The sequence below is a fragment of the Molothrus ater genome, chromosome Z (genome assembly GCF_012460135.2).
Source record: "Molothrus ater isolate BHLD 08-10-18 breed brown headed cowbird chromosome Z, BPBGC_Mater_1.1, whole genome shotgun sequence".
NCBI classification, from domain to species: Eukaryota; Metazoa; Chordata; class Aves; order Passeriformes; family Icteridae; genus Molothrus; species Molothrus ater.
This window is the reverse complement of record NC_050511.2, coordinates 41541954-41614042: the sequence shown is the minus strand read 5'-3', so window position 1 is coordinate 41614042 and position 72089 is coordinate 41541954. Positions and strand designations below refer to the sequence as shown.

The window sequence follows — 72089 nt, the reverse complement described above, 5'->3', positions numbered from 1 at the left end:
CAAATAAATGCATAATTTTAAAATGCAGTATAATTGAATGGCAAAATTGCATAGATATGAAGAAATTATTGTTACTGCATTTGAGATGTCTAACCATTAAAATACCTGACTGTGAAAAATAAGTCCGTTCTGAAAAACAAGGAAATCTGTGGAACATAGAGTACAAATCTGCTTGGTGACATGTTATGTTCACCTAAAACTGTAATTCAGACAATTATGGAGAAATTCTAGCTACAGTAAAACAAATGCTACCTATTCTGGCCTGCAGATTTCACTGCAGTGTAATCAAAAAAGGCAGCTTCTATACCAGGGTCTTTTCAAAGTATTTCTTTATCATCTGTTAAAATTGTGGTAGCCTCTGACTTAATGTACTTTTCATACATTCTGTTGGAGGCAGAATGACCTTTACCACATCATTCAAGTCAAAGATGTTATTTTAACTTTGTTCCTGCACTCTTTGTCCCTCAAGGGGCTACAGATACAATAGTTTTCATTTCCCATTTTTATTCCATTTTCTGATTGCCCTTTATTACATGTCCTCCTGTTCAGTACATTAAAATGGTCTTTCTGGGAGCAGGATCCTGAAACTTTACCCTGTTTGAAGCAATTTAGACTGTCCAGCAGCCCCTCTTCCTTTTCTCATTGTGCAGAAAGTTGTCGCATTTAATAGCTTCTGACTATTTCTGTTCATATACGCTTAAAATCCTTACACGTGTAAACAAAGTGGATAAAAAAATTAGATATAAAAATAATTTTTGTGACTAATTTGGCTTTTTTTTGATTAAGCTTTATCCATCACTTGCAGTATTAGAGGTGGTGCATATTTACAGAAAATTCTTGTGATATTCTGTCAATGAAAAGAGCTCTTATAAGATTGCTGGTTTAACCTGCTCCACTCTAAGATACTTTGTTATGTGAAAAGGCAATTTAAAGATAGCTAAAATGAAAAAAGCACTCTGATAAATTACAAACCTGATTCATTTTCTTGGCTTTATTCATTCCTGGTTTGTAATGCCAGAATTGTTGCAGCAGGACAATAAGTGAAAGGATCCCTGGAAGACCAAATTCATACAGCATTAGCTGAAATTTACTATTTTCTAAATAGGATACAGAAGACAAAGCAGAAAAAAAAGACAAAAACAAAACAGCAAAAACCTCCATAACTGAAACCAAACCTACTGCATTAATGTAGGGAACACCTCTTAAAGACCAGAAATCAGTGGGGATGCTGACAGTCTTTGTTGTTGTAAAACATGTACTCAATTTCATAATCTGAATTTTTGCATCAGCTGTTTTTACTTCATCAAGTAGTATATGCCATAAATGATCTTTTGACTCATTAACTGTTCTTTTCCCTGTTTCTGTTCTGCACCACCCAAGGAAATGCAGATCAGAGCACTAAATATCAGTTAATTCAGTTTAAGTTTCTAGTGTTGCCTAAATTTTAGGCAACAAATGTTATATTGTCTTTAGCTACACGTATTGGATTTCACACAGACTGCTATATTTACATAGACCACACTTAAAATGTCCAAAAAAAAAAAGCGTCCTGGATAATAATATTTAAAAAATACTACTAAAAATATCACTGGAGTCCTAGAGTCATATTTGGCCTCAGTTCACATCTTGTATTACTGTGTGGTGAGAAGAGAAAGCTGCAGTACTAACCTGGTCTCTCATAGGCCTGGTGATAAAACATCTTGGTGATGGTTAACAGCTGAACAGCAAAGTCACCATTGTGCCATTTGAAGCCGAAAAGATCCAGCACAGGCATCATAAAAGGTCTAAAGCAGGAAAATTGGATGCACAAATGATCCAGTCACCCCTGCTGCTCAGAAGTCTAAGTTAGAAACGAGGTGTAACATCATCACGTGTCACCCTGGTCTTGCCTATTCTGAGGTCAGGCCACACTTTTTTTGGGAACTTAGCAGTCTACAAGGCTTCCAAATACAGTCATGGCACTCCTGTGTCCCTTGCAGAGCCACAGCCAGCTGCTGTCAAAGAGTCCACTTGGCATAAAACTGGCGCTGACAGATGCCATGAAATGTATTCTAGCCATTTTGAGTCCCACCTTACAAAGTGTTAGAGCAAAACCAGATGGGGGACATCTTTTCACTCCCACATTGCCCATATACATGATAGACCTACTGTGGGATATTGTATGCTTCTGCTTTATAATCAGGCTATGCAGTCAAACAAAAAATTCCTGAAAGCAGAGTCTGAAGAATCAGATTTTGATTTGCTGTGTTGACTTGAAAGGAAGATTTGTGAAATATGGTTTGAAGGAAGTACTGCAGTGTGGAAATCTGCACCTATATGCCAAGAAACCTATATGCCAAGAAACTCTGAGCCAGAGCAGACTGCTAGTGATTTGTTGCACATGGACCTCTGTCTTCACTTTCTTAACTTTATGATTAATCACAATATTATTACTGTAGAATGTTTCTGGTTAATTTATACAATTATTAAAAGATGGAACAAAATAATTATTTACTGGAAAAAATCTAAGCATATTAACATGCTACACATCCTGGTGATAGTATGGTGGCCTGGTGTCAAAAAATACCTTCTTCAGGAAAGGTGGACAGTGATATGCCCGTAAGTTTTTTTGTATATCTCATTTAATCTCCCTTGCAAATACATTTTTAAAACATCCTGTACTTATTTTAATTAGAACATTTTTATTTTATCATTTCTGCTAGCCACTCAAATTCCTTTTCTGTAACTTTCACAAACATTCACCAGCATACTGCTGTACTATGTTACTCCTATGAGTTTTCAGAGTACTGGATTTTCTATGAAACTACCAGACACTTCAAGGTTTTCAAGAGGCAGTGGTGAAATATTTCTGGAATAACTGTGTAGTACACCATAATGTCATATAGCACAGTGCAAGAAGTTATCAAATTTATGTCAATTTTAGCAATAATTTTGTGTATTTTTCTGATTAGAAGTATTTTTCTTCATTGTGCTCCTGGTGAATCATTCGTCTCATAGATTTCTAAGACAGTGTCAGTACTTTTGTTCTTGAGTATAAAAAGTGGAAATTTAACCAAAAAACAGACCACAAACTTTTTTTAAGCTACTAGAAATTAGATTTAATCTTAATTATATAGAAAGTTTGATAAAAAGATAGATTCTATAAAGATCCATGTGTCTTGTAATAAGAATTACACTTTTGGATAATGTTTTATATTTTTAAAAAACTATTTATGTTATACATGCTATAGGATAAATTTGTTGCTGCAATAAATAATTTTAAAAGCATTGATTTCAACAAACCTGCAATTTAACTGTTTATAACATTGTCCTTTTAATCCTTTCTTAGAGAGGTAGAACCAAAATTATTATCTTCCCAAATATAACTTGGCATTTAAAAAAAAATCTCCCTTAGGCTTACTCTTGTTCAGGGTGAGATAGTTTCAAATAGATTTTTTTTACCAGTGCAGCACCAGGGGACACCCAAGGTTGTCATTACTGGCTAGGCAAGCACTGATGAACTGCTGAAAATGGAACAGACAGAGAAGTTTCCCTCTGTGAACTCTAATAAGGTGTCATCTAAGACACGTTATAAACTTCCCTTCACAGCTTTCTTTAGGGATTGATAAGAGGGGGATCAGTTCTGGTGACTGTAGCCTCTCTCAGTACAGCTTTATGTACTGAATTTCCAGACAGACAGAGGAACATCAAAAGTGCATTTGAAAAAACAATGCTGGTAATCTCATTGAGAGGCTTCCTATTCCTGATTCATGAGATAAATGCCTGGATGCTGGGTTTTTGGAAATTCCTTTAACAGAAAAGTTAGAGCAACTTGTGTTGAACCATGTCCATCAAAACCTGCATAAAAAGACTAAAGTGCAAATGAAGGTGGCCATAATATTGCGCTAAAGCCAGCTCTCCTGAACAGAACAGGACTGCATTCAGATGCTGAGGCCACCTTTTCCCTGTTGTGAAAGAGTTATCTCGTTTTTTCATAGCATGAGGGATCACACAAGGCATTCATATTTAAATTCATATCATCCTGAAAGAAGACCAACAGGCTGGGAAGGGAAGCTTTCAGTCTGTAAATCTTACGCTACTCTTGTACTAAGGCTACATGAAGTTTGGTGTATTTCATTGTTGAAGCTCTGTTACAAATCTTTGTTTTCAGCTCTTAAAAGTGTGCTGTGAAGAGCTCAGGCCATTTGTGGTGAAGTTTATTTCCTTTGTAGTGGAGCAATAGTAAGGACCTCATCAGAACTTTATTTAGGTCATATAAAGGCTTCTCTGAAGTACTGATAGATGCTGTATTTTTGGGAAATGTACACCAGATTTGCATGATTTTTGCAGACTTTTGAATGTTGACAAGGTCGGGGGACTGGTGTGAAATACACAGACCTATACAAAAGCAAGCAAAGAAGGCAAGGCTAGTGAGCACAGAATAACCCTACCACTAATAATGTGAGGCCACAACATGACCACACATAATGCCTTGGTAAAAGATGCTGACTCATTAAAGACTTAAAGGTAGTTAGCAACAGTTTTGTTTTGTTTCATTTCTTTTTTTTGATCGTTGTTGTTAGTTTTGATTTTTTGTATTTTTGTTTGTTTTGTTTTTGCTGGGGGGGAAGTTTTATAAAATGTTAGGTAAAAAAAAGGTGTCTTTAGACCAGGCTATTTGCGCCAATGTTTTTCAATGTTACTACCTCATGAAGATGAGATTGGAAGTTCTTGCTGACAAGAATTCACACTTTCCCAAACTCCTGAACTGAGTTCTAGATTTTACTGTGTGGAACAATAGCAATGCCACTACCTACTGACTTTTGACACTATGACAAGATGCCCAGATCTGACACTGTTGGGCTAATATTTATTTTAAAAACTCAAACAAACAATCCTGAGATTACTGGATTCATAACTGTGAAAATGTCCAGATAATCTTTTGCCAATAGAAATTTTGTGAGTTTGGGGTTATTTTGTGGTGATTGAAGATCAGAAGGTCATGGTGAAGGTTTGTAAAGTAATGATATGCCCAAAAGAACAGAAAGAAAGCTGGCATATTGCATTTAGTCAGATTCCCCAAACCAAAAGGCATGTATATTTAAAATTTTGCTTTAATTGAAATAACAAATTGCAGACTTACAAGGAGCAGCTTCTCTCTTTCTCTCTTTTGCTAAAAGGTACATAAAGAACTTCAATTAAATCTTTTAAGCTATTCTTCTTTCTTGCTTTCTCTGGTAGCTTTCCTCCTTAAGGAGAAGCCTTTGTGTTTAACTAAAACAGATTAAGAATCCCTCTCTAAGCAAATCATTTATATGCATAGTGTTTCCAGACAAAATTTTATTTAATAAAATGTTTGCCTGATTCCAATTTGTATTCATGAATGCAATTCTTTCTGAAACTATATAAGGAGTATTTTACAAAATGAAACATTTAATGTCTACACAGCAATGAATTAGAGTTTATCTGTGATGTATCAGCAAATTTAGCAAGGGAAAAGCATTTGCTAGATTTAGTAAGATTGTTTTACTCTCAGAATGATGAAGTGGTAGCAGTTAATGCAAGTGTATTCTCTCTGTCTATGCCAGTACAAACTATTTGGGAAGAATATACCTGCATTCATCCTTGTTCTAGCACTGCAGCAGTGCTACAGGATAGAGAGGGCTCATTTATTTGGAACAATCTTACTCAGAAAGGTTCAAAGTCTCAGCTGTGCTAATTAGTACATCTTGAAATCCAATTTTGATGAAGACAGGCTACCACCCACTAAGTGGGGCTTAAGTCTGCTTTACCTCTTACAAAACAATTTCAATTTAGCCTGAGAAATCCAATTTTTCAGCAAGTTCTATTACAGAAAAAAAGGGTTACTAGACAAGTTCTGTCTAGTAGTTAAGTGGGCTTTTCAGGAAAATTATTTTCTTAGGTTCATTTATATACCTGAATGACTCCCTCAGAATGAATGCAGTAGTGTCAGTGGTTGCATGGCTACACAGTAAGTTAACTCTTACATATAGGAGGGCAAACCTTGAATTTTTTGGTCATTGTAGCTGTGGGCTTTTCTGGGCACTAGCAGAGGTCTCAGGTGTGCAAGCATAGTGTCACTGAAGGTGCTGCACTGCACTTTTCAGCAGATTGAATTACTTTGAGAGAACTGATGAGCTAAGGAAGTTGTACTGGTTTTGACTTTGGAGCTAGCTTATCTAGCCAAGGGTCAAGTTTCTCTGTACCCTCCACACTTGAGACATACTCTAAATTTGTTCTTGAGACAAACTCTAAGTGACACAGAGCCTAAAAACAGTAGTCATACACTCACCATCCAATTCTACCACTTTACTTCAACAGGAATGTTCAAACAACTCAAGTTTTGATTTAGTAGGTGCCTAGCTGGGTGTCTGCACAAAGACTCTCATGACCAAAGTTAGAGTCCAGGTCTTTTGAAGCTTTCAAAGCTCCAAGCAAAGCCATATTTTTGTATATTTACAAGAACAAGTATTACAATAAAAGTGGCACAGAAAAGAGCAGAATCAACTTGCACATGTGGTATAATTCTTTAATTTTTCTTTATTTTTAAAGAACTAATTTTCTTAAATAAATATTATTAAGTTACTCTGAAAATGTTGCAAGATAACATTTCTTATTTCTTTCAGGGAAAGCAAATTCTGTCTATTCCTACATGTTGTGTCGTATAATAGCACACAGCCCACACAGTAGGTAATTTGAATGAACAGCAGGCCTTCAAATTACTCTAAAAGGGCTGTTATATTTCAAGCAGAGAACATTTTTATTACAGTCACATTCTTGACATCCCACAGGATGCATATACATTTTTTCTTCTCTATTGATATCAGACCAACAGTCAACTAGCTGGAATAAATGGGCATCTCGAAATAACCGTGAACAGTTTACAAATACAGGTACCTCTGCTTTTTGATGCTGGGATATTTTGTACTGAGAGAAAGCTCTATTTTATACTCAGTAACTGTACCATGAATTGCATGCAGGAAGCCTCATCACATACAATCAGTGATTCACAGTTTCATTCAGAGCAGACAGCTACCAATGGCATTATTCACCCCAGTGAGCAGGGATTTGTGTAATGGGGCTTTCCAAAAGTATTAACACAGCAGTGAAGGGAGGTGGCAGCTCAATATTTTCTATTAGTGTTTGACCTTTCGTCATGCTTAGGACCTTGATGCAGCCTTTGCTGCTTCTCTCTTTCTCCCAAAAAAGACATGCCCTTTTTCCTGTAGTTATGCAAGGACTCAAGCAGATGGGAGACCTACACCCACATGTTTAATCTATGTTTGCTTTCTCACCTTGTTAACTCCCTCCTTCCTCATCCTCACTGTCTCTTTCCATTTCAAGGCTACAGAAGGTGTAGTTCATTATAATGAACTGCAGTTCATTAGTGGTGCTCTCACAACCACAGAAATTCTTTTGTAAAGACCTCCCACTCAAAGAAGTGAGATAAAAGACTACAAATTTCACAGTGTTCAAATGATAGTTTGCAAGATCTCTATCACCTAAAAAGAAAACAAACAGACCTTGTGATTCATATAAATGCACACATTTTAATGCACTAAACACAGGGCAGTGGAGTTGTCTAGGCATTTTTTTAAATCTTTCCATGGGGCTTAAGTTTTGTTTTTACTGTCAACTGATATGCAGCACACACGAGTTCAAGAGAGCTATCTATCCATAGCTTCTGGGAATGACTAGTGACCAGACAGTTCTCAAGGACTCAGCAGAGTCTATTCTTAGCACTGCTACCAGTGGAGAAGGTGAGCTTGGACATGTGAATTCACCTCTACTCTACCCACTAAAGTACAGTGACATCGATTTGTCCTTGGGTTATGATCTGATATGTAATTGGGAAAGTTTTAATGCCCCTCTTATTGTTCATGTTTTAGGGTAAGTGAAGAACATGCAAACTCTGCTTATAATCTATTCAAACTTGAGCAGTATTCTAAAAATTGAAGGTCTATAGGTTCAGTTACTTGGCATAATTATTAGACGGGTAAGTAACTTTTTGTCAATGAATGGAATTCACTCCAAATGAATAGAATCTCTGCAAAGAAATTTTGCCTACCCAAAGCTGTCCTTGGGAATGTTTTTTCCTGATGTTTTGGCAAACATTGTTACAAAACTGGATTTGAATTTTGTCATATCCTCTAAGCAACTTTCACTTTGCATTCTCTGAGACAATTCATAAAAAATGAGGAAAAAAAAAAATATTTTAATTGGTGTTTTGCTTCATCATGCTATTTAATATTGCTTGATCAAGATACTTAAGTCTATTGTGATTTTCCACTGTGGCAATTCCATGTTTCTGTGTGGCTAACAAATTTACTCAAGATTGTGTAATACTAAGAACATGCAGAGCCATTCAGAAGAGAGACTGTTTTTGCCAGGAGGATAAATGGCCCTGGCCTGCTGGCTTCTGCAGGGAGTCCACAGTGATGAGATGAACATGGAGCAATGGCAACTGGTAAGAAGGATCAGGTGTCATTGATGCCATGGCATTTTATATGGCTCTACAGGTAATGCAAAAATGTACAGATAGATGCCTGCAAAGGCTGTAAAAATGCTAATACATTGCACAGAGAAATATGTAGTAAGGACCATGGAGAAAACTGAGAAGTCAGCAAAAAGTAAAGGGCAGATAGAAATATTTCCATTGTTTATGTGGAACCCCACAGAAAATTTAGCAATAAGGTGACAAGGGGGAATCTGATAGTAATATTAACAGGGTTTTTAATTCCCATTATTTACACAGTTTTCATCACTGAAAATACATTCAACCTTTTCCTTTACTTTGGTTGGCAAGTAAGGAATCTTAGAGGGGAAGGGGTGGATCCCTGTAACACGAGGTGGCACGAGGCTCCTGCCATTGCTAATGCAAACCTTCCTGATCAATGCCAGGAGGAGGAGTTGTCTGCTCAGTTTTCACTCTGACAAGTGTTAGCTGAGCAAGCTGCCCTGCAGAAGCAGTTAGGAACACAAGATACTCTCTGCACAGATTGTCAGAGCTGCTGTCCTAGCCTGCATGTTCTAGCTTCCCGGGAGATTGTCACAGAACTTGGCCATCATGCTGGAACATGGATAGGTGGCTGTAGTGTTCAATATCTCTCTTTCAGCCTTGACAGGTAAAAATCAATTTCACTTGAACAGGTAAAGGGCAGTGTTTCTTCTAGCTGAGTGGGGGTAACCTGTAAAATCATCAGCTATTCTTGGCAAGCTGATGGAACACTGCTTGTTAAAACATTTCTAGAGACACACAGGATCTCTGCAACAACAGCAATGCTGGTGAGACTGTTGATTCAATGGTGTAAAGGGCTGACAGAGTGGGACAGGGAAAGTGAAGCACGTCAGTCTATCACTCTATTACATGACAGTGAAAAAGAAATAGACATGTTCTTAAACTTGCTTCATGCCAGACATCTTACTCAGGGTCTAGTTTCTGATTGATATTGATTTCAAAAGGTTTGTTCACTGTGTCAAACACCGCAGTAGTATTTGACATTTCATGACACAGTGAGGAGAGCAATCCATTTGATGATCAAGCACTGAAAGACCACAGGGCTCAACTTAGCAGATGCCATTGGCAGATACATGACTCTACTTCCCACTGTGAATATCCTCAAGAAAGAGATGAGTAACACCTCTGTTAATTTACTGGAAGCCATGAGAAACAGAGTTAAGATCAATGAATGACATGTAGTTAATGTCATTCATCTATGTTAATTAAGTCAAAAGTTTCTTAACCTTCCTCCTTCAATGAATTTTCCTTCAGGATGTCTGGCTGATTATGGGTCAAGCACACTGTGGGGTTTAGTGTGAGTAGCAATCAGTAAATGGAAGAACTGTTCTTAACAAACAAATTTATATCCAGTATATTGTGCCATGGGTGCTTATGCATACTAATAAAGACAGAAATACTCTGCTTTTCTATAAAGCATTCTTAACCTGAATTTAGAGATTTCACCAACTTCTAATAATGTTCCTAATAACAGTAAATGTGGTTTAAGGATTTCTAACAAAGCTTGGTTACTGTTTTCTCCTCAAAAAAGTTGAAAGTGACCCTTTTTATGCTTAGAACAAAGAAATTTTCTGTTCCTCTGGCAATTATAAATGCCATCCATACTTTTTTTAAACAATCATGTTAAATACCGAACAGTGCTACACTCTCTTACCCTTTCACAGAAAATCAGGTTAAAAGCAGTTAGCTATCAATTTTCAGTGACAATTACACTCTCCCCTGCATAGCCCAGAAAGATATTAGAGAATGCACTCAATGGTCTACCTCAATGGTCTACCTTCAATCACCTTTATGATATTTGACATCCCAGAAACCAATGAGTTTTATAACTTGTGTTGCTTTCCCTGTAAATCTGCAGCAAATCTCTTGCTGTCGAGTGCTCAGAAGGAAGTTGAAGAGTTGTGACCCTCATACAGACAATAAGGCAAAACTGTCTTCTTGCTCCATTTCCTTCATCAGGAATCAGGTTAAAACTTGGACAATTTTGGTTCAGAGCAGAACAGTCAATAATGGAGATTAAAAAGTCAGAGAGGTGTCTAATGGCAGCTGTATTCATCCTATTGAGGTGTGAGTGAGAAAGACTGGCTGAAAACCACTGAAAACTGGCAGAGAAGAAAACGGCACTCTGAAATCTGACAATATTTTCTCCAAACTACCAATTTCATCTATAGTCTGTAAAGAATGATGTCTTGCAATTTTCCAGGACTAGCTGCTTACTTCTATTGCAAGCTAAGGGCTAGGCAGGATTTTATTGCAACAATAATTTTGAAATTTATGTGTAACTTTTGTGTGCAACACAAAGTTTCCTTGCAAAAAAAACCCCAAAACAAAAACAAACCCACAAACAAAAAACCAAAACCAAAACAAACAAACAAAAGTCCTGAAAGTCCACACCTAGCAAAAGCAGTGTTCCATCTATCTGCCAGTAGGGCCTGAAAATAATACAGTGTAAAATGCCCCTGTCCAGAAGAATTGCTTTCTCTACAACACAGACCAACACTGGTTTTCAGGTGAAACTTTGCCATTTAAACATACTGGGTAAGGACCCACCTTTTGAATCCAATCAAATCAAGAGGCAGTCTGGAGTTCCTTCATCATAAATGAGAACCTTGATTACAGCCAGGAGGAATCTGGTCCCATCTCATGGTTTGGGTGTAGACCATGTACAGCCTGATACACGACATATGTTTTAATCACATTTGATTTATACATAAGATGTAATTCTACCAGAGGTAGTCACCTACACCTCCAGTGCATTGTAAATTGTCTGTGATGCACTTAGATGAATAGGAAAAGTACAGTAAATAATTTGATTATCATATTTTTTTAATGATATGCATAAGTTTGTTGATAACTGGTTGTTTTTTTTTCTGAGTTTCACAGGTTCTAAGCAGTATGCAGGCACTAAAAATACCGTGGAAGTTTTATGCTTCATTTACAAAATGGTGGAAGTTGCCTAGTATTCAGATGTAGTGCACAAATACAAAATACAGTCTTGTGCCTACTGCCATACCATGGCAAGAGCAGGACTCAGCAAATACAGGGCATTAAAAGATCTACGGCTGACAATCAGCTGTCCTGGAGAATCACTCGCAATAATAATTTTTTTCTGAAGACTAATTTTTCCCTGTTGGACAAAATTCCAGTAAATATTTCTGATGCTAAAATCTTTTGCAATGTTCCCATACTGATGATGTAGATTAGCTAATTTTTTAGTACAACTAAATACAGCATAGGAAGATAGCAAAGTATGAATTTAAATTTACACTAACTATTTGCCATTTTGAAGGATGGTTGGAAAGAAGAACTAAATTTCTTTATGACCTTGCATAACTAAGAGAGTACCTTCCCAAACATGCCGAGGAAAAAGGATATATTTTAGCCAGTTTGTGGTTTAGTGAAAGTATTCCAGAGAAACAGGTTAACAGGAGGAAAACCATCCTAGAACAGAAAAAATTGAGCTTAGTCCTTGCTCTCTGCTGCCTTCTCCAAGATTTTGTTCTGCCTTGCAGAGAGAAAATCTTTACATGTGAGCCACTGTTTTACATCTTAATCTTTTCCAGGGAAACGGAAGACTTTCTCATTTTCCTGTGCACTATATAGGCCATGGATTGAATTTTGACTCAAAAGCTGTACTTTCAGTACTCATGCAGGTTTGTGCTAAATGTGCATTCAAGCTTTAGGCAGCTCATATTTTGCTAACTAAGCAGATCTCTTGTTCCTTGAATGCCCTCTCTAGCTCGGATGCAGCACAGAAACCTGACAATTATGTAGCTTGCCTAAGACTTTTGTTCATGAGGGAAGCTTGTAACAGAAATACTCTGGTAGAGCTTTGTGCCCTTGCCTTCTGCACTTTCACTTCTATGCAGTAACAGATGATGCACACTCTGTGTTTTATAGAGTGGAGCTCTCTGGTGCCACTGGGAGAAAGGAAGAACCTTCACTGCAAACAGACGCTGTCCATTCTGACCCACATTCACGTGCATCCGTGTCCAGAGAAATGCAACCTCCCTGCAGCTTAGGGTAGGAAAATATTTACCCAGCTGTGCCTCTGCTGGCCTGTGTGGAACGGACCGGGGTGTAGTTCTCTGGGATTCTCTGCTGGGATCCCATGTGAATAATATTATTAGGTGAGGCATGCCTGAGATTTTGGAAGCCTGTCTTGCCTAGCACACCTGAACAATGCCATTTAAAGCAGAAATTTTACAAAATGCTCACTGATGGGGGTAACTGCCATGTTAGTTTTTAGCAGACATAGTCAGGAAAATCCCCCACAAAATTATTTTACAGTGAATTATAGCATGGCAATTCAGTACTGTGCTTCTAATCAGAAAAATATTGTGGTGGTTTTGGTGGAAGAGAGCCTTGATGGAAGATGTAGAAATTGTTGGACATTTTGTTTCTTAGTGAGGTACATATCTGCAACCTGTACATGAAAAATTTCAGTTCCTTGGACAGATAAGGAAAGAATGAAAACAGTCTATACCTATACTTTTATTTGAAATAAATTCAGTTTTGGAAAGAATCAGCATTTTGAAAAAGTATGTTTTCAAAGTTTGAACATCCATCCTGTTAGAATAGGGTGCAAGAACTAGATTTCCCAGACTTGTAGTATGAACTCAGTGATTGAAAGCTGTAGCTGTGGTGGTGCGTAGTGTAATGTTGTTTTAATTCAGTCTGGCTCGTCCTGAAACGCTCCCCCTTTCTCCCTGGAAATCCCCAAGTTCTTATCGTTATTTGTCTATCACGTCTCCCCTCCCCTATCCATCAGATGTGTCTTGTTGTCCCCACCCCTGGCCTTTGTCCATCACTCGGCAGCCCTGCCTTTCCTTCTAGAACCTTCTCCCCAGGGTGTCAAGTGATTGGGCAAGGGCAGGGACCCCTCCCCAGTTTTTTGCTGATTTGTTAGCCTCATGCGTTCATCAAACTATGTATCAGTTTCTTCATACCCTCATTTGCTGTCGTGTTGCCCCTCCCAGGCCCTCCCCCTTCCCTTATAAGCTGTTACTTGCCCTCAGTTCGGTGCTCAGTCCTTCTCCCTCCACCCTGCTTTTTCTCCCCCTTCGACCTTCCTTCAATAAACCTGCCAACCCTTCCTGAAGGCTGAGTCCCTCTTTCCTTGCCTGCGCCTCCCTGCGTTTGCCGCCCTCCTTCGCTCTCGTATCGTGGATCTCTTCGGGACCCATAGGCGCGATAGGAGCTCCGGGCTCCTCAAGCGCCCCTTCGTCGCTGATCGGGGCTGAACGTGAGCCGGGCAAACTCATCATCTCAGCACCGCAGCATGTAGCAAGTCAAGACTCAAATTCTACAGATGCTTGCACTCTTTTTAAGGAAAATTGAAAGATGTGTTCACAATAAGGATGCACTCACTGAGAACTGAAATCTGTTAACCTTTGAAAATTATTGAGAAGCCATATTCTTTGTAAATACAAGAGCACTTTGACTTATTAAATAAATGGGTCTGGATTCTGAACCCATGCTACCATGGGCAGAATCAGGAAAAATCACAGACAAAATCCCTGAGCAATATTATAAATTGTATAACTTGACCGTTGCTCTGTTGCAGTAATTATATAGTTAGACTACAATTTTTAGTTTACAGTACAATTTTTTCCTTTTGAGATATTAATCAGCTAAGTCTCCATGCACACAGGATTAAGATATTGCTGAGAAGCTGTGACAAAACCAAAGGCAGGGCTTTGTTGTCAGGCTCTGGGAGCAGGCCTGCAGCACATGGTTTGTTCCACATCTTGCTGCCTGCCTGGGAGCCTGTGGAAACAGGGCTGAGGATTAATCTGTAATGATTAATTCATTAATCATTAATGAACTGCACATTAATGAAAATTATTTCCTCAGGCCATATTTTGCAGGTCATCATGTATCCTAACACACTTAGAGGAGAAACATCATAATTTCTCCCTTCAACAAAAGTGTTAACACAATAAATGAACCTTTCATAAAAGCAATCAAAACAAATCCATTTTTAAAAAACAAATTAAATATATTTTAAATGCCACTGAAGGTGCCATTTAAAAATTATCACACCAGCTGTAAGAAGCTAGCTGCTCAATTGGTCAGTCACAGCAAGCATAAAAACTGAATCCTTTCCTTGCTGCTGTGACAGGTTCTGGGTGTGACCAGCCCTTCACAGGGCAGTGCTCCTCAAGATGGGCATAGAGCCCTTTTATGTCACAACTCAGCTACATGCTGGCAGCTGGCTTAGAAGAGCCATAGTCCCTGCTATCTGCTTATAAAGGTAGCATCTCACAGATCACACAGTATTCTGATCCACAAGGATCCCCAAGTCCAACTCCTAACATACTTGTTGTGGGATTGAACCCACAGTCCTGGTGTTTAAAGCACCATACTCTAACCAGCTGAGCAGATTGAGGGGTCCATGCACCTTCCCTGGGGATTCACCCAGATTCATAGAGAGACCCTGTACTAATGCTTCCTTTCTGCAGTGACAGTTCAAAGACCTTCAGTGGACCTCACTTTTAGCCTAGAAAGAAAAGTGTTAGAAGCTGCTTTAAAAATAAACATCTGAAGGAGACACTGGATTTTGCATTTGGATTTTTCCACCAAAAAAATAAAAAAGACCAACCAAAAAAACAAAGCAATCAAAAGAAAACCCAACAAAACACTCCAAAACCCAAAATACCAAAACCAAACTAACAAAAAAGCCCCAAGCAAACAAACAAACAAAAGCCCCACAAATAAGCCTCTACACCATTAAAAGTGGAGAAAACCTCTTAATTTATCTTTGTCTATAAATCTCAGCAGTCCTGTTTTATCCTGATGGTGCTGTCAGGAAATAAAAAAATCTGATTTGTTTCAGATGAGTGAAATTCTGAGGTGCTATTGTGGACAAAAGCTATTTTAAAGGCACGTTTTTCTTTCTACTGGTTTGGGTTTTGGTTTTGTTTTTTGTTTCTGTTTTTTTTTTGGGGGGGGGGGGGAGGTTCGGGTTTTTTGTGAATAAATATGAGACCTAAGGGATTAAATTTCCAAGTAATAAAAATCAGCACAGCTCCATTGATCTGAATAGGGCTATGCTGTTTTTTGCCCTGGGGATTAGCCTCACCAAAGGTTTTGTAAGCTTTTTTAACTTAAAGAGACAGGCTTGTTCTCTGTTTCAGAACTGAAAGAAATAGAGAATTGTGAGCTCAGGTTAATGTAATCTACAGCTTTAAATGATAAACTAGAGCGTGCGCCGAGGCTTTAGAGACTAATTGTAAAAATCTACTACATTGGTTGAGAGAAGCAGAACATTACAGCTTTTGTGTACATATGCCCACACATACATATATTCCACAATTATTCAGTAGGTGGCAGTTAAAAGCCTAGATGAGCTTTGCAGTCGCCATTTAGGCAGCAGCGCCAGCAGAGGCTGGAGTCAGTGCGCCCGTAAAAGCAGAAGGAGGGAGGCTGCGATCCAGCCAGCAGGAGCATTACCCAGGACCCAGGTACCGGGGCAGGCGGGAGGGAGGACGGGCAGCAGCCAGCCCCGGGCGCCGGGGGAGGGAAGCTGCGGGCGGCGGAGCCGCAGCCCCCCGGTTCAGAGAGGGGCTCCTTTCTGGTGGAGGGAGCCCAGGGCAGAGAGGGAGAAGAGCTGGTGCAATGACAGACAGAAACTGAAGAGCGTTTGAAGCTTTCTGTTCCTACACAGGTAAATTTCTTTCCATTGTTTTTCTACACTATCTTGCACAATAGGCAAAGCTTTGCGTGGAATTTCGAGGTCTTCCTTTTCTTCAGCCAAAATCCACAATGCTCACTCGGCCAGAATTTCCTCTGAAGTCGGTAGAGTTTTGCCTGAGTTACAACTGCAAGATATGCTCTAAGCTAATATCTTATGTAGAGAACATGGCATGCTGTAAACTGAGGCTAGCAAGGAAGTCAGATGCTGGTCATAGACACACTGGCCAGTTAATTATCATTTTTCTGTGTGCTGGGATGCTAGTAATGACCTTTTTTTCAAGCTGACTTTCATTAAAACCCAATGTGCTGAATTTTGCCCTAGTTTATAGAACTGCCACTGCAGTGGCTTAAGGAGAGATTAATTTTTTGTTTCTTTGAAATGAAAGCTACATTTCAACTTAACTGATAGAAGAATATAAAAATGTGGGGTCTGAATAAAATAACACAAGGTGTTTCTTTCTCCAAGACGGATACAACTTTGCAGCATCCCACTGACAGGCAGGATTTTTTTCCCAGTAGATTGTCCCTCTTCCAACTGAATGAAAGAATATAAATCATGAAAGACCATTCTCAAGTGCCTGAGAGCTGCTGAATCAGATTTGATAACACTTTATCCCTTTCTATCTTCCCCATGAAATGTGGGATGGTCTGTATGCTGCACCACTTGGACACAGAAGGGTGAACACAGAAAGGAGCAACAAAATTGGATGCATTTTAATCTTAAAGAATTTTCTGAATGTCCTGTTCTCTCATGAGTACCTAGTGAGAGGACTCATATATGCCTGTTTATAAATGCACACACATACAGTTGTGTAGGCTGCATACAGCTATGTACACCCCACTCCTTTTGGGGCAGACAAGGCTGATGAAACTGACTGCTGTTGTATCTTCGCCAAGATTTACAGTTTACCATTATCTAGAATGCTTGCAGGTCTCAACATATTTAACTCTGGCTTTTACAGGGCTATCTTGGCTTGCCCCCCTCCCATTCCCTTTTTTACTTTTCTCACTAATGGACTTCAGTTATGCTCAGGAGCTGCTCTCTGGGGCCAGTCTGTCCTCAATAAATGCAGTAGTACCCAATTCATGCAGAATGGGTTTTGTGCCATTGTTCTGGAGCTATGAAATGTGATATTCCTCCAGGCTTCATGCTTTCTCTCACACCACATGCAGCAAATCTAAGGCTCTTGCATGAAGAACTGTACAAACATGGAACAAGTTCAACCACACAGCTACAAATCAATGGTCCCATGGATATGGAGGAATGAGTGTGATGTGCAGCTATTTATCCTTATTCCTGGTAAGAGAGGAGAATGAATTGGTATAAATGAGCTGTGAATGCACTTAGGCTGGAAGATTTCAAACCATTAGAGCAGCAAGGTTCTTAAATTACATTCTAGTTGAAGTAATACATAGAAAACCTTTTAAATACCTTTTAGTTGTAACTTGATGGAAGGGATTATGTGAAATGGTTGCCTGCAAAGGCAAAGCACTGAATCTGATAATCCAGAAAGTCTCTTCCAGTACTGAATACCATTTTTACTTTTCTCTGGAAGTTGCCTGCACTAAGGAATCCCTTTGCAAGCGAGTGAAGATCTTCGGAAATACAGTTTTCCAGGTATCTCGCATCAGTCAGATGAAAGCATATTTCTGCTCTGTGCTGCACTATTGTTTACACCAGCAGACTCACAGGCACTGATGAACCTCAGGCTGAGTAATATCACTTTCTCACAGTGCAGACCAGGGCTCTTAGGAAGTTGATTGGAGTTCAGAAGCTCCTTCTGGCCAAGTGGTCATGATTATATTACACCAGCATTGCAGTCTCTGTAGTGCCAATAAAAATAGTGGGCTGTACATGAACTGATACTGCTGTCCTGAAGTCGTTATTAGCACTGTTTCTAGTTTCCTTTGAGGATAACCTGATAACTTTGTTTTCTGGATTTCTTTTGTGCTAACCAACACAGCTGCCCATGTAGAGATCCCAGCATCATGTGTGAAAAATCAGACTTGGACTTTCATTGTGACAGAGTATGTGCTATTGCTCCCAAAACTAGATTTTTAAATAAATGTGCAATAAATAATATTCTGGTTCAAAGATGCTCCTACAGAAAGACTGCATCCAATTTCATTCGTATTCCCTTTTTCTCTCATTATTCAGGTTATAAACTTATATTTTTTCTTTTTTTTTTTTTAATGGTTTTATTTTCTACATTGATTGCATTCAATTCACAGTGTTGCTCAGTAATTCTTCTGTAATACATAATGAGCTGCATTTGAATATGCCCTCTCCCAAACTTAGTTCGAGTATCAGGACATTTGTACATGTAAGCTGAAACAGTATTCACTGTGGGACATTTTGTTTGGTATCGAGACTGATTCCAAATTTTTATTAATTTTCCCTTAATATTTTAGATTACCATGAATAATTGAGCAACAATCAATATTAAATAGAGGAAGAAAAAATGGCAATTTTGTAAACATGGATATTAGTAATATAAATTTCCTTTTTAAATGACCAATATCCAAAATGACCAATATCCAAGAGAAAATATTTCTAGACATTTTCTTTTCCATTTGGGATTTTAACTTTAAATACAGACGTTTCCAAGTATCAAACAGTTACTTTTGACTGCATTTTTATTGTGACATCAAAATTTAAACATGCATTAAATTATCTTACCTTACTGCTGGAAGAGCAGTGGAAAAGACCACCTGAGTGTCTATGCAGATGTACATACTAATTGAAGCAGAAAATATTCTCATTTACCTTGTTGAGAAAAGAAATATTGATTAGTTTTCAATCACAAAGTATTGATAAAAGAATAATTCTTGAGATGGGTATCAAGGAAAGACAAGAAAATGTGGAAAAGTGTGTGTCAAGTCTGTCACAAATGCACTTTTGACTCACACTGAGGTCAGGAGCACCTCCTATTGATGAAATAACTTTAAGTTGAATGTTGATTTTCTCTATCTGAGATTAAAAGTAGTGTCTCTGGCTATGCACGTCTACAATATGCTATGGCAGGAAAATCCAGTCAGCATCAGCCTGACTGCAGATAATGAAATTGGTTTTAGCTGAATCTGAAAAGGATTCTCAAAACTGAAGCTATGTCAGCCTTTCAGTTTCCTCATTCAAAATATGTATATATTAAAGAAACCATATGAAAAGAGCAAATCCATTCCTGGACTGGATTTTGTTGTTTCCTTCCCAAAATGCCCAGTAGTTCTTATAATTAATCTGAAGCTAAGAAAAGAACACTTGCCCTTCTTTTATTTTTACTTGTTTATTTTTTATATTCTTCCCTGAAAATTTAGCTGACAAATTTTATCTCTTCTGAAAGAGTTAATTGTTTAAATAATCAAATATTAGCTACTATCAGTAACTAAAATATTGCAGTTAACCCAAATAAATAACATTACCACTTTCCCAGTGTGTACACGTAAAGCTTATAGTGTGTTACTCAGTATGTTTTTATCTTCAAAATATAGTTTTTATAAAATTTTTTAATACTACAAGGAAAAGAAACATGCATCTAGAAAAAAATTCTCTTAAGGCTAAACCTACTTATCTTATTTCAGAATTGAAAGTAGTGCCAGTTGGAGTGCTGAACATTTATAGACAATCAGAAAGGTGGTATTACTATATTGTAGTCCACAGTTATAATTTAATTGTTAGTTTTCAAAATATTCGGATTTGCAGAAGAATTTCAGTAGAAGAACAGGCTGCTTAGTAGGGTCTGGAAACATATGAACGACTGTATTACATTGTTTAATTAATTATCAGGGATCATTTTGGGTCCTGAAACCCACTGCATTAACCTGTTCCCAAGTTATTTGCCAACAAGCTAGTGGCAAAATGTTCTGTTTAAGCCATTGCTTTGAATGGAATATTATTTGGTTATGAAATCAGAAATATTCCAGTGGTCAGGATAGCAATCTAGCTATCCTTCCAAGCCAGACAAGGAAAATTAATGACAGGAGTTATGTCATAAAAAGATACTTAACCTTTAATAATTTTGCTTCTATAGAAGATTTACATAAGTAGTCTCAAATTACATTAACATTATGGAATTGAGAACTACAATAAAAGGCAAAATGGCCACCAGTCTTCAGTGTTTCCTCTGATGAATGGAAAATAGTCTTCCATGAATTTACAATTCTTCTGTGTAAATATACATATTTATACGGAAATAGCTTTTGGTCAACGCTGGGATTTTTATCTCACAATACTGAGATCCATAAGTCAGAACCTATTTTTTTTTGAGTGTACAGCTGGAGAAGCAGAAGTTCACGAAACATGTAAAGCCATTGCTCAATACCAAAAATGATTCTACTATTAGAAACCAGAGGGGCTGAAAATTCATACTGAGTCTCTGATCCTGCATTTGCAGGTGTGACAAATTCTGGTTTCTAATCATACTGCTCTGTCCAATGGCATTATGTGTTACTTGTTGAAAGGCACACATATGATGTTGTATCTTGATTAAGTTAAATCAATTGAAAACTGAGGAAAAACTACTGTATTTAGTTAATTAATTTGGGGAAAGAAACTTTTAAAAAAGCACTTCCAAAGGGAGCTAAATAGAATTCTGTTTTTTTGACATTTTTATTTCTATGTGTGCATTAATGACTACCTAACTACACATATGGAAAGTCTTCTGAGAAATTTGTTTCTGAGTTTTGATGATAAGCACTTAGAGATTAAGACACTGGTCAACCAAAATACTCAAGTAGATAAATCAAGAAAGTATCTGACATGCCTAAAGCAAAGCCTGAATTTAGACAGGAACTCTCATGAAATTCTCCCTTTTAAATTTTAAGATTAACCAAGCCACTAAATAGGAAGTAACAACCAATAGGACACCTATGCACCCTGGGTAATCTTAGAATAATATTTCTGGTTCTGCACAAAAGTGAAGGTTTTTTTAATGTGGTAAATGTATTCACCTGTCCATCCTGGATAAATTTAGCATAATATTTCTGATGCTAATTGAAAGTAAGGTTTTTTGGTTTTTTTGTTTTTGTTTTTGTTTGGTTTTGGTTTTGTTTTTTTCACACAGTAACTGTGTTCAAGGATGCTGAATCTTGTTTTACGGTAATGGTTCATTAGTACATATCTGTTGCAAAAGAGTTAGTTCTGGGTAACAGAGCTCTCAGGCAACAGCAGAGCAAACAATTTCAGTGTGTCCCTATGTGTAGAGCTCTTTGCTGGATCAGGTCCAGCACCTTCTTAATTTTCTTCACATGAACCCTCATCAGGGAAGGGAATCAACAGATCCTACTGCGTCATTCAATCTTCTGCCACCAGTCCTGCTGTCTTCAACAAGCAATGCCACTTTAGTTAAGCCTAATTCCAAAAATCCATGCTATCTGTTGTTCGTACAGGAAACATTGTCTATTTGTCTCTACCCTTTCTTTTTTCCAGTTCTTTCCTGCCTAGCAAAACTATTTCTGCCACAACATCTGCTAGCCATATGTTAGCCAAAGAACAAGTTAAGATTTTCATACAGTCACAACTGTGCATGGGGGATTTCTTTCTTTTACCAAGGGTTTCATAATTTCTTTCTTTTACCAAGGGTTTCAAGTTTTGAAAAGGCATTTTTGTAGAAATGAGATTTTCAACATAAGTGTGATGACTACAGGACAGCACAGAGGCTGGCTTCTACCTCCTTTACATACAGCTGCTCTTAAGACAATAGTCTCATGTAAATACAGAAAAAAAATGCAAAAAATTTGTCTGAAAGCCTCCTGTCCTTTCTATTTCTCTTCTGTGTAAGGCCAGGATATTGAAGGAAACCCGCAAAACCTCTTAGGGAACTCTCAGAAAGACTTTGTGATGTTAATTTCAGTTTAAGGACTCTAAATTATTAATTTTCCATGCAAATTGAAATGTTTTCAACATTGTAGAGAACCTAACTCTAAAATGAAATCTGTTTTGGTTTAAACAAATTGAATTTTTAGTTTGAATTTTTGCTTTCTATGAATACATTGAATAATAAAAATGTCTGATTTTATTCCTTACTTTCAGATAATCAAGCAAATTTCACAATAAGGACAATGTGTCAGATAAAATCAGCAGGTTTCTGACAGTACTTTTTATGTGAAGAAGATGCCATTTTTCTAAGGAAATCTCTCTGGTCATCTTTCTATAGCTGAAAAGAATTGCTATAAATGCTTTTCTCTCCAACTGTTGTTGAGAACAACATAAATAAAAAGTGCTACTGCATTTATGCAGTGAAAAAAAAATCATGATTTAGACTAGCTGATCATCAAAGAGCAGACTTTCAAAGAACATTTTGTTTCATATTAGAATAAAAAAATTCTTTCCCTAGGTATTAGAACCTCATGTTGTAGCAAAAAGTTTTTTTAACAGTTATCATTTGGTCTCCAAATGTGTCCAACTTACCCTTGACTTGATAAGACCAAATAATACAAGTGAAGGAATAGAATGAAAAAGCAAGTCTTATATTAACAGATGAAGGCACTGGAAGTAGGAAAGTCCCCATTCTTAAAGTGCATATTCATTAGCAGATATGGTGAAAATACTTCCTGAGAAATGTCTCTTTATATGCACAACAAGAAAAAGATCCTTGCAGAGCTCTTTTCCTCTTTCATATAAATAATGTGACATTTTTCACCTTTGATGTTGGGAAATGGACATTGATCTTACAGTCCTGCTGTAATCCATCTTATCTATAGCTAGATCCTTCACCTTGCACCTCATATCTTTGTGTCATGGTGTCATCCCTGGTTAGCCTCATGGACTGTTAATTTAAACTGAGGCAAGATTTTGAACTGTACTTTATTGGTTTTTCACAATAACAATGACAATATAAACAGAGACATCGCCTTAGAGCTTAAAAAAAAAGAAAAAAAATACATGACTGACATGAAATGGTTTTACTTGAGGAAAAAAAAATTCAGGAAATTAATACACAGCATCTGACAACTGCTGAATTTCATATCAGACTGACATCTCAGTAGGACATCATAAGACCTAAAGAAACTAGATCAGTTAAGATGTAATCAAAGCCTCTGACTCCAGAAAGCGAAGGCAACATCACACTGTTTTTTAAAATGAATGCAACACTAAAAGATATAATCTAGTAAAAAAAAAAAATCAACTAAACTTACAATTTGTGACATTTTGTGGTAGTCTAACAATGAAAACATGGTGAAAATCTTTTGCAACAAAACCCAAGACTGGAAACATTGGAGATAGGTTGATTTATTTTCTGTGCTTATTTTCAAGCATAAACTGAAAGAATTCACCAGCTGCGAGTTCTAATCTCATATTGCTCTAAGAGTACTCAAGTAGATTAGTTTTCAGAAGTTATTTTTCAGGCTTCCTATAGCTTTTGGCTGTTATTGCATATGCCGTATAGCCTAAATATCCACATGGCAGGCAAGTCATAAGTATATTTGACAAAAAAGTTAGGCTATAAAAAATCCAATTAAAGATTACAGAGAGCTGTGGAGGTGCAGTGGCTAAGTAAAGGATCAGTATAAATGATTTCTTAAATGCTAATATACTCACATGTAATTAATTAAACAGCCAATGAATGTTAGGAGTTTAAACTATGAAGAGCATAATCTGTAACATGAGTTACTTTATTTAGACATTTAAAATACATATTTTTAATAATAAAATGCACTATATAATTAAATAAGTCAGTTTATGTCATAATTACTCAGACCTTGAACTGTTTCCTTCTGTCAGAAAAACATTTCAATTCTTTCACCTGGCATATCAGAAATATCTAGGGAAAGCATGCAGACTAACATAAAGGTCTGTAGCTAAGTTGGAACTGGAGGCAGTGGTTAAATATGTTGCCCCAGTGAATAGGCCATCAAGCTCACCTGCAGCAACTGAACTAGAGCAGCTCCAGCCTTGTGCTGGCAAAGTATCTGCAGGAAACATAGCTAAGTCAGCAGAGGTACAGACTCACTGTTTTGTGAGACTCATTGCTGACCTTTGTAGTCAGACAATTCAAAATGAATTGTATGTTATGAAAATATGAATGTATGAATGTATGTTATGAAAATTGCTTTGGCTTTTCAAATAAGTGTAGTGTTGATAAACTGACACTTTAGAGATAGGTTTTCACTGTTGCAGTTTGTGAAAGCAGAAAAGGCAGCAAATGAGGCTTCATTACAGAATAAATCCATTCTAACATGTAAAAAGCAAATATTTTTTTCTGTGCAGATTCTGAAAAACTGGTTTTCTGAATCACAAATGATCTTGTACAGAAAAATCAGACTTTAAAGTTAATTTTTCCATACCCTCACTGGCCATAATGTCACAAGCTGATTAAATAATGCCATACTTTATTTTGTCCTCCTGTGTGTTTCAGTTAACACATTTTAAGACAAAGAAACATCAGTAAGGCAAGAGGGTGGTATGAAAACCATTAACAAATGAACACTTGTGTGCAAGTCCAACCATTCATATAGAATGATTGTCCCTGCAGGAGATTCCGTGAGCAGATCCACATAGAGAACACAAAAAAAAAAGATAAACATATGGGGAATTCTTTCTGTGTGTGATCATAAAGACTTGTGTGAGCTTTTTTTTTGAGGGGGGACGGGTTGTATTTTTTTTTTTTTAGTTCCTGAGCACGAAAAATGTATAAAAATCTGTAATTTTTTATTTTGGCAAAACTGAGGATCTTCAGGACTCACAGACCAAACATTTACTGGGGTTACTGCTCCTTTGCAGTCACCCTGGCTGGGGAGGAGTGTCTCTGTAGAGAAGGTCCTGGTGCTTCGGTCATGGTCATGGTCCTGGTGATGGTCGCAGTGATGCTCGGCAGTGGCCCGGCGGCAGCAAATCCCCCTGCGCCTGTGTGTATGCACAGGAGCAGGGCCAGCCGGCCGAGGCAGGTGACAATCCCCCCTGCCCAGCGCTCACGGGACAGCAGCAATGCCGCCTGTCCGGTTCGGGCACCCCCAGCCGGGAAACAGCCGAGAAACTGCAGCAAGGGCAGGTGGGGCACCGAGGGGTCCGGGGCTGGGCGCTGTCCTGCCCTGCAGGCTCAGGGACCAGGGCCAGCTCAGCCCGGGGAAGGCAAAGTTCAAGGGACAGCAAAGCACAGCCCTCGACACCTACAGAAAAGCCATCAAAAAGGTGGAGTTGCACTCTTCACAACAGTAGATGCTGGGAGGAGAGACAACAGGTATGGCTTGAGTACCTTAGATTAGGAATAAGAGGGAAAAAAACATCCTGACGGTAATTTTGCATCAGAGTTTGTTTCCCAGAGAGACTGTGGGAAAGATTGGGGATTTTCACATCTGTACAGGATAGACAACCTTTTCCAGTGTCATGGCTGACCCAGCTGTGATAAGCAGTCTGGACCAGAAACTACTCAGGTCTCTGCCATCTGGAATTATCCTTTGATACTATGGCAATGTCTGAAGAATATCTACAAAATCTCCCTACACATTAGATCTGCTATTCTTACCACTGTGAAGTTTTCCTATTGTCTAATGTGAATTTGTTCTACAATGCAACCACATAACCTCTTTTTTTTTTCACTACACTCTCCATCTTTGCAACAACTTGCTATGTTTTGAAGATTGTTACCATGCTATTTCAGGATGTCTTAGAACTTTTCTGTATGCTTAATACTTCAGACCATTAAGTGCCCCACTTAAATTTGTTCTATTTATTGGGCTACTATATGTGTCAGTTTTCTTGGAGATTTCTGAGTATTTTTAGAGTATACAGTGTAATACAGCAGGAGTACAGTCAGCTAGCTTTTAAAATTGTATTTTTCTAGTCCACATTTCACTGATTTTCTTAGTAAAAGTTTTCATAGTGCATTTTTTCTCCTAGTGCTGTAGCTCCTAGGCTACGTGTAATATGACTGTGCCATGCTTAAGCTGCTTCTGAAGTGGAATCTGCAGATATTGCTCTCTTGCCTTTTTACTTACAAGAAATTATTAAACTATAATTCTTATGGTAACTCATTCTGTGCAGACATCCACAACTGTAAGCTCTAAGACTGTTCCAAATTTGCATGTCTGCAATTCTTACATACAGATTTATTCTCAGTGGAACAGCATTATGCTAGCTTCTTCTCCTCATTTTTTTTTCCAGCTATGTTTTTTCCTTTCGTTTTAACATAATGAGCTGCTCACTCATTTTATTTGTTCCTCAGAGGGTTTTGCATCTTCTATAAACACATACATGAGCATTTTTTCTGAGGCTACCTTTTCTTTCCATTCCTTCAATACTGCTGTCAGAAAAACAATTTTGCTTCAGTGCCTCAGGATGAGCACTCTTATTTATCAATCTTTCCTATATTTATACAAGCCTCTAAGAGTGACAGTGAATGTGGCACAGGAGAGATTGAAGGGGTGAAGCTGCCTTCTGCCTGAAGCCAGGCTGGGTAGACAGAGCTGTGGCAGCTCTGCACTTTGCCTCGGGATCAGCATCCCCAGTTGCACTGGTTATTCTGCCTATGGTATGGCAGATGAGGAAGTACAACTCCTTCATCCAACAAATTATGTAAGGACAGATGTTTTCAGCTTACTCAGACATTAAAATTAGGACACTATAGGATGCCCTGTAAAAGAAAGATAACTACATCAGGATATGCTTGAACAACAAACTGAAGATATTAGTGCAGCATGCATTGCTGTAGCTTAAGCCTAACTGGCATAATGAGTATCTGCATTAAAATGCAGAAACAGAAAATTTGGCATGAGCTTGCAACAAGAATAAGGGCATGGGAAGTCCACTAAGATCCACACCTCTAAACCATCAGTATTGTCTTGCTGCTAGACAGGTAAAAGGTAACTTAAAATCACCCTCTGCAATGCAGTGACTCCTTCTGCTGCATTGAAGAAATAGCTTGAAGGCTTGCTTTCAAAAGGGAAGAAATTCTTTGGGTTGTTCTAGATTTATTGCTGCCCAAGCAAAATTACAACAGGAAAATTTAATCACTTGGTGCCATTAAGACACTCGGGCAAAATTCCCTATAAAGCCTGCCCATTTTCTTCAGAACAAATACAGATGCAGCAAATTTTGCATTTTTTTCCATATGTACCCCTTATATATAACAGTTTGGTCTGAAGAGTGACAATACCCTATGCTTTCTTTAATTTTTAGGGTTCATTTTTAAAGTGTTTATTTGCTTAAATCTTACTAAATATACAAAGACTATGTATACTGATACGCTATGTACCCATTGAGCTGCTACTGATGGGAGGACACATTAATCTTCAATTTATTTAAATGAATTCTAAAACATCTACAGCTTGTAAACATGTGAATATTTTACCATTTCTCTTATTTAAAAATTATTTCCATATTTGTGGTCCTACTATACACAGATGGATTTTGTCAAGGGCAACTGACTGCAGGAATCACAGAATTTTGTGACCTTTGACATATGCCCTTGCCAACCTTAGCAATACAAGCCACTAAAAATGTTATGAATATGTCTGCAGAGCCTCTCTGATAAGTATAGCTAGTCTAGTGTCAAATATCATCGACTTCAAGATAAATATTGGAATAAAGAGGCAGACTGAATGTGAACAATCCGAGTTTATCAAAATGTACTCTTTGACCTGAAATGCCAGTGGCAAAACACACTAAAGTGGGACATGTGCTCCCATGGAGTTAAAAACAAAGGTCAATAAGTGCTGTTGCTGAATAATCCACAAATACATCTTAGTTGTCGTTTAGAACTTTAGTCTAGTCATAGTGGGAATAAATTCCTTAGCTATTGAAAAGCTGGAATATTCAGAGTAATTGACTGTCATACATGTCAGTGATCAGTTTTGACTATTATTTTAGATCTATTTAAGATATAGAAAGATAATTCCCTTTCTACAATTTGTTCAAGTCAAGGCCATGAGAAATTCCCAGATGCAACTTTTTAGTCATGTTAATATTAGTACAGTAGGAAGAATACTGAAGCACATAATGTTAATTAAATATCGACCATGAAGCAACAAAGATGGTATTTTGCCACCAGTCCAGACTGGATTGCAAACCCTAATTTACAACTGAATTAAATAATTCTGTAACCCCTTGCAAGACTTATTAAATTAGTGCAAGTGCATTACATTTATTTGTCTTACTGGGAAAGATATCACGGCATGCACTCCACACTTGTAGTAATGTCTCTCTCTTTGTTTTTGTTGTTTTCTCTCCTAGGTTTTCCCCCCTAGCTGAGCAAGTGGCACAGAGAGAAACATGCCTGAGCAAAGCAACGATTATAGGGTAGTTGTGTTTGGAGCTGGGGGAGTGGGAAAAAGTTCTTTGGTCTTGAGATTTGTGAAGGGCACTTTCAGAGAGAGCTACATCCCTACCATTGAAGACACCTATCGGCAGGTGATCAGCTGTGATAAGAGCATATGCACTTTGCAGATAACTGACACTACAGGGAGCCATCAATTTCCAGCCATGCAGCGTCTCTCTATTTCTAAAGGACATGCTTTTATTTTGGTTTACTCTATCACCAGCCGACAGTCCTTGGAGGAGCTCAAGCCAATCTACGAGCAAATATGTCAGATTAAAGGAGACATAGAAAGCATTCCAATAATGCTGGTGGGAAACAAAAATGATGAGAACCAAAATCGAGAGGTAGAAAGCAGTGAAGGAGAAGCCATGGCTAAGAAATGGAAATGTGCCTTCATGGAGACCTCTGCCAAGACGAACCACAATGTAAAAGAGTTATTCCAAGAATTGCTAAACCTGGAGAAACGCAGGACTGTGAGTTTGCAAATTGATGGCAAAAAAAGCAAGCAGCAGAAAAGGAAGGAGAAGCTGAAAGGAAAATGTGTGGTGATGTGAAATTGCATCGTCAGGAATCAGCTGTGAAGTCTCATCTGACAATACGCATGTAAACCCATAGACAGCAAACAACCATGCAAGACCCTATTTATTAGTATCTGTTTTAAGAGAAATACTTGGAAATTGAAGAAATAAGGTACTGTAATTGCTTTGAAAAAAATGGAAAAATAAAAATATGTGTAGTCTCACAATCAATTAAAGCATATCAGGAAGAAAACAAAAGATGTCCTGGAATACCTTATTTTGTAATTTACAAAAAAGAATTGTCATCATTCACATAATATGAAAGATTGGAAAACAACTTAATATTACCTGCATTTGCATATAATTGCAAGAGAAAACAATGGGTAATATCAGAAGAAAAACAAAGAAGTGGTAGTAAAGAAACCTAGAACATACAAATACATGCTGGTGGTGTTAACCATTTCCTTAAAAAATGCTGTGGATGAAAAATTGTATGCCATTTTAATTACTGACCGGTGGGAGAGTGTGCATAAGACAGTCTTGGATCGCCTGAATGAATGAACTGTTGCGCAGTAAAAGGAAGCATGGGGATAGCAGTGAAAAGGGACAGATATTGTCTCTATGCCCCCAGCATGATACTTCTTTCTAGTATGATGCAGTGTTTTAACTGAAGATCATGGAAAAGCGAAGTCCTGTAAGTTGGAGATCATCTTTTCTGGGCTCATTGTTTCAAGGACGACCTGAGTTTTTAGCCTGGATATATTTCAGAAGAACAAACGTTTATTTGTGGAGAATGTCAGATGGAATGGTGTACGTATAAAACCAGAAAGCTTCCCCAGGGAGAACTGACTGGGTAGTTGCCTACGAAAGGCTCTGTGGGAGAGACTCAGTTCTAATGCTGCTGCCAGTTAGATGAACACATGGTGTGGTTAGTGAATGAATGCAATGCTTTTGAACTGGTGGTACCCTTGGAGTGGGGTTGGCATAATATACAAATTATCATATTAGCTGACTGATACTTCTTTACATTACTATATTCCAGTTAGAAGGGTTTATGCTCATGCCCTACGAGGTCTATTGCCTTTATATTGTCAGAAGTATTTTATATTTGCCGTTTAAACTACTGATTTGAACTGCTGTGACTATAGAACCAAATATATATCTGAAGTTAGCGACCACAAGAGTCTCTAAAATGGGGGTTTTTGGGATGAGCATTGCAGGATCTGGAATATTCTGCAGTCAGAATGGAGTTATAATGCAATACAAAGTTCAGAATAGAAAACACATTATTTAAACATCCTGTCAGGGGAAAATGCTCTTCTCAAAACCTTTGAAAGGGAAGAAAAAATTGTGAGCTTTCCTGGATTTCTGTCCAAAGCTTTTTAAAAAACTAATATGAATGATTGAAGTATGTATCCTAGTGATGACAAAGGCCATCTATGATAAAATAAGCACATACAATTTTTAAACGACACATTAAAATTGTGTAAGTCTCAATTTGTACCTTAGGAACTGCTTTGAACCAATAAAAAGAGCCTACCATATTTTTTAGTAAATGTTTATGTCAAGAAACATGGGAAAATTAAGTCGAGTACTAATATTATTAGCCTGCATGCTAGTGCATTATAAATATTTTCCAGGGGATGTTCAAATGCAGTGTTTGCATTAAAACTTGCTACCTTGTTCCTTTTGAAGTTATTGTCTTGCTTATCTTCCACATTTCTAGCAAATGTGCAGATATTTCAGAGGTAGAGTAATAGCATACAAAAGAATTGCTACTAGTGCTGTCTAGAGAGGAGCACAACTTCTGTCATGCAGTCAGAAGTGCTGGCACCTGTAGAATTGAATGTGAAACTCCTACTGATTTCAAAGAGACAATTTTTTTTTTGCTGTTTATTTTATTGCATTAAGAAGTGAAAACTGGAAAGAGCATGGAAAAATTAATGCTCTTCATTAACAGTAAATTCCAGGCTCTTACACAACACTCTTTCTCCATAAATCTCAGAGCACTTTTCAAAAATGACATCATTTCCTTAACTTCTCAGGTGGTGAAAGTGAGGCACAGAGAGAGGAAACAACTGCACATAGATCGTCCAGCAGGATAGTGACAGACCCAGGAACAAAAACAGTCACAGTCCCGTGCTCATTCTGTGTTTTGTCAGACTGTCTCTTCACATTCTTAAATAGTTCCTGAAACACATAAAGAAGCCTGGTTTGACCTATACAGCCAAGTGCATCTTTCTTGATAGTCTGTCAATAGATCAAAAAATATTTCCACATCAGGGATATAAAACACTTAAAAGCACTATGTTTAGTAAGACTTTTATAAATGTTTATATATTTACTCTTTTAAAAAAAAAATTGCTGATGATGCTACACATCACAGCAATGGATTCCATGGATGAAGCTGTAAAATCAGAAAAATTATCAACGTTAAGGCATAATGGGTCACATACAGAGGTCAAAAGCCCTCAGATGCTAACACGCCGGTGCCAAAGGTCATCATGTGTGGCACATGCCTTAGCAGCCAGCATAGAATTATGACAGAATCTCAAAGAGAAAAATAAAAACTATATATAGAACCTTTTAACATTATTGCTTGAACTGGAGGAATTATTTACATAGTAAACTATCTTGCAGAAGTACAATATAGGGGATCTAAATTACTTAAAATGTACTGACTGCAAAGATATTACAGGCTGAAATTTAGCCCTGGACTTTTATTTTTTGAATGTGCCTCATAGCAAGAATAGAATAATTGTATAGCAAAGATGGAAATAAAACAAGTACCTGCCAATGTTTAGGCTTGAGGACCATATTCCTTTAGTTCCCAGCTGACTCCTCACCTGCTATGTAATAAGCCATGAAGTATTTCATGGACTTGCATGTATCAAAGCAAGGCCAGAACAGAAGCAATATTACTCAAGGACCACAGACTCAAAAGAGAGCATATTTTATACCCTTGCATTGCCATCCTTGTTTCTACTATTAGATTTTACATATCTTGCATATGTGTGAGCTGGTTTAAAATGTTTGTTTTGCTATTACAAATCGAATTATTTTTTTTAATATGGAAAAAATAAGGTAGAAGAAGAAAATGTACAGCTTTATTACATTTTGTGTTTTATTTGGGAATGTGGTATGACTATAATAGCCTGTTTAAAATGTTTATGCAAAATATTTAAAACGTGTAAGTTCTACAGTGAATTTTAGCACCCAGAAAACACAATCTAGCCAAAACAGATCTTTAAAATGCATGACTTTTATATGTAGATATGAAATATTAGGGTATGTTCTCGTCATGAAAATGTGTTGTTGCAATTTCTTTAGCAAATATTTTGTTTCAAAACTGAATAAGAAGTCATTTGTGTCTACTAGTTTCCATGTTTGTGGTGATCTAAACATTCAAAATAAAGTTTTAAATCTTAACACAAGTTTGGAAGAAGTCTTGTTGTTGCCTGTATTTGTTTGATTCATATTATATATTTTTTGAAATAGCAAAGGCAATTCTCTAAATCAAAACAGACTCTAACATGTTAGGCAGTGTCCCAAAATCTTCAGCTCTACAAATCAGTTCTGAGAGAACTAGAGAAGTATTACCTTACCTAATACTACTTCTATTATACTCTGGCAAACACACAAAGAATTCTACCTCCATTAAAAAAAAACTAAGCCAAACAAAACCAAACCAAAACAGCTTATCAGTGGATGCTCCTTTTGGCCAACAAAAAGCAAAATAATTCTGGAAGCAAAATAATTCTAGTCTGTTTTTTATTATTTGCTTTAAAATAATGGCAGATAGAACTATATGCTTGTGAAAAATTAATACTTAATGTATGGATCCTGCTATTCCTGCTCATTTCTAAAAAAATTCTTGATGTTCTTGCAGAACTTCCCACTATTGCATTCTATATTACCAACTGTTGCAAAAAATGTCAAAAATAATAGTTTACAACTTCTTGCAATTCAGAAGATGCAGCTAAAGTTGTTCAGTTAAATAATTATTTTCATATGCAAGCAATAATTACTATTCAACAGAGGAAAGGATCCACTAACAATCTGAAGTAAATAGACACAATGATAGGCACTATAACCAGTGACGAAATATTGAGCACTGAATGTAAATTTAATGTTACTGTAAAGTAATTACATTTGTCAGCCCACAAAGCTTTTTATTTTTAGTAAAGAGCTCTTATGAATTCTTATTATTTTATTTTTTTTTCTTCTTTCAGTATGCTGTCAGTTACTGGTCTTGGTCCTGATTCTGGCAGAGTCTATGGCAAAGCAGTGGATGTGCCAATTCATTGTCTGGAGTTTTACACAATACAGTCAGGAATTACTTTATAGATGTTATCATATTCCACAGAAATACCAGAAACATTACAAAATTCCCTTGCTTTGAATATTTTTCCCATTGGTTACTACTCCTGTTTCCCAGTGGAAAGTATTTTAATTTTTAACTCATACACTCATTCAAATTTGTGAATACCTGCCACACTTATTTCACTAGCAATTTAACTGACATGGTTCACCCATCTTTGAAGCACATTTTCTAGTTAATCCACAAATTTATTTCATGTACTCAAGTGTATCTAAAGTTTAACTCCACTAAAACTGCAAAGAGGGAGAGTGGAGCCTTGAAAATACATGGAGGGTGTTCCTTGTGAAGGATGCAGACTCTTCTGTAAATTAACCAGATGTATTTGCAGTTTAAAGAAAGCATTAAAACTCTTCTGTTTCTATAATTTATCTTGGTTGAGTACACTATTTCATAATGGGTCATAGGGGTTATGAAATCATAAAGAAACTGAAGTTCAAAGGAGGAGCTGTTATTCAATCTGATATATTTATTTCATACTCAGATGACAATAAGTGGCCCACAATGGATCCCACAAGAGCATCTCTATTCTCAGATTCTCAGATCATGTTGCAGCTGGCAAGGGGAAGGAGCAGGGCAGGGATGCAGCACCAAAATCCACCCCAAAACTAAAATCAGCTTCTCAGCCTCCACACCTGTTGCTCTAAAAGCTGTGGATGACAGTGTCTGTCACATGGAAATTACTACTGTATTTGTATTAATTTCAGTAGAGAAAGCAACAAATAAGCAGAATTGGTGTTCTTTCATTAGGCATGTATGGCAAATATTTTTTTTAATATGTAAGAGGAGAAAGAATGTTGTACAGTATCTTTCAAAGAGAGATGGGATGACCATTGAGGGGCCATTCATCCCAATGTATATCTGTTTTGCTGCAACTTCTGTTCAGTGTTATTAAAAGATACTTTGTCTTTGGAATTTGCCTTCCTTCTTTACTGGCTCCGATCTTGCTGCTGACCAGGATGGTCCTAAAAAATTATTCTTGGCTTATTTGTTACTTTTAATTACAATAAAATAATGCTGCATACTTAGGCACATGAATTTGATTCCAGATTTTCCCTGTAGGCTAGATGTCTCCTGTGCAGTGGGCTCATTGTAACAAAGTAGAAGTAGGAGGATTATAATTTGGGGGTGAGGTAGACCCAAAGAAAATTGGAATGCCAGAAAATTTAACATTTTACAGAACTTTCTGTTTCCCAGAAAATTTGAGATCAGCAAGGACTCCTAAAAGTGTTTTCAAAAGAAAAGGCAATATAGAGTGGTCATGCTAAGCTATACTAATGAACATGGCTCTTTGGCCCATCACAAAAGTAGATTCCACAAGGAGAGCAATAGCTTCTCCCTCAATGATCTCATCAAATCTTTAATTCCTGATAAAAACAACTTTACCTAGAATAGATGACTTACATGCCTGTATAGAACACACTCTATAGCCACAGGGTTTCAGCTCTCTTTTTTTTCCTCTTGGACTAGTTTTGGCTGAGGTAGAATTAATTTTCTTCACAGTGGCTGGTATGTGTGTGTGTTTTGGATTTGTGCTGTGTCGGGGTCTCTAGCTGGTCAGAGTGACCCCAAGAAATGTTAGAAAGTCTCTTTTCCCAGACCAGTGTTTGAAGAAGGAGTCAGAGCTCTTCATTTCTCAGTCTCAAGGTTGTTTTTTGTATCTCATCTATAAAATTCTTTCTCCTGTCCTGCCGAGGATCACTCAGCAAGACAGTCAGAGGCATTCTGTCTGCCCCTGGGATGGTGTTATGTCTTTATACTAAAAGCTACATGTACAATATTTACAATTACTTTGCACTACCTATCATCTATGTTAAACAGTGAGCTTCTACTCTAAACCAATCTAAAAGTGCCAACATCACAGCAGAGGACAGAGGCCAAGAAGAAGAAGAAGGAGAAAGGCAGGACATGCCCAGATCCCTCCATCTTGCCTCCCTGAATCCCCATTCTAAAAATCCCAAAATCTAGTTTTTCATCCCATGATAAATTCACTATCATTCTATTTAATTTGTCATGGCTTGCAGATCTTCATCTAAGGTTGGTAACTTGCCCCATGGGCCATAATCAAAACCACAGGCATCTTGGGCTCTGTGCCAGGGTCTCTGAGACCCCTGGCAGGCGTCTTGGCTGCTCAGGACAGACAGAGGGATGTCCTGGCTCCTGACAGTGTTGAACACAGTGCTGATAATTTAGAGATGGTTTTGATATTGCTGAGCAGGGCTTACACACAGTCAAGGCCTTTCTTGCTCCTCGTACTGCATGCTGGTGAGGAGGGTAGGAGTGCACAAGAGGCACAAGAAGCACGAGAGGCACGAGAAGATGGGAGCAAACAGCTGATCCCAACAGGCCCCACCAGACCATACGGCATCATGCTCAATATATAGAGCTGGGTGACAGGGGAGGAAGACCAGGGACATTTGGGGCCATGATGCTTGTCTTCCCAAGTCACTATCATGTCACTATCACTGCTCTCCTGGAGGTAGCAGAAAACCTGCTTGCCCATGGAAGGAACTGAATTCATTCCTTGAGAGGCTTTGCCTGCATGCACAGCTTCTGCTTTACCTACCAACCCATTAATGTCCATTTCATCCCATGATTTTTTTCATTTGTACTTTCAAATTCACTGCCCAATCCCACTGGTTGCAGGCGTGAGGAAGCAGCTGCTGTGGTACTTACTGGCCTGCTGGGTATAAGCCATAATACCTATTTAGTCCAGGCAGTCCTCTTTCCCACTACATGGAGAGAGACCAGATGTCCTCCACAATGAAAGGAGATGACCTCTACAGCCATGAGCACCACGCCCTTTTCTTCTGCAAACCTTGCACTGAATCACGGCTTGCCTTTTAAAATGAAATTAAAACCCCACTGGAACAACAAAGTCTAATACAGCACCAAGAGAAAGCAAGATAGTCCTACAGAAACACATCTGTAAGTGACCAAATAATAGTATCTTTATATGTAGCTCTAGGAAGTGCATGTTCATGTTGCAACAAATGGTAAAACATTTTGTAAGTGTACAGAGGCTGAATAACAGACAATGGCTTTTCTGGGGATGCTGAATGCAGAGAAAAGGTGAATGTGTTTATTTTCAGTGGTAATATTTCAGAAGGTTGAAAAAAATGAGGAAAAAGCCAGTAACATATCCTTGGAATTATCCTAATGGTAAAATTTATTAGGTCACAGGTGAATCATTCAGAGAAGCAGCAGTCAATATGAACCTTAGAAAAAGATTGGGGTAAAAGAAACAGTCTTAAATTCTGTCCTTTCTTTTTACTGCCATAGCCATATTTGTCCATGGTTGCTCTCCTGTTTTTTTTCAAACTCAAATCTGAATTGAAGACTGCTTAATTATGTAAATTTGTCCTTCACCTAATTGTTTCATCATCTTTTTGTTTGCCTCATGAAAAAATCTGAATACCATTTTGCAAAAACACCAAGTTACCCCACTGTGGTAGACAGCAATTTAAATTTTTTCATTATTTACTAGAAAACAGTTCAAAATAATGTATTTACAATGTAGTAATAAGAGTCATCAGTAGGCAACCACTCTGTTAAATCCATTCCCTGAAAGAAAAAAAAATCCTATCAGTTATGTAACCACACATAAAGCATGCTCCCATTGTAGATCTGGAAAATACCATGAAAGCCAGATGGATACAAATTAAGAATTTCATTATGGTGAGATGTGGGGGCTGGAGGGAGGGTGGGGCTTGGAAGGGGAAGTGCATCTGTCTATTTCTTTTCCCTGCCTCTCCATGCCCTGAGAAAAGCCAGAAAAGCCAGTCAGCCACACTGCCTTTGCCACAGCCAAAGCACCCACTTTTCTGCTAGAAAATATTTATAGAGCAGAGAGAAAAATCAAAAGAGCACCATTTGTGGCATAAATAACTGATACTTATATAATGTTGGCAAGTATGGTGATGTGAGTGGATTCAAAAATTATGTGAGTCAAAAGTAATATTAAACTTCAGTGTTATGGTATGGCCTTCAATGCCTGTGAATTAAGACATAGTTCTGCATCTCTCAGAAGTTACCATGTCTAAACATCGTTGGGTCCATTCGGTTACACAGCACCACTTTTAACTATTTATGGAAGCCAAATTATCTAATTTTAAAGAATCAGTTGTGGTCAAGAAAACATTATTCTGCACTATGTAAATGTAGGAAATAATGTATTGTTAAATGCAAACTCGTAGTTAAAACTGTATTCTATTTACTGTTGTGATTTGTTTTAACATGTAAGTTGTGTTTCCTTAGAAGCTTGATATTAGTGCTCTTCTACTGGGTCCTAATATGAGTTAGGTTAGGAAAACAAACTTCCATATCAACATCATTTTCAGCAAGAGATTTTTAAATTACATTCAATGCCAATTAGAGTTTGTAATTCAACAGCAGTTTTCAACAGTCATTTGTAGAGACAGTATTAGTCATCCTTTTCTCCCACAAATATGGCTTAAGGTTTGAAATATCACTAAAACAAGTATGTTAGAGCATCAGAAGTTCAACCAGAAGTTTGAATAGGGACAAGTTTAGCTTCTATTTTTACTGTCAAATGCATTGAAGTATGTGCAAGTTCACATTTTTCCAAATGCTAGGAACCAAACTTATTCTTGGTTTAGTTTGTAATAAATTTGTCCTGAAGTTTTCCAGTTTGTTTTCAATAACACTGTATTTTGTGTGGTCACAATGTAAGAGGCAGATAAACCTGTAAATTACAACAGGAGACTCCTAGGAAAGGTTTTTCTTTTCTGTTTTCTAATTCAAACTTTATTTGAACTATAGCAAAGTAACTAATACCCATGTATCCAAATTCCTCTAGTATACAACTGTAGCAACTTTTTTTTGTTCTTGAGGTTGCAGGAAACGTACAAAGCATATAAAGTGAAAACTGTATTTCTCTATGTCCTTTAATACAGTTTTATGAAATAGGTGTCAATTTTTCAAAGTCTATCATGTCTTCCAAACTTTCAGCACAGGGTGAAAATCTATTTCCTTTGGATACATCGGTGCATACTCTCATGGTTCTCATGCTCAAGATGTGTTTAGTTTCTAAAATATGGTGTTATTTATGTATTCTTCACAGAAGGTTTACATAAAAATAGAATTTTAAAAAGAGATGAAAGGCCATGTTAGATGAAAGCTTTCTTGAGCATTCATTTGAAGATAGTTTTGCTGAGGAAAAAAAAGAGTTCTCATCTCAGTCTCAAAAGGAACAACAACAGAAACCTATTGATTTCTGCTTTCATTGGCATGATTGGCTTTGCATATGAGAAGTAAGACTAAAATGACCATGTCTTAATTGCACCATGATGCGAGAAAGTCAGAAAGCAACTGAATGGTAAAAATCCCCTGCACAAGATGATGGTGTCTACTGACTTTACTTTTAATTCATGTCTAATGGGAAAAGAGGCCATATTCCCATTAGAATTGTAATGCACATTGTAAATTGTAAACATTCAACATTTGAGAGTATTTAAGTAGAGAGAGTTAAGTAGTCTTTAGCTTAGATTTGCTCAGTGACTGGACATGGGCACTTACTGACCAATAGCTCACTTCACCTCTGATGAAGTGCCTATTTAAAAAAAATAAATTCATGGGTACCACTCCTCTTCTCTTATCCTCTTATCCTGTACTTTGTATGGGATTATAAATAAAAAATCCCCAAATTATGGGAACAGGTCAGCTTTCCTTATTCTTGGAATATCATATTTCCAACTAGCAAAAGTAGAACTTCCCAGATGCACTGGGAAAGCTTTTGGTGTTTTTTGCCACATCCATAGAGCTGGCTTTCAAAGACAGACAAATGAAGGAACCTGAATGGGTGGGTGTTCTTTCTGGGAGTAACACTGGCCAATGACCTTCAGTGAAAATTACATATCAAACGTCTTCCCTTCAGTTTTTTCCTTTTGAATAATAAGAATATCAGACATAAACAATTTCTGTTGCTATAGTTGAATGAAATATGAATAGCATAAATACCTTTATAAGACTTTCTACAACAACATCCATTTGTATTATTTAACACCCAGGGAAAATATCACACAAAGACTTGGTCTTGGATTACAAACCAGTGAATGTTCAGAGGTAATTCAGCTTTTCTGTCTCAGTGTAATGTTTTCTCTCCAATGGAGGCAACAGCTGGAGCGCTGTGTCCAGTTCTGATCTCCAAAGTACCAGACAGACATGGAGCTCCTAGAGCAGGTCCAATGAAGAGCAAGGAAGATGATTAAGGACTGGAGCATCACTGTGAGGACAGGCTGAGGCTACTGGGCCTATTCAGTCTTGAGAAGCGAAAACTGAGAGGGGATTTCTTTCCCTAATTCCAAAATTCTCAGTTGAAATGCCAGGGGGAATAGAGTTTAGACTTTGTTAAAAATAAAAACAGAAAAAAAGTGAAAGGCAACTCTGAGACTGTATTTTTGATGCTGTTTTTTCTTTTAAACTCTGTTATGTTGGTTAGACTTTAGCCCTTTTGCTTCTACCTCAATTAAAGAGAAGATCCTGGGAAATCCTAGTAACAGTTCATAATTATTTTCCATCTCTCCTCACCCACCTCTACAGCTAAACTTTGGAGAAATAATACATGCAAGGTTTCTTTCTTTAGGAATTACAATTTCCATGTTACTGGACTTTTTTTGGCATTTGGACATACTGTGATAAAATAGAAAAATCCCACCTGGCAACAGAAGTTGCCAGGTTGGCAGCAGTGTGGCAGGAAAATCCTTCTTCACTGCCTTTTTTTATCTTTTATTTCATCATTGCACAGAGAAGGAGTGTATCTGCCAGATGATTACTTTCTGGATTTTGTTAGCTTTTATAGTTCCAGATATGAGGAAAAATAGACTGGATTTAGTAATTTATAAATCACAAATGTGTTTTCCATCAAAAATGATGACACATTTATTTTATGAAAAATCTGAAGCATGGATGAATAAGAATCTTGGTAGTTTATAAATTACTTTAATGCCATATGGACAATATGATTAGTATAGCAAGCAATCTCAAAGGGAGATTAATGATGAGATATTCATTGAAAAAAAAAGCCAAACCTGTAAAAACACAAAATAACCAATCTAGAAAGTTGAATGCCTCTCAAAAGTGTTGATAATTTTTGTGAAACTATTCTTTTGTTTCTTAACATATTCAAGCATTCTTGGAAGGGACATTATGCCTGGAAGGGACATGGAAGATCTCATAGAATTTGAGGATGATAATTTTAATTTTTTAAAATTCTGCTTTATTTCAGTGACTGAAAAAATAAAAGTTTTGATTTACTGCATTGGTTGCAATGGTTCTTTTTTTGTCTTCTGTAAATAAGAATTCTTCATGGACTTGAAAAGCGCAAGTCTTGTTTCAGCACTATATGTGTCTTCTTTGTTTTAATGAACCTGCACATTCAAACACATAATCTGATGCTTTGAGGAGTACACTACTCTGCTTGAGATGATGCTAACCAATGTAGCTTACAGGATTGCAGATTAAAGATTTTCCATTTTATGAACAGTTTAAAAATTGTTTTATGGAGAGCAATAAAAGCTAGAGTACATTAATTTCTTATTTGTTCCTATTAAAACTCATTTTCTGTTACCTATATTTAGTTACAGTAGGTTATTAAATATAATTATCTAGTAATTTTGAAAGTCAGTTTGCTATGGAAAAGTAATGTAGAATGACAGTTTTTTTAATGTACAGATTTAAATGCACTATCGAAAACTTCAGAAAAAAATAAGAGCTGTACCATGGTTCATGCCCCAACATACATGAAATTCTTCTGTGTATATTACATGAGGTATTATTGATACCTAAAGAGACAGAAAATTATTAATATCCGGGTGTTGTTTCAGTTTCCTGTGTTTTGTTTTCAGAAGATGTATGATGGTTTCCAGCACTCACAATGCTCTTCTGCCTATCTGAGGGATAGATGGGAAGGTCATTTTATAAATCTGCATGTAACTACAAAGATGAGACGATTCACTTAACTCAGAACCAGGAAGATAAATGTTCAGGATCTTCAGGTTCAAAGGTTCCTGCTTCCTTATTCACTGCTACTTGAGTGTCTGAGAGAAAGGCAATTGCTTTTTCCATGTTTGGTAATATCAGGGCTCGCTGAAATAACTACTGCTTAAAAAGTCACCTTCAAGTACAAATCAAACGTGTTATTTAATTCAGGATTTCTAGTCAATTATTCAGGCTGCAAGATAATGTAACATCCAGATTCAACTCTTCTAAAAGCACAACTTTTTGAGGATTTAGGGTGAGAATAGCCATAGAAAATTTCAAAATTACCTGAGCAGTTATCTCACAAATATTTTTTCAAAAGCCACTAACTGATAATCAAGAAATATACCGATAATGTAGGTAGCAATATTTCATCTAGATAAATACCAGCTTGCTATTTTGGTTTGATGCCACGCAGTGTTACCATCAGAATTTTTTTCAAGATAAAACACAAAAAACCCTCAGAAAACCCAAAAAACCACAAAACAAACCAAACCTCCTAGCTTCCCAAAAAACAAAAAGACCCAAACAAACAAAAAAAAACCAAAACCAAAACCAAACCAAACCAACAAAAACCCACAAACACTCAAAACAAACAACAAAAAACCCCCAAACAAACAAAAAAACCCAAACCAAAACAAAGAAACAAAGAAACAAAAAAAAACCCTTTCACAAAAGCAGGGGAAAAATAAAAAAGCCAAACTCTATGCCATTTAGCAGAAAATTGAGATTTTTGCACTGGTTAGTTAGGTCCAAATTCTAGATGAGGTAATTGAATCTGACTACATGAATTTTCTTCCTAAATTTACATTCACATTTCTGAACAGCATGAGATGTGGTTGACATGTTCCATCACACAGAGAAGCATATCACTTGTATGTGGGGAGAACAAATCCAGTCAGCAATATATTCTCCTGGGATTATTGTCAGTGACAGAATATGCACTGCTAACAACTGTCATGCTTTTGGAAGAATGCTCTTTTGCAATCCTTAAAAATATGAGTTTTAAAAGAAGATCACAGAGAAATCCCAGTTTCATGTTAGGAATACAGTATCACACCAGCCCAGCCTCATCAAGAAGAAAGCAAGAATTTGTGTTGTTTAGCACTCTGTTTTCACTGGTCGGTGATGCTACTTTTTTGTTCATTGACAGGTTTCCTTCACAATCTGAGATAAGCCAGTTTTCCTTTTGTGGGGTTCCTGCCTAAACTTCTTTGCAGAGGATGTAATGCATAGGCAGCCAAAGCATTGCACCATGGGTGACAGGTTTCACTTAAAAGTTTCTCCTCATAAAGGAAAAGTGTGCTTCCAAATTGAAGAAAACCAGCAAGTTCATGAGCCAGTTGCTGTCCAGATATCCTTGATGGGATACTGTTGATCTTGCCAACAGAGCCAAAGGTGAAGAGCTGAGGGACACTTGCAGTAATTACCAGGACAGCAAGCTGGCATAGGGAAGTAATTACATCTTAGGTTCAAGGAACTTTATGGAGTCTTCTTCTAGGAAACCATCCCACATCCTGAGTTGTGAATGGGGACTTCTTCAGGGAAAGAGAGAAAATAGAGCAGCAGCTGTGCCAGAAATGAAACTTTAGGTTTCAAGGCAAGATGTGAAAACTTTGCAACTAATTATTTTCTAAGAGCCCATTTACTGACAGATGAATAAATACAATTATAAGAAGTTTGTCTGAAAAATACTACCATTTGAAATAATGTCCTATTCAATTACATGGCATCAAATCAAGTGGAGAGCTGACAATATCTGACATGTAGAAGGCTGTGGCCAGCAAAGCATAATGCTAAATGTCAGTAAAAAGATACAATAAATGTGAAATCTTTTGTATCAAACAGAAAAGTAGTATTAACACTCAAGGACATCCAGTCATCCATTCCAAAATCTTTGGGAAATACACAGCGTGAACGTTATCACCCAACTAAATATGTTTTAATAGATTTACTTTAACCCAACTATTTTTAGTTGGTTGAGGTGATGTGAGATAATATAATTATTGCTGATATCAAGACAAAATTGGTTGTCTGCAGCTCTTAAAAGGCAGCCTGGGCTTGCTCTGACAGGGGCAGGATCCACACAGAAGATGCCTACAACATCTGGAGGCAATTGATCCAGTTTTGCCCAGTATCCAGAAACATGTTACACCCTCCTGCAGGCTGATGTTTACCAACATCAATGCCAACCATCACAGCTCCCTCCCACCCTGGCAGAAGGTGTGTGTAGGGACGCACGCACAAAGACCTGACTATCATTCATTGCAGTCATAACAAGTCCCAGAGTGCCCCAACCTACACACTTTTAAAACTCTCCTAGGGAAGGCAGTTCCACCACATCCGTAGGAAGCTTGTTCCAGTGTTGGACCACTGTTTCAGTGAGGAATCCTTTTCTAATATCTAATATAAACCTTTTCTGTTGCATCTTGAGTTCATTTCCTCTTATCCTGTCACTCACTGCCTGGGAGAAGAGACTGACTTCCACCTGGCAACACCCTCCTTTCAGGTGGTTGGAGAGAGCAATAAGGTCCCTTCCCAGCCTTCTTTTCTCCAGGAAAAAGATCCTCAGCTCCTGCAGCTGGTTTCTTGACCCTTACTCAGCTTCGCTGCTCTTCAAATAATACTATGGGTATAGTTCTTGATACACAGTCAATGGACTTGCACACTCAAGTTGTTGGAAGGATAAAGTGTGACTATTGCAGAATAACTTTACTCTGAAATTTTATGTGCAAATCTCAGCACCAATATTAAAATCAAATATTGAACACAAATATTGGAAGTACTTTTTGTTAGTATTGGAAGTACTTTTTGTTAGTATGTAGAAATGCTTTGATGAGAGGGGACCAGATTAGTACCTTTAGTTCTTATTGTGATTTGTCCTACATTTTTATTACTTTATCTGAGCAGTTAGAAAATGTCTGGCCCTGAAAAATTCCATTTGTTTTCTTAAAATGGATCATGCTACTTGGTTGCTTTTATGTTAAAGTCTTCTTGATGATGAGGTTTTTTTTTTAAACTGACAACTTTAGATTTAAAAGCAAATTAACAAGGTAAAGAAATGCAGAGGAAAATATTATTTTATATAGTACTTGCAACTGTTCATTTCATAGTGAATAAATTACTATATAATTCAGATTATTAGAATGAATAAGGACATTCTAGGGTTTAATTGATGTAGCAAAATCAGACATATTTTTATGTAAAACTGAAAATGAGGTGTTCACTTAGATGTACAGTATTACTACTATGCTTAAAAATTTAGACTAAAAGTTTTCAATCCTTAAACATGAACAATACTTAAATAAAATACAAATGTAATTTCCATTTTCACAGTGCTGCTAACTAATTTGTGTGGTCTTCTTAACAGCATCATTTTAAATGAGACGTAAGAATGTAATAGCAAAAATTAATTTCCATACCCAGAAAGCTTGTTGGATAATCCAACATAGGTATAATCCCAGATTATTGATGATTAAAGAGTGCAGGATTTTAAGTAAAATGAAGAAAAAAACTGAGTAACATTTTTAAAATTAATACTCCTATACTGCATGCACCAATAACTACATTTAAAAGTTGCTATAGTAAATAAATTTTAAAGATTTTAATTTGACAATCTTTGCCTTCACCACTTCTTCAAGGCCAGAAAATAGTTTTCTCTTACATTTGAAATGGGTGAGACTGCCTTACATTACAGATTGTTTTTAAAAAAACCATAAAACCCACAGTGACAAATCACATGATAATCAGCTTAGTTTAGATTTTTCTCATATTTCAGAATAATATATTTCTATATATTTAATACAGATGATAAGGTTTCTTTTTTGAAAACAAATAATTCAGCTACGTTCTTAAGGAAAATCACTTCCTTTAATATTTTTCAGATTAATTTTTTCCTCTTAAATGTCTTTGAGATAAAAATATGTTAGCATATGTGACACAACAGTTTGTTCATGTTGTTGACTGTCCAATATCCAGGGACAGCCATAACACTACAAAAATGTAGATAAGGATTTTGACATAGAATTAAGAAACATGTAATGAATATTGCCGGCAGACTTTTAGTGCTGAACCACCACACGGACATAAATTTTGTGCTAGAGCTATCAACTGAAGAAAAATTCAGTCTAACAAGATCAAAAAACATCTTAGAAACATAGTGCATGGATTAAAACTGTTGTAGCATAGCATGTGTTTGTCTGAGAATTTTTCCCCCCTCCACGTTTCTGTTTATTCTTTCACGTTCTATATCATCTTAATATTTAGATGTCTGGAACACAAGTCAGAGAATTTAGCTGTAGGGAAAAAATAGGTTTTTTATTCAATTTGGAGGGAAGAAAATAAAGCCTAAAAAAGCACTTGACATACTCATACAGACAATTTATTAAGCATCTATTAGCAAAACCAGGAAGTGTATATGTACAAAAGATATATACAATGCCACTACAGTATCTCTCTCATAGCACTTCCTACTGAATGTAATCAGAGTAGAGAAACCCCATTACACTTCCTCACAGAGTTACTGTCCTCTGAGCAGAGGACCAGCTGACACAAACAAACTGAAACAAAGGCAGCGCTTTCATTGACATGATGTAGCTACTGTGCTAGTGGCTTGCACATTGCACTTGATTTCACAAGAGTAAAGAAAAAGATAAAAGAAAATTACAGCCACTGTCCAGCTCTGGGTGGAATATGGTACCACAACTGTTTATCTCCCAAAAAAGATGACTCCCAGAGGTAGGTGCTTTGGGCTTTGTTTCTGAGGTACATCTACAGATTTAATTAGCCCTCACCTTTAAAACATGTTACTCCTGTGAAAGCTGCCGGTGCTAATCATGTAAAATGTAGTCTTTTGTAAATCTTGAAACTTAAGCAAAGGTAGAAGGTGAGAAAAAGTAGTCAAGGCTAAGAGAGAAATGCAAATTACTGCAACTGGAATTCAAGGTACAATTTACAGGTAAATGAAGAATTCTATTTTCAGAGCTGTTTGCTTTTAAGTCTGGAAGTTCTGTACAACATAGTTGTACAAGTATCTGCTCAGAAATTAATATCTCAAGTGGAACCATTATATGCTGGGCAGGTAATGGGTTCATTTGTGTCTAGAGATTGATAAAGGATGAAATTACATAATTTATGGTCCTGTCTGTTTGTGAAAACCTCCTCCTTGGCTGGTAGGAGCAGTTGCAATGCTGAAGAGAGTTGCAGCATGCAAGTGGTAGTAGCACATGAGCTATGGAAGTCTGTGAGATGGATATAGCAGATGAAGATAGGGAAATGCTGATATGAGCAAAATTTTGGTTCATCCAGACAGCCACTGGCAGTTACACTAGGAGTGTGGTTTGAGGGTGCTGCAGTGCATAATCACAGAAAGCATTGGTTGGAAGGCACTTCTGGTGGTCGCCCAGTCACATCTCCTGCTAAAAGCAAAAAATCAATGGTGGATTGTGCTAATCAAAACATTTTTTCAGTCAAATCTCCACATCTTCTAGGTTAGAAGTACTACAGCGGAAATTTTTTCTTTTTCCCTTGCTGTAACTTCAGCCTGCTACCTTTCATCTTGTTCCTGCATACTTCTGCCTCCTGGCATGCCTGGATCGTACTATACATGTTCAGCAAACCCAGTGCTCTCAGTCTTTCCAACTAAATGTGCTCCAGTTCCCAGTTATCTTGGGTGGGCATCTTAAAATTTGTCAATATCTTGTTTGAACAGGGAGGCACAGAACTCAGAATAATGATGCAGTTGAAGTTTATGAATACTGGATAGAGGTAAACAGCCACTTCCTTAAACCTGCTTCCTACATTTAGACAGTGCAACCTAGTTTGCAGTTGGCCTTCATTACTGCAAAGACAGACCATCTTCAGTTTTATTGTCCACTAGGACTCTCAAAACTTCTTCAAAGTCCCTTTCCAGCTGTCACCTGGGTGTATTGAATTTGTTCATCCGATGGACATGACTGCAAGTGTTGTTGCATTTTGCAATTCTGTCTTCTCTTCAGATAATAGTCTTCAGTTCCCTTTGACCTTAGTTGGTCCCTTTAAACAGCACTGCTCTCTAATTTATCAATTGCTCCACACAGGTGAGTCTCATTTGCAAACTTGCCAAGCAAATACCTCCCATCATGTGAGTTACTAAAGATATTAAACAGTGTTGGCTTCAGGATCAGCCCATCAAATGCCTGACAGCATTTGTAACCAACCTTCCAGCTGTCAGCACTAGCCTTTGAGCATTATGAACCTGCCACTTTCTAAACCCCAGCAGTCCATTTACTCAGTCTGCACCTCTCCCTGGTTATGAGTATGAGAGGGACCCTTCTGAAAAGCTACAGTGAAGGTAAAAAATAGCTGCTGCTCCCCATCTGTCAGCAAACGCACCAAGCAATGGAAATGAGGCTGGTCATACACATGATGCCCTTTATAAATCTAGGCTGACTATTCCAGCCTTCTTATTTTTGAATATGTATCCTGTGTGGGTAGAGGTTCTGTCATGCAGTGGAGTATGTAATTAAAACCCAGGTATCCTGATATTTCCTTCGAACACAGCAGCTAATCTGTGTGCCTTGAGTGTGCCCCAATAGCTAGGTGCATCAAGGAGCCAGTAAATAAAATGCCCTCAAAGATGCCTGCAGGGAAGTGAGAGTTCATCCTCTGGGCCAAGTTGGACCACACTGGTTAATACATCCAGCTACGTATGACCAAGAAGTACTTCTTTCAGTTTAGGTAGAAGAAGCACTCTTCCAAATTACTTGGCTTGGCTCATGCAAACTGGATTTAGGCCATAAATAATGGAAATGCTTCTTTGGGTTTTGGATTTAAAACCTCTCTTTTAAATGCTTCTGTCATACACTTCATTCAAATGTATAGTTACTCTGATTCTCTATATCTTGCAGCATTCCAATTACCTCAAAGAGTGCATAATTTTTACATGACCATGTGGAGATTTCATAAGGAGAGTGATCTCACATCCTGTACATGTTGCATTTTTAACATCCTGACTGATGGATGGTGTATTTTCAGCACAGAATTTGGAGCAAGACATACTTTATAGATGAGAACAAAATTTACAAAGCCTATAATAATTTTTTTTACTTGTTTGAATTGCACTTGGACCCCAGCCTGATGACTTAAAAAAAAAAGTAGTGCTAGAAAAAGACTTCAAGATTAGGTTCCACACAGTTTTTTCTCTCTTTTCAAATAATGCTGGTGCTCCCATACTCGCTCTGAAAGGGGTATCTTTCCCTAATACACCATAATTTTAAACCTGGACTATCACTGCCCTCAGTTAAATTACAAAATTGCTTGCATGGGTTGCTTTTGCACAATTAGTCTGTGCTGCTGGCATAAACAATTCACATTTTGTTAGAATAATTAGGTTAGAATGTTTTACAGGGTCAATATTAAACATTGTTAAAAAGAACATTCTTTTTCCCCAATTGCAATTTGTAATAACTCACTAGAAAAAAAGAAATTTAATTTCATCTAGCAGGGGATTATGCATCCCTTAAAGTAGTCTTCCAGGACAGCCTTAGATGAAATGTGGTGTTTCTAGTTTGCAAGGAACTTATTTCAGTACTTTGCAATTTTGATCCAATTTATCAGAAGATTTTCTTTGTCTGTCTGTGTGTATGTGTGTGTCTGTGTGTGTGTGTGTGTGTTTCATAGAATACAGTTTATATATACACCCTAGTAAGGATTAGGAAGCTCTGTCACAGGAACTTGAAGTCTTTTGGTTCTTCAAGAAGGATCTAGGTCACCCAGGACTTCCAGAGAGTCCACTGTATTTTCAGGAGCCAAAATCCTGAAACCCAAGAAGGAATTTGAGGAGACCAGGGATTCTTAAACTACTTTTTGGAAATTATAGTTGGCATGAAATACTGACACAAAAAAACCCCGACCAATAAACAAAATAAATATTATCTTCTATTAAATAGAGGAATCTAAATATTTAGTCTTCATCTTAGGATCCCTATCAATAACCATGAAAATTATACATCAATGTTCAATTTAACACAGAGTTGTCTACATCCACAAAAAATATTTTGTACTGGAGACATGACTCCAGAAAGACAACACTGATTTTACTGGGGCAGCAAAGTCAGGAGGAACGTAGCAACTCAATGAACAACAGTATGAGCTTTGACATATGCACCGTGCATTCCACAAATGAGTTGTCTAAACCAGCCAGCTCTAGAGCAGAAATGGGCTAAAGCAGAGAAGGAAATGTGTGTAGGCAAATACCATAATCAGAGATTTTTCTGCCAAATTACTATTGAAGTCTCCTGCCACAAAGCAAAGGCACACTAATTTTAAGTATTTAATTTTTTAAATGAAGTTGTGTACTGAAATGCAGAGAGATATTTTCATTCCACGTGGGAAGCAGTTAGCATACCAAAGTGTGAGAAAAGCGCTGTAAATCTCCATTTAGGAAAACTAAAGAAATAATAAAGAGGTGAATGTAAGGTTGGAATATATCAGAACTATATCGAATAATAAAATAGTTTGAGTTAGGAGAGACCTTTAAAGGTCATCTGCTTTAAACCACTCTGCCAATTGATCAAGTTGCCCAAAGCCTCATCTGACCTGGCCCCTGAGCACTTCCAGGGTCTTCCCTCATTGGCTTTGTTGTAGGCCCCCTTCAGGTACTGGGAGGCTGCTACAAGGTCTCCTGAACCCTTCTTTTCTCTGGCTAAACAATTCCAGGTCTTGGCATCTTTTCTTCACAGAAGAGGTGCTCTACCCTCAGATCATCTTCACAGCCCTCCTCTGGACTCACTTGAATAGGTCCATGTCCTTTTCATTCTGAGGAACCCAGAGATACACACAGTACTCCAGGTAGGATGGCAGAGCAGAGGGGCAGAATCCCCTCCCTCCCCTGCTGCCCACGCTGCTCTGGATGCAGCCCAGGACACGTTTGGCTCTCTGGGCTGTGAGTGCCCATGGCTGGGTCATGTCCTTCTCATCAGGGCTGCTTTGCCCAGCCTGTATTACGTTTGCAATTGTCCTGATCATGGTGCAGGACCTTGCACTTGGCTTTCTTAAGCTTCATGAAAGAACCTTCTCAGAGACCTGATTCACAAGCCTATTGTGTCCCTCTGGATTGTATCCCTTCCCTACTGCATGCCTATTTTACCACACATCTAGTACAACCCCTTTGCAGCAGTGGGCAGGGAAAGAATGATATGATAGATGAAATAATAGAATTTCTAAATAAAGCTCCCCTTATTATTTTACTACCTTTTATTTTTTTTTTCTTTTTTTCTTTTTTTTTTTTTCTTTTATAGAAGCCATAATGTTTCAGGAGTATGAAAAAAGAAAAAAGATAAAAGAGCATAGTATCAATTCCAGGACTTTGACCTGCTTTTTTCACAAGTACCAGCCTTTCTAGAAGAAACAGAAGATTTTAAATTTATTATTCATCCAATCAAGAGTGGGAGTGGGGGGAGGAATCAGAAAACCTTATGGTCGTGCCAACCAAAAAACCTGCTTTCAGGTCTGACTTCAAATTGAAGAAATACATTTTACACACTAAATCTTTTAAATTTTAAAATAATTCTACCATTCAAAAGCAAATGAAAGGCATAACTTCTCAGGGAAAATCCTCCATTAGCTTTAAGCAGGCCTATCTGTATAATAGTACTGTGTTATTAAATACCATAATTTAAGATTGTGATCTGAACATCAATTTGTGGCTGAAGTGAACATGTTCCTCAACAGAACGTTTATGCATTATATGAGACAAGAAACAGAAAAACTATTCTCAATCTGTTTTGGAAATTACCTGGGTGTTCTTATGCAGGAATACTTCATGAACTCAAGTCCCCTTCAGGCTTTTGAACTCCAAGCTTGTGGTAGCAGAAATAGAGAGGACGCTTTGACGTATAATGTCATTATATTTTGTCTCTGTAGCATGGCCTCCGCTCTTGAGCATTTCCTTATTTTAATGTGACTGAGAACCTGCCCTGCTCTTTTCTGCCCATTGTTGCTCATTCTGTCGTACACTTCTGAAATGCCACGAAGATATTCCTCCTGAGGCAGGGAGCATAAAAGCTCTAATTTTGACAATAATGTGATGCAACCTGACAATGCGTCATTAAATGTCATCCACTGTAAACCTGAAAAAAGGCAAATAGCTCTAGCTAAGATTGTGTAGGAGCACAACACAGCCCCACTTCACTATAGATAAAACATCACTATCCTCATCTACAACAAAATGTCACCTTTTACCCTTGCAATGCCTTCTCTTGGTTATGAACATTGAATTTCTTGCTGCCATAAAAACAAAAAAATCCTGGAAGTGACAAAGAATGAATAAATTACTGGTGGAAAAAAAAGCACATTCTATTGACAAAATACTTCAGCTATAATAAAAACTAGCAGAAACCAATACTCAATCCTATTTTCTCCCATGTGATATCCTTTCCCTTAGGTTAAATATTTTTTTTTTCTGTTGATTTTACATCCTTTTCCAATCTAAATGCAACCATCATGTTTGATAATAATGAGAATAATGAGAATACTTATTTTTCTTTTTTTTTTTCCTTTGCATACATTCAAAATCTGTCAGAGGGCTTCATTTCAGCTGGAAGGACTAACATCCTGTTCTTAACCACTAGGGTATATTTCTGATCAAAACCCCTTGGCTCCATTGTGGAAGGAGGAAAATGGCTGATGAAACAGCATAAAAATTCCTTTTTTTTTTTAGTTACCACTGCTTTATTCTTTGCTTTTATGTGGTATTAAGGTTGTAAAGAATAGATGTCTTATGTAATAGTTTCTTTGATACACTTTAAGCAGCTCAACTGGAGATTGTCTGGGAAATCTTGTCATAATAAACAGTTCCTATGAAAGACAAAAGAACTTTTTGACTAATTCTTAGTCAGACTAAACAATTGTCTGAAATATGAATTTTTTAAAATATTCTGGATTTCTACCAAAGCAAATGCCAGCTTGAGGAGATCAGTTCTATTTTTACAGTTTCTCTTCATTATTAGGTCAGAATTAGGCTGCTGTGTCCATTCGCTAAAAGAGTAATTTAGATTAAGTTTTATAAAGATGCATGTTATAAAATGGGAACATAAGGCTAAATCGACATGTTTTGGCATAATTTTCATTTGCAAAATGGCTTTTTTTTTCATGTTTTCCATCACATCATGTAACTGAAGGGTTTTGAAGCTTGGCTTCTACCTAATGAATTTTACAAAGAAGCAAGGGCAACTGCATAATTCTTAAATTAATGAATAGCACTGAAATTAAAAGTTTGTACAAAGTGCATTCTCCTCAGGATGACGAGTGCACAGTGTCCTTTCCCAAGGAGACACCAACTCTTATTGCAAGACTCCCTCAGATCTTGGGGTAATGACCTGGCTGGTGCCACCCAAGCTTCCCACCACACTGGAAATTGCTGGATCTGCTGCAAGATCTCCTCCTACACCCAGCTACTGACCTGTCTCTTCTTTTGTCTTCCTGCTCCTTCCCTAATATTTCCCTTCCCGTTTTGTAGAGCAGGCATGACCCCACAGACCCTAAGTTTCAAAAATGTCCCTGTGCCTCCTTGCAATACTTAAGGCCATGGTGTTCTGTGCTTCAGAAAATAAGGAAAAGACAACTTTCTTAAAAGATAACTCGTCTTTTCTGAGTGCTATTTAATAATTAAATTGGAAAGAAGTATTCATCTTCTTCCTTGGCTGAAAGAAAAAAACTAAAAAAAACACAGAGGCAAAATGTGAAAAGAACAAACTTGAAGAATATCCATAAATTAAAATAACTAAATACATATAATATTATAATATAAATCTCTCTATATAATAATATATAATATATATAATATTGTAATAAAATTAATAATTGAAATATCCATAAATAGAAAGGAACTATTATATAATTTTAGATGGAAATTAAAAAAAAATATGTATAAGCCAATTAAATTACCTAAAATTTAAAAAAATTAATACTTTCTTTCGCTCTGCTCTCAAACACTGTGATACCTTCTTTCAGAGTCATATATCACAAACATCTATCTTTTACAAATATGAGCAAACTCACAACATGTAGCAAATCTGTACACTCTTCTATAAAAGAACTATTAAATATTGAATGTTAGGAGATAAATGCCTAAGAAAAATAATTAAAAATTAATAAAGTATTTGCTGGTGATCAGATTCAAATATTTTAAAGCAAAATTAGAAAAAGTAATCACCTAGCAAAATTATTTTTCACCTTTTTTTTCTGTAGAAGTTTCACAAGCTAATGGATCATTCTAGCTGAAGCTTCTAAATATTTTCATTCCTTGTATTTTAAGACTAATAGACTTCATAAATCATTAATGATTAGTTGTTTGCTCTAGAAAGAACAGAGTGTAGGCATATGGCATCCTCACAGAAGTACCAGCTTTGAGGAACAGGACTTGAGGTTCTTTCATGCAAATATTCACTTCAATTTGAGCAGCACTGATGCCTCACGACTATAAGAAATTAACTATAAGCTTTGTAGTTATAGTTTTCCTAAAAATGGAATTTCTTGTTTAATTATGAGATATATTCACCAACTGTTAGTAGCAATACATATTGGTATAAAACTACCTTATGAAAGTAATGAAATACTATGATTAAAGCAGTATTTGCTTATGAGGTATTAGATACCATTGAATTAGAGCTGAATGCATTTTAATTATATCATATATTTACATTTTACTTCAATTTCTTTATGATTCTGAGAAAATTAAAACCATTACATCTCTTCCTGGAATATCTGTTTTATTTAGATTTGGAGTAGGGTGAAGCTGTGACTGTTTTGCATCAATGAGGAAAAAGAAATAGAAAAAAAAATTGCTTACAGCATGTTTGCATTTCAAGAGTGAATAATTTGATAACAAGCAATTTTGACATAACAATTAGTTATTAATCACCACCATCTAGCACACTTCAGTATATATTCTTCAGCTCTATATTTATTTTTCATGGTAGAGGAAGCCTAAAAATGACACCTGTATATATCAGAAAAAATTTATTTGCAGATTTTAATTCGTATTTCTTAATTTAAGTTCCTCAATTAATTACTGTTCCTCAGGAATTTATATTTAGTGAAAATGTGTATACCCTTGTCACCTAATACTTCTAATAAGTCATAACTTCTATATTTGAGCTGACTCAGTTACTTAGATTCTCTGAGTTAAACAATGATAGTCTGTCCCCCTGAACAGTTAAGTTCCAAAAACATCATGAGAGAAAAACCAAAACATAAAATCTGAAAAAGCCATGTCAGAAAATATAAAATCGTGTAAAGTCACATATCAGCTACAAATTCAAGCAGGACTAATTAATTGAAATCATGACAGTAGCATCATACAGCAAAGTCATTATTGAAAGACTAGTTCAGTTCTACTTAATTCTATTTTCTGTACAGATCAAATTCATGATTTTTCCCCTCTGAATGAAATTCATCTGTGGCTAAGAAAATATCTTATAGAAGGACTGTGGGAATAAAAAAAAAATAGACCGCATGAACTTTTTGCTGTGTAAAAGGAAGTGAAGATTTCTCTTCAGCACACACAAAAAGATCTGACTGTTCTTCCTCACCCAAGTTTTAAATAGAAGCAATGTCACTGAAGTCAGCTAGAGTCACATCTATGTAGCCATAATTTATACAGTGGAGTGAAAATCCTAGACTTGGTTTTTATAGTACATAAGAGACCTGCAGATGATGAGCTACTATTCTATTAGAGAATGAGAGAAAGAAAGACAAATTAGAGAATAAAAATATTAAAATATTATTGCACTGTTACAAGGTATAGCTCTATAAATCTTGGCTTGTGTATTAAAGGATAGGCTATCTTGGGATTATCTCCCTACCCTATGACTCAGATTCAAGATTGATCATATCTAACATCTGAAAAAGTGTGGTTAACTTTTATTTCCTATTCATTTTCATTTTTTAGCACCCCCAATTCCAGAATTTGGCCAGGTCCAGTAGGGAAGTGCCCGAGTATCTCAATAGGCTCTTCTCTAAGCATCTCCACAATAAACAACTAGACAGAAAAGAAGCCAAATCAACCCAACAAAAAAACAATAAAGTGCTCAACAAAAACGCAATTAAAATGCTTTTTTCTTAGATGAAAGCCAGCTTTTACAGATCTGTGTACCTCAGCTAATTCTGTGAGCTCTTCAAAAGATGGGAGACGTGCCCTATCCCAGCTCTGAGAGCTGCTGCTTTATAATCAACTTAGGTAAAAGCACAAACATCCTTGATTCTTTCTTTGGAACTCAAGCCTGAGATCACCTATACAGCTTGTGGTCAAAACTAATTGCAATTAATGACTGAAGCTTCTTTTCTGTTCATTGTTTGAAAGACAGGTCACATCAGTGCTTTCAAAGACCTTGGGGTATCTTGTTGGAAAGTAATAAGGACTCCTGAAATCATAGCAAGATAGAGGCTCTGCAACATAGTCTGTATTTCAATAAAAGCACACAGACAACTTGAACTCTAGCTGCCTGGATGTCTCTTACAAGATGGTGGTTTGACAGATTTTGTCAGTGGTGTAAGATTTTGGCATCTCTTGAAAGTACACCAGCAGCAGCTTGAACATGGCTTATGTTCAGTCAGTGGGAATCTTTCCAAAGTCAATGAACCTAGATTTGGTCCCGCTGCAGAGAACAAACCTGCAGTACTTGTTAGGTTGTGGCATTAGTATCTGCTAAAACAAATTATTGTATGCAAAACTAATGCTAAGTCAGCATGCTTCTGGTGCACAAAAACTCTGAAAATGTAGACTTGACAAATATTAACTTCTACTACACCTTAACAAGAGAGGAAAAAATGAAAGTTTTGCCAAATGTCATAAAATATCAGTGGCAATAAGGTTTTTAAATCTCTGAAAAAGAGGAAGTGGAGAATTCTGTTCTTCCTATAATGAACTATGATACTATTACCATTTCACTGAAGAGGAATTACTAAATGAAGTTCTGTTTACAGTTATACTCATTTATGTATACATAGTCTTCTATGTACACTAGCCTTTTCCCTTATAGTCACAAAATGTTTAAAAAACCCAATAATTTCTTTGAAGTATGTCTCTTTTACCAATAAACAGTATTTTTAATGCCAGCAACAATGTAGCTAAATTATCATAAATTAGACTTAGTTTATAAGATTGTACCATTATCCTGTTGTATCATTCCTGTACTATGCTGCTATGTCTAACTTCTTGCTGAGTGCATTTTGTAAGTGTATTGGGTCTGACTGAGGTAAAGTTCCCAGCCCTCACAGTGCTGTGCTTTGCACTGGTTGCTGGCAGGGTGCTGACAGCACACCCTGCTTTGCTGCTGCTGAGCAGCGCTGTCCCTCTGACATTCCCCCACGTCGAAGGGCTGGGAGGGGACAAGGTCTGGGAGGGCACACAGCCAGGGCAGCTGACCCAAATTAGCCAAAGGGATATTCCATGCCATATCTCACCAGCTCAGATAGAGAAGGTAAGGGAGGGAGGAGGGATGGTCAGGCCTTTGTTGTTCCATAATGTCCTCCTTCCAGAACAGCTGCTGTGTGTGCTGCAGCCCTGCTTCCCAGGAAGGGTCTGAACATCACTCACTGATGGGAAGTAAAGATTGACTTTTCCTTCTGCTTATATGAGCACAAACTTTTGTTTTTCCTGGTTTTTGCTTTAGAAAACTGCCTTATCTCAACCTACTAGTTGTTTTCGTTCTCTGTCTTCCCTGTCCTACTGAGAAAGGGAGTGATGGAGCACATGGCACCTGGCGCTCAGCCAAGGTCAAACCACTACAGTAAGTAATGACAGAATGTGTATAGATATTAATATTTGCAAAAAATACAGACATTATTTTCAGGCATCAGGAAATGTCAGTAATACTTCGGGAGGAGATCATCTGACTCCTCACAAAACTATTTTCTAAAGATCTTTCTTCCTTCCAGGAGACTATCCTCACAACTTCATTTTTGCATAAGGTTAAAGAAGCAGAATTAAATTATCAGACCTACTGCAAAGTATGCTGTTTGTTCATTCCTATATTTAAAAACAATGAAGCTGCCTTTAAAAAAAAAGTATCATCTTTTGAAATATGTATGCATAATTCAAACTGCTTCTCTTCATGTTCCATGGAGAAAGACATCACATATTCTTTTGCTAATTTTTTAACATAAAGGATGTAATTATATTTCTATAATATCGGATAGAGTTTTCTTTTGCAGTTTTTTTCACAAAATAATACTCTTTAATGAGAGCCAATTTTACCATTATGCTGGTTTCAATACCAGCCAGAAAATAGACTCAAAATAGCCACTCCCCTTCACCCACCCCTTCCAGTAACGGAAGGACAAAAGCAAAGACTATGGGTTAAGATAACAATTTACTGAAAGCACAAAGCAATGGAATCAGATCCACACAATAACAGCAGTATTAATAGCAAAAAATATACAGAAAGAGAAGGTGCTTTATGCGCCAAAAAGTGTTTACTGCTGGGAACACAACGCCAAGATGGCACACACCCCTGAAGGTCAGGTCTGCGTGGCTTCCCCACACAGAGGCATTATGGTGACTGTCCCCATGTGCCACTCATGTGGCCATCGGGACCTAGGGCAAGATGCGGAGGGGGCTCCCACAGCTTCCCCACCCCCCAGCCTGAAACAATGACAAACAATGGCAAACAAGCTCCCCCAAAACCATGTCATCCCAGTCACACCAGTGCTCTGTTGAGCTCAGTTCCATGCAGGTCCCTGCACCACCATTTTTGCTACTGTGCTGCACTGGAGGGCAATCCCATGGGTGAGTGCCCCTTTTTCCAGACATTCTGATGCATCCCTTTTGGCTTGGATTTTCTGGTCTCATCTGGGCTCCCTTCCACATGGTTCAACCATCTCACCTGGGCTGGAGTAACCACTCTAAACTCCTTTTCCTGTGGCAGGCTCCGTGCCAGTGCTGTCAATTCAGCACTAGTGGGAATTTTCATTTTTTCTGCTCTCCTTTCAGCAACATGTCTTGTAGCTGTGCCCTGGAGAAAATGGCCAGGGGAAGCGGGGGGGGGTGGCACCAGCAGTGGGAACCAGTTGTTGAAGGGTCTGGTGTCAAGACCTTCCTGCTGGAGAGGAGGAGGCAAAATGATGCGCTTCTGGTGGGGCACTCACTTTTCTCCCTGAAACCAGGCTCTCCAGCGATGATGTGCCAGATATGGAATAACAACCTGGCCATGCCCACACTGCACTAAGTGCCCCCCACTCCCTGACAGAAAGGCAGGCATCAATTCTGATCTGCTTGAGATACAGCCTGTTTAAAATCCTCAACTATACATCACTTTGTTCATTCTCACCACTTAAATTACAGATTTTTTTTTTAAAAAATCTGTTTATCTTACTTTTTTGCTGAATTTATAATTGTAACAAAGCAACCACTAAAAGCAAACCAAGATGTTGCAATTGCTGAAAGTTTCATGACTCATTAAAACAGTCACTAAAAGAATCAAATAGTGACAAAAATCATAAGACCAAACATGTATCATGACAACAAAATTTCTTAGTAGAAGGTGTACCTCACAACTTCTATTTGTCATACTGCCATTAAATACTCTTACAGAGACAATATGGGTCGGACAAATTGAACCAAACCTATTGCTAAATTCTCCCCTGGAAGAGTCATCTACCTCTCACCATGCTTCAGATTTCACACTGGAAACAGAACTCAAATAATAGTGAGCTGTTTTAAGAAGACCACATCTTATTTCATTAACTACTCCCACATACCAGCTCTGTCACATCTGGTATAGTCTTAAATCTGCTACTATCAACCATCAGCTCCGTAACTTGAGAACAAGTACTGCCAGATAAAAGAAGAAAGTGAAACTGGGTGCTTTACTGAAAGCCTCTGCTGCAACACTCCTGTTTAATTCCCTACCCCCACACACAGACACTTCTGATTAAACATCTAGTGCCTCAGGAAAAGTGATTAGTGAAAATGTATGCATGAAGGCAAATTTGTGGCTTTGACCTTTCTTTAAATTTTGTGTTCTGTATAAGAGAAAACAAAACCACAGACAAAAATGACTCAAACTTTAGAAAAAACAGCATGACAGAGTACCTTCTAAATTCTCTTTTCAATGGGAAAGATCCTTACAAAAACTTCAAGAACAAAGTTGAATCTGTTTCCCTAAAAGAAATGGAAGAATGGGCCAGACAGCTTACTGTAGATATACAGAAAGGCATGTTTCCCTTTAAAGGAAAAAGGAATAGCAACCTTTTTTTTTTTCTGTGAAAACCTATTTCATTTAGACAGCAGTAAAACTAGTAAATCACTGAGTTCTGAATGTATTATCTCACAGTTACCTTTGAATGTAGCCAAATGTTCAATTGCCTACTTTAGGAGAGACCTGTGGGTCCAGTTATGACTTGTGGAGCCCCAAGAGTCTCAGTAAGTGTGACCTGCAGCAGTGCACCATCATTTCCATCTGTCATCTACTCCTGGTATGCTACATAGCCATTGTATTCTTGTCTGAGCTCAACACTTGGCAGTATTCACTGAGTTTCACTCATTAGTGCTACTCTTGCTAAACTCCTATCAGAACCACAGGTCCTGTCTTTATTAAAAGTCACACTGAGATGAGTAAATTGACTCATTTCCATTTAGGGGTTTTGTGTTCATGCATGATTAATCATATAAAAAATAAATGTGGAAATATAGGAGTTTCCACTCTTCATTTGGAACTTGAATGCACACTCTTCAGTACAAATTTTGCCTATTATACTTTCTCAGGACAGGAGTACTTTATTAAAATATGTATGGTATAGAGAAACCCAGTTCTGAGGGGAATATGTAATGCCCATATTTTTAAGGCTGTTGATGAAAACGTACTTGCATAAAAATTAACTTAGCACATGATGCAACCTTAACTGCACTTGCACTCAAGATAATTCTAACTGTATGTTCACAAATATCACATTTAGGCCTTTCATAATCATTGCATTAAATACAGCTACTTACATGAGAGATTAATTAAGTAAAGCTATGTGATACTTAGGTAAATAATTCAACATGAAGTTCTTGATGATCTTTGGATTTAATTAAAATAATACAAAAGAAGAATGTAAAATGACAATATAAAGTATAATTTTAATTTTGGCTTTATACCAAAATGACTTTCAGCATAGTAGCTACTGATGAATAGCTGTTATATACAGAACTAAAGGAAAATGCATAAATACCATGTGCATTTCCACATCACTAAGCAGCCCTCTGAGCCACTCTTTCTTCCACTTCACCTTTGCCTCTTTTCTGGTAGATGGTGTTCAGAGACTTTATGTGAAAATGAAGGAAAGGAAAAATTAAAGGAAAAAGATGTAGCGTGAAACACAGAGAAAGGAGTTAACTGGAGAAAGAAATTGCAGCATAAGTAACCAGGAGGGAAGAGCTGAGCCAGTCCCTGAGAGAAGTCTGGCACACTATCAATACACAAAAGCAGTGCAATAAGGAATAATTCAATCTAAACACCTTGCTGTCCTTCCTTTCCAATTACTGCTCACCTGTACACCTCAGTTTTGACCGCAGAAAGAGTTTTAAGGAAAGCAGGGGACACTTCTGTCAGATCATGGTCACTGCTCCTCCTGCTCCTCTCTGAAGCCAAACTGTATCTGAAAGAATGGGTAGCCATGCCCAAGCCATCTCCACATATTAAGGATACAAAATGAGTGGGAAAGAAAGGTTACATCACACACTGCCAACTATCACAGTAGTTAGAACTGAATTGGATTTCCAGCAGGACAGAAAGCAAAGCAAACAGAAATAACATATGTACAAATACTATAAATAACTTACTACTGATGAAGTGATTTGTTCTGACTGGCTCACTTGACATCAAGCATGGCACATTATCTTGGCAAATATCTCATTCATCTTTGCAGGAGAAGCCTGGACTGTCAAGAGAAAGGGAATGCTTGCTACTCTTGAAATACTGTATACAGGGTAAAGTAGAAGAAAATAAAAATCCTGCAGACATCTCATATTTTCTTATGTTCTTTTTATTTCTTAGCACCACATTTCCTGTGGTGTGAAATAAACAAGTTAATTAAATAATAGAATAAAATTAAAATTAAAAATTAAATTCAATTAATTAAATAACTTCACTTTTTAAAAGCCACACAAAACTGTGAAGGAAGAAAAACTCCTCCAGCCTTCTCCTTTTGTTCCCTGATTTCCATTGCATTCCATTAAACCCTTCAACTTGCAATGCTAAATCACACTGCTGTATATGTAACTCTGTCTTAAAAGAAAACAACTGTACTTCAACCCATAATTACCAATAATTCAGGAAATTTTATAAAAAAAAATCTGCTGATATGACACCATATATGCTTTAGCATGATGGAGTCTTTCACAGCATCCAGTCAATTCCTGTATGATCTCAGAGATCTGAGGCACATTTTTAACTCAGAAAAATGTGTGGAAGAGAGTCTGGAAATCTGTATCTGAACTTATGGTTCTCATCTTGAGCATTGGGTAGATGGAAATTGTTCTGTCCCATGTAGCAACTCCTTGAATAATGTCTCTATTTGATATGGATATTATCCTTCAGTAAGAAATGTTGTGGTAAGACATGGCAACAGAAACTTTTGTTCCTTAGTGCTTTCCAGATTTGTCTAGAGACTGACAGGTTTTCTTTGTGATACTGTTTACATTTTATCACATTTCTATTAAAGCCTGATTTTATTTGGAATAGAAACGGGCATTTCAAAATTATTCACAGGGAAAAGTCTGCAAAAAAGTAACTGTGTCAACTAAAACATTAGGATAAAATTTGAATTGACGCTGCTTCCCACTGTTGGGATTATTCCACCTTAAGTACTATTATGGTAACACTGAAGAATTATTCTTTCGCAAAGCCTTTACAAATCAGCAGAAGTTGGTTGGAAGATAAATCCACTGAAGCTTCTTAGGCTGAGCTCCAATATTTTTCTGTCTATGGACTCAGTTCTTCTCTTACCCATTTGAATGAATATTGTTTCACCGGAGATACTGAAAGGAGCATGGACTCCATAGCAGTAAACTTATAAAAATAAATAGGAGTGGATGACTGATTCCAGCAGAGCTGTAAAAAAAACCTTGTCATAGCAAATGTGAATGCTGTGCAGAGGAAGGAACTAACCCATAAGTGAGAAAAGTAACATGCATAGTTTTAAGTTTAAAATAAGTTTTCCAAAAGAAGATGTCCACGTCATCTCATTTTGAAAGGACTTCTCAAGCATAAGATTAAGTTACATCAAAACTCTGGAAGTATAAGGAGAACACCCAGGTGTTTTCCCATGGTTATTTAACATGTGTGCTTTGGTCAAACAATAGCAGAGATGACATGATGCATTGACCTTAATATACACTAGCTAACCATATTCTTATCCAAATGGGTTTCAGGGTTGCTCAGCCATGGTGATTCCAGAGCCATGAAGTCTATGCCACCCACATTAGTTAAACTCTTTAAAAAAGCACACCTCTCTGTTACAGTCATAATTTCAGTTAGCAACAAAGACATGTTCTGTAATCAAATATGCGTCTTTTAATTTCTTTTTTTTTTAACTAAGCCAGCATTGAAATACCATTATTTGCCCTTATATTATTTTTATTTCAGATGTACCTATCCTTTGTGCATCCATTGGAAAAGATGGATCATTTCCAATCTTGAGGGAGCATTAAACATCTCCATTAAAAATGAAGAGGGATTAAAATCATAAAAGATGCCAAAAGTGTTCTGTATTTAAAAAAATTAAATTTTAATTCAATTCTAATATAATTGAATTAACATATATTAATTAAAACTAATAAACATTTAAAATTTTGCGGTAAAAAGTGCATTAGAGACACTGAATTCTCCATTTTTAGGTTTTTTAGGTTTGGTTTTTTGTATTAAATTTAAGAAACTTTTACAGAGATGGTATAAAGACCATGATAAATTTACTGAAAATATATTATAGGTGTAAGTTAAGAAGCACACGTTTAATACAAACTTATAAGTATAGATTGAAATACCTACAGTATTAAAGTAAAATTTTGGTTTAGGTGATTTCATGTTCACTACACATTCACATGCAAGTTGTTTCAACAGGTAGGTCCCTCAGAAACAGAGTTTGACACTTCTCATTTTCAGAACATATTTATTTAGAAAAAAGAAGGGGCTAATTCTTCTCTTGAATCTCTAACTTCCACTCTTAGTCTAGGTTCACAGTGAAGCTCTGTGAGCTCTTTATCATTTGAAAGCCCAGCTAGGTCTGATGTAGGGCTGTAGTCCATTTTTTGTATTTCAGTCATCCCTCCCAACATGTGTGGCATGCTGGTCCCTAACCTCCAGGCTTAGCATCCTCCTTTGTAGACCTGTTTTGTTGTTTGTCCGTGATGAGATTTGTTTAGAATCCTAGCAGTTGCTATGTATTTGTAGTAAAATCCAGTTAGTTAACAACTGAAAGAGGTGAAAATAAGAAGAATATCCTTTACCAACTGCCACTGAAGCAGAACATCTTAGAGTCTACCAGACACAAAGATGGAAGTGACATTTAGTAAAATGTTGTAACTAAAGCATCAACTTACATGTGAGAAACTGGTCAGATGACATTGCATTCTTTACAGTTCCTTCTGTTTATACACAGAAAATAATGGCTTCCAGACGCCTCATGGGAGTGAATGGCTCAGGCCCAAGGTTAGGCTTCTGTCTCTGGAGTTGCTATTTGGGGTGGACTATGCAGCAGGATCCTGAAAGCAAACTTTTGAAAAACATTCTTTTCTTTGTGAGCATAAGCAGAAGTCCAGGCTTTCTAACCTGGCCCATTAGAAAAGCATTTAAATAGCCAGTAACAAAGGTAAAGCCCTTTAGTGGTGCTAAATTTCTAGCACAGAAGCTGAACCAATTAGCTGAATATAGCCTCTGAGTAGAAAATAACTTCTAAGAAGTACCTTCACCTACTATTTGTCTCCCTGAAGACATCACTAAAATCTTATGCACTATGACACAGGAAGGAGGAATGCAAGCTCTTTGCAAAATGTAGCTGCCACTTTCTAAAAGGTACAGTCTCTTATTTGAAAAAGGAGAGGCCTTTTTGGCATCATTTGCATTATCTACTGGTCAGCTTTTTGTACAGCGCACAGTCAGCTTCTTGAGATTTCATATGCAAGTCACTTTAAGCTCCCTCCATTGGCTGAGTTCCTCTGAGTGAATTTTAAGTAATTGGATTATACAGGGAATTCATTCTATTTGTCATTAAGTTAAAAAGAGGAAGTGTTTCTTTGTAAAATAGGCAAGGATATTATCAGCAGTAGAAAATAAAACTAAGAAAAACGTAAAGAATTGGTTAACAAAACAAGATATAATCTTGATATAATTGTAAGGTATAAAATAATTTTGTTTACCCAAGTGCTACAAAAAAGCAGCATAAGTTCAGATTTAAGAAATTTTAAAATCTTTATGCATACACTGCTCAGAAAAATTGCTCTTGATACTGCATCAATCCCTGTAGCCCTTACATTAATAAATTAGTAAATAAGGAGTATGGCCTTTATTTTCTGTATATTCCTTATTCCTATAGATGAGAGTAAGGAAATTTATTGCATTTGGGCTAGGGGCTAGCAAATTTTCTGGGATCACTGAGAACTCAGAGCAAGGAAGTGAACGTCTGTGAGCTCTTTATCATCAGCCTAACTTTCAGCCCATAAAACCATAAAAACAGCCAAAGCACTGAAATGTACTGCTTAGGTAACAGAAACCAGAGTGAAAAGCGTGAATTTGACCGCAAAAAAACCTCCACCCAAACAAATATATACTCACATGACTTTTATCTCAGCTTAACAATACAGCACAATCAGCTTGCCTTTACCTGGCAAGGTGCTGATCTTTTCAAAATTTCATCTTTTTCTTTTATTCCTCATCCCTTTATAGATATAAGACTGCACTACTAGAAAGTATGAATATGTTTTTAAAAGGATGCATTCTGAAATTCATGCTTACAGAGAAAAAAAGAAAAGATGAGTCTTATGTTTGTGTACCACGAATAGAAATGTTTTTCTTTAATGATATAATTTGAAATCACATCGATTAAGAGTCATTCACATGTCCTAAATTTTTTGAAAGCACAAGAAGAGTTTTGGTAAAGTATCAAAAAAATGAAGTCCTACAAAAATTATCTTATAAATAATACACAGTAATTACAACAATACACAAGAAAAGTCCCTTTGTTGGAATAGGACACAAACAAGGTTACATCTTGTAAGCACTAAATGGCATGGGCAATCTACCTCTCATATCCACATACTATGTTTGTGTTCTGCTGTTTTCAAACAGAAGATACTTCTCTCACAAGATAATTAGGCAAGAAAATTATGGTCACTCCTGTTTTCGTTTTCTGACTATAGGCTATTTGGCAGTCATGTGCAAAATGGAAGGGGAATGAACACAAGAGCAACATCCAACTTGTCTATACATGTTCTCACCTCACAAGAGGAAGGCAATGCTTAAGTGCCTCGGACTGAAGGGTTAGCTGGCCACAGGACTCCCACACCCTGGGTAAACTTTCCAGTTACTAAATTTTTGAAAAAAAAGGAAACTAGACATAGAAATATTGCACTTGGTTTGTGTCTGCTTCTCTGTTGTTTCAGAAAAATAACTTTTGATTCGATATCATTAAAACACCAAACACCAAGACAGATGCTTGGATATTTGGCAGTATTGGGATTGGCATACTCAGTGCACTCTCAGAAAGAAACCTCCATGGTAAATATTAGAGTGAGATGCTTAAACTCCTAGGAGTTTGCAGTTCTAACTGTGCTCAGAATCATACCACATAGTTTTCCATATCCCTTATTCTGTAGTGATTTGAGTGCAAGGAAGAATACAACAGTCATAGCTGAGGCACCTAAGGAAGAGGACAATGACAGCCTTTCTTTTTAAGGCCTATAGTTTTCATGCTCTTGTTTCAAGGTCTTGTATAGTAAGTGAATTCTCAAGAGAGTGATTCAGATTGTCCAAATTAGATGCTTACTTATTGTAAATATCCACTTACAGAAGAAGAGAAGTAGACAGGGATTATGTGCCTAATTATTTACAAATCTTCAGCTACCATTGCAAAACAATAAGATGTCAAATTCATATACTTATTTTGTTTGCCTTTATATTGGGAAGGGGGAAAGGACAAATAGCATTTACTTCTATTATCAAATTGATAGTATAGAACGCCCTAAAAAATTGAACCCTTGTAGAAACTGCTTCTCTTCAGATGCTTGTTGATACACAGTCTATTAGAACAGGGTTGTTTTTTGCTCAGACTCTCCTAGGATACTTCACGGATGAATTGCAGAACAGATTTCTATAGAAAATTGCAAGACTACATCCATGGTATTTGAAGAAAAGTTGAAGTGAACTCCAAAACATGACTGAAGAATTTACTTTTTGAACAATGTAATGGCGGTCCTTCAAATGTCAAGAGAAAATTATAAATACCAGAGATTTTTACATCATTTCGAGCTACTATCATTTTTTCAGAAAGCACTCTACATAAAATGGAATAGTGTATTGCATAATATTTATCATCTTTCCTAACGTAATTTTTCTTTTTTTTTAAGGCTGTTGGGAAAAAAACAAAAACCAGAACCCAACCACAAGAACCACATTTTCATTTATGAATGATGCAGAATAGGTGTTTGTACAAAAAGAGAAATGTGTTCAAATCATGCCTTTATTTATCTCATAAGAACTTTTGCTTAAATCTGTTAGAAAAAGGCAAATTTACTATTTCCATACAAATTATAATGATCATCTTCTGGTAAAGTTCATGCCCACATTCAGGACAAGTAGAAAGCTAGTATGGATCCAGTAGTTTAAGTCAATATTTAAGACTCAGTCAACCAGGATGCAGTTTGACATTTAAATAGCTGACCTAATTTTTAAATGAGCTGCATGCATGCAATATGCATAAAGATCAACGTTTTTACAAACAAATCTTCTGTAAAGAATTTTTATTATAATTAAGCATGCACAAATTCTTTATAAAATGGATCCAGAACACTAAAGTAAGCACAAAAGTATTATGGCCTGAAAAAAATCCATTTCAGAAAAACGAGCAGCTCTGGAATGTGCCATCTAACCAACAGTGGGAGAAAACTTGAGCCAATAAGAAGAAAAAGTGGTGTCTAGGTCCTCTGTGTCATCAACAGTTTCATGAATGTCTGAAATGCAGTTATCCCCTTGCATTCTTTATGATCCATCATGCATCATCTAGACTTGTTTTACCCTGAAAAAACTGTTGAAAGATATCTTTAAAAAAACCAAAAAAGACCACAGCCATCTGTCCAAGCCTATAAAGGTATAGAAATTGGCACAGTTTTCCTCCATTGTATACAAATGTATCAGGAACCAACAGGTGAAATATACAGTCCTCTGGCCAGAGTCCTTGAGACTCTGGTGACATGTTAGAAACTCCAGTTTCCAGATTGAGGACCAATATACAACTTAGACGTATGATTACATGATTACGTCTTAGACGTAATGATTACATCCATGTAATCATTATTTTCAGTTCCAAGTGTTAAAATGAGGCCACCTAAGTCTTTACAAGGCTTGTAAATATCTCTATTTTTGAGATAAATTGTCAACCTACATACCCATTATCCCAGTGCTGCAGATAAGGAGGTCATACTCCACTAAAAATGATGTGGATTGGATTTGACCCAAGCACACATACTACATCTATTACAGCATGTAGACTACAGATTATTTTAGTGACCTTCTGCATGCTTATGCAGGGAGGAAATGGGAGCATCCATTGCTACTCCTAAAGTCTCTGCGGGGAAAAGTATTCCACTCTCTTTGTCCTGGGTAACAAGCAGATGGTGAAACCTTCCATATAGCTCTTGTACAGACAAATGCCTGCTCAGAAACATAGATCCATAGAAAGTTATATAAAAAGACTAAAAATGTTACCTCAGAGAGTGGTGTATACAGACATCTGCTCATCACAGAAACATCTTGAAACAACTTCAACAATTGTTTCTTTCCAAGCAATGGTATCAAAAAAAACAGGAAAGTAAGGAAACACTCTACAGTATTAAGGAAGATCACACTCTTTCCTCAACTGTTTCTCAGAGAAACCTACTCCTGGGAAAAAGATGTCTCTATCCTAAATTTCTAATTTACCAAAAGATACTGAGTTTTTTATATTACCTCTGCCGGACCTTTTCTGAATTGCTGTCTGCAATTCAACCTACTGGCTACTGAGCACTTTTTTAAAGTTTTCTACAAATATTCTGAATTATATTAGCAGTATTTGGAGAGATGTAAGATCCATAACATGGTATACTCAATGACCTGCCCATATGACCCTCAGCGTGGTGTGGTAGGGCCAGCACAGTGAAGGTTGTATGGGCAGCTAAAACTCGTTGCTCTTCTGTGGCTACCAGTTTCCCAGATTGTCTATTACTGTCAATGAAATCTTGATTAAAAGGCTCTCTTAGATCTAATCTGAGTGGAATCAGGGTCCTGGCCATTCCTTATTTCAACACTGGGTTGATATTTTTCAGTGTTTCAGGGAGGATGATTAGACTGTGATGTAATGGTGATAGCTGAAGTAATGGGTTCAGGAAAATTGAAGGAAAAAAGTGAAGTGTCACAGATAATGTGATATAAAGTGCAGTCATACAAATTGCATCCAGGAACATAAAAGGAAAAGAACAAGAAAAGGAATCCCAGTTAGTTAGTATTTACAGAACAAGCACACTTCTGCTGCGTTCAGCCTGTGTAAGAGAATGCTGCATAACAATATTTTAAAATTATTTCTTATCACTACATCTATTCAAGTACTGTTGGTTTGCAGCTGCTATTTAGAGGACCATGGGACAAAAGTGACACTTTTGGGCATTGTTTCACTACAACAGGCAGTTGTACAGGCAGTTATATTGGTCTTTGGGTAGGAAACCTGTCCATTCATAAAGGTTCCAGAAATGTACATGCAAACAAATGGGAGCAAGGTCTCATCTGCAAGAGCAAGAAAAAAATTTTTGGAAAGAAAATTCTCACCTCTGTGACTGCTTGCCACTTCCCCCTCCCTGGATCCATGAAAAAAAAAAGTGTTTTCTGAGCTAGCCCAATAAGTTTATTAATTACACATCTAGTATATAACTATAATAGCCTTGTACTCCACATGTGGTGTTTTGAGGCAGTGAAATAACAACACCAATACCATTAATCCCTTTGGTAATTATAGTGATCAAAGAAACAGAGAAAAATTGCAGGTTTCAACTGAGGAAGCTGCTGGTTAATTTGTTTGCTCCCTGGGATGTGTTGAGGGACTAATTAGATAAATCACAGTGGTTTTAAATATGTATGCATTTCCTAGAAAATAATTAGTTGTTTCATTAAAAAAATAATGAGGTACCATGTAGATGGATATGTAACGTTTGAAATGTGTGGACAACAGAATTAAGGTTCTTGGTTTTCTTAACAGCGCAACTTCATTCACATGATGCTAAGTCTGCAGCTTTGCTCACCTGCTGTCTCACTATACTGGACCTAAATCTGGAAGTGCATTGACTTCTGCTAACATTCTACTTTGACTCTCTTCTCAAAGACCGATTTTGCTCCTAGCTAATACCAGCATGCAAATAGCATGGTCTTTTCCCACTGCTGATTCTTGAACCACTCTTGGCAGTTTTTGAGAATTCTAGAGGGCACAACCCAAAAGCACAGGTGTCACTTCAAAAATTTACCACCATAAGCAAGATCACTGCTCAACCTGAGAGTCTGGAAACATGCTTACAACTGGTCAGCTTGCTAGTTGTGATATAAGTTTAGGTGTGTTGAGTTCTGTAGGTAGATATGTTTCTATACCACCTACTAAGTCTTTGGATACAAGAAACTTTCCTCACTGGTTAATGTTGATGTTGTTATAATTTTTGCACTGAGCATTTAGACATGATTAATATTCTAGAAAATAGGAAAACAAATTTTAATGAAGTGCTGTTGAAGACATAATCTGTGGAGATTGATTTGCAGGCAGTGGACTTCTGCTCTTGCAGAGGCATGCTTCTTTCTGGTGAGGAATGTAAAAAGGCAGTAGAGTAGATGCAAGTAAGACACATGCAATATGTGCAAATAAAATATCAAGACAAGATTGTTATAAAATTATAAACATAGATGAAAACTGGGGGATGAGGAAAAATGGGGTTGAGAAAGTTAGTACCCAGCTAGCCAAAAGAAAGAAAAGACATAATAGCTTTCATTATAGGTGTAACTCTAGCTGAGGACATGACTTTTGGACATTATTATATCTCACAAAGGTTAGAGAAAATGTATATGCATCTCTGAAGAAAACACAAATAGATTGATGCTAACAATGAAAACTGGGACCATTGTTTTGCAGCAGTTGTTGAGTGCATTTGGACTTGTTTCTTACAGAAAGAGGAACTGCCTAAGCAGTTGTTAAAGGCAACTGTGTTTCCTCTGTTTGTGTGAAACTTTTGCTATACATACAAAAAGGAATTTTGTGAAAAGGACCCACATAAGATGGATGATGTATAGTAAAATTCTTGTCAAGACCCACATTGAGAATAACTAATTACATTCCTGGATTTGGACAGTGAAAGCAATGGTAAGAAACTTAAATATCATTCTATTTTGCATTAAATTACTAAAAGACAGAGGAAAAATCCCCAGGAGTCCTAATCTGGTAGTTTGGGGTTGGTTGTTGAGTTTGGGGTTTTTTTTTGTTCTGTTTGTTTGTTCTGGTGGTTTTTGTTTAGGTGTTTGTGTGTTTGAATCTTGTTTATTTTTGTTTGGTTTTGGTTAGTTTGGTGGTTTTTTTACATTTTTACAGGACATGGACTACAGGGAATCAGAGTAAAATGAAGTCTGTCTGGTTGAAAGGCCTCAGTTCTTCAAGTTCAGCCCCGGCAGGTTAAGGGGGCCTACTGCCTGACACTGCAAAAATGTGTAGGAATGTCTGAAGAACATTCAACCAGAAGCTGTAAACATCATAGGGAATGAAAGTGGAATATAATTTAGAATATAATTTAGAAACCCCAAACTCAAGAGAAGTATTCAGAACATTCGCATATCTGTCTCCTCCTCCTCCTCTCCATACTAAACTCATTGGAGTAAGTGGGTGGTAGAAATATCATGGCGCTCTGGGATAGTATGACTGCTGTGGATTATTTCAGCTAAGGTAACTTCCCTTTGCTAAGTATTTCTACATCAGAAATCACACAAAATATCCTTAAATTATTTCATGCTACTCAGAGAAGAGTATACAACACAGTATCTCAGAGAACAGAAACTATTTCATAGAATTATTCATAAAATAACTCCAAGATAGGCACCCACTACTTACCAAAATTAGATATACCAATATTAGATAAATTAGATTGGTGTTATACCTAGCAAGTAAACATCAAATGTCTGTTCTCTGTTCCTGACATCTTCTTCTCTTTCATATTCGTTTTTTTCCTCTTTTTACTCCTGCAGGTGCATTGTTGGTTTCTTACTAAATACCTTTTCTCAGTTCTATGTGACTACTTTAGATAACAACAAATGAAAGTGAAATCCTGGTCTTGGCCCCTTAAGTCTTTGTGAGATACTAACCAAAAATTGTACGGTTGTTTGGGTGTTTCTTTACCACCATGTGTTCTTTATCTTTTCATTATGAAATGTAACTCATGATGCCAAAACATCAAGGATTGCTCATTAATTTCTTGCTGATACTGTGTTAGTACAGAATAA

General features: G+C 37.0%; 1 protein-coding gene across 3 annotated transcripts; it reads left to right on the top strand.

The window, feature by feature from the left end:
- The first annotated feature begins 15872 nt into the window (after positions 1–15872).
- Positions 15873–32419, top strand: DIRAS2 (DIRAS family GTPase 2). 3 transcript variants are annotated; one of them, XM_036403414.2, is made up of 2 exons: positions 15873–15984; positions 28383–32419. In XM_036403414.2, the coding sequence occupies exon 2, from the start codon at positions 28422–28424 to the stop codon at positions 29019–29021; it is 600 nt and encodes a 199-aa protein (XP_036259307.1). In that variant the 5' UTR covers positions 15873–15984; positions 28383–28421; the 3' UTR covers positions 29022–32419. The 3 variants fall into 3 exon arrangements, with proteins under 3 accessions (XP_036259307.1, XP_036259308.1, XP_036259309.1); XM_036403415.1 differs by lacking the exon at positions 15873–15984 and adding an exon at positions 16003–16187; XM_036403416.2 differs by lacking the exon at positions 15873–15984 and adding an exon at positions 17811–17834.
- Positions 32420–72089: the final 39670 nt, after the last annotated feature.

What these genes read in the sequence shown, in the direction of transcription:
- DIRAS2 (XM_036403414.2), top strand. Translation starts at nt 28,422, where the DNA reads ATGCCTGAGCAAAGCAACGATTATAGGGTAGTTGTGTTTGGAGCTGGG.